This window comes from Tamandua tetradactyla, chromosome 7 (genome assembly GCF_023851605.1).
Source record: "Tamandua tetradactyla isolate mTamTet1 chromosome 7, mTamTet1.pri, whole genome shotgun sequence".
NCBI lineage: Eukaryota > Metazoa > Chordata > Mammalia > Pilosa > Myrmecophagidae > Tamandua > Tamandua tetradactyla.
This window is the reverse complement of record NC_135333.1, coordinates 136,091,808-136,152,755: the sequence shown is the minus strand read 5'-3', so window position 1 is coordinate 136,152,755 and position 60,948 is coordinate 136,091,808. Positions and strand designations below refer to the sequence as shown.

The following is a 60,948-nucleotide window of genomic DNA, read 5'->3' as shown; positions in this document are numbered from 1 at the left end:
AATTGGTTCCTTTTTATGCAAATTTTTATACTAAATTTTTTTGTGCTAATTCCTTTTTATACTAAATTTTTATACAAATAAAAACACATAGGCTTGAAACCTGTGGAAAAAACAAATTACTGTGAGCAAATCAGCCCCAAACATTGAATCATTTCCATATCCATCTGTTCCAATAGACAAAAGTGACTTATTTTTCCTTAGTTCTGTAATAAACAAAAATACATTCACCCACCATGCCATTTCCCTCTCTTCATTTCCTCCTATGAGCTTTAAAAACCTTTAGTTGCAAATCTCATGACTCTTAGGCTGATGATATGGCTCACTCCTGACTCTGTCTTCCAGCACTGGAAGAAGAAAGTGGTATCTTTGTGACAGTTTAATTGCTCCAACCTCTGACAGCCTTGCTCCATGGAGATATCTGTGAGGGGAAAAAACTGGAAAGAGAAAAATACATACATTCTTGGATGAAAGGTATAATAGGTATCTGCTGGGAGAATCGTAAAATTTGAGATTTGGGGGGAGCTGAAGGTCACTCCCTTATGAATGCTGTGCCCTGAGGCAAATTCTGAAGAAATTTTGTGAAGAAACAGTTTTCAGTTTTCCACCACATTTAAGAATCTGCTGCTCATCAGTGGAAAAAATGATGCCCTAGGGCCCAGAACAAGGATGGGCTGGGAGGCATGGTGAGTTATCTCTAAAGACACTTCTCCTGCTCCACCTATAACATCCTGTTCCACCCAGCTACCATATGTCTCTTCAGTTTTCTAGATTGTAGGGTTCCTAGACACCTAGTTTTATTTAGAGGCAGTTCTTCAAGAGGTCACGGTCACTGAGGCTTATGAAGTTCATGTGATAATCAGTAGGATTCAATTGGGTAGCCTTACAGAGAGAATCCCAGATTTAATTATAAACTTGGTAGAACTTTTTCAGTGTCAGCTAACCAATAGTCTATAATACACCATATTCTAACTTTGAAAATACACTCTGTTTAATGAATTCTTCTATCTTGTCAGGTTTGACATAATTTCCCACTCAGAGCATAATATCCATTCTTGTAAATCTCATGGAGGCTTACTTCAAGATTAGAAGATTGGTCCAGAAAGTTCCAACCCATTCAGAGTTTAAATTCAGACTTACAGGCTAGCATATTTATGAATCTGTTGTTGGTCCTAGCTGGCTTAATTAGGTGAGGTAGAGGAAGATGTGAATTCTGGCTCCAGGGAAAGGTACAAATAATGAGGACTCCAAGCCTAGAGAAATTTCAGTCCTATTTAGGTTCTGGAGTCCTTATATATATATATATATATATTTCAAATATGTATTGAGCATGTTCTACATGTCTGGGATTAGAAATGAGTAAGATTAGTTTTAAGGATCTAGAACAGTGACTTTATAACATAGTTTGAAAAAATAAAGCTTCTGTCTTCTCATGCATAACTTCCCTCTGAAGGGATAAGTTAGTGGAAAGTTAGAATGGACAGTGCTGGAATCAGGTATCTAAGAGAAGCCCAGTACCACCCTATTTAAGATAGTCTTTGACAATTTCTCTTTGGGATCTACTTAAGTAGTTAAATCTCTCTGGGTTCTGCCTCTGTGCTTAATCTGGCTCAGAGTGCCAATCTTAATTTACTGATTCATGAAATGGGAGAAATAAAACCTATATTGAAAGGTCATTATGAAGATTAAAGCTCTTGAGGTGTGATAAATAGAAATACAGTCAGGATCCTAAATCTCATTTGTTTTAGATTGGGTTCTTTAGAAGCAGAACCTAAGACAAGGGTTTGGATCAATGTCTTATTGAAGGAGTGTACTTCAGAAAAAATCTACAAGGGAGAGAGGGGGCAGACAAGGGATGGGAGAAGAGATGAGCGAGGATGTAGCCTCAAGTAAAGTTTATTCTTGGCCTGATCCATGATACAGCAAAATTGCCCTGACTTGAAGGAAAGAGACTGGCCTTTTGCATTAAATATTGATTAATTTGGATAGGATTAACAATTTTTCAAAAGGTCCTTCTATTTCCTATTGCTTAGTATACACTTACACATATTCTACATATACACCACTTTTTTGTTTTGTTTTTGGCAAAAAGGCTATTTTTTTTTCCATTAGCTTTTAAATTGGTTATTGCCAATATAAAAGAAAGTTAATGGTTTTCATTTACTTGTCTGGTATCAAGTCACTTAATAAGCTTGTATTTTGATTGATTTCTAGTGTTTTGTTCATTCTCCCTCACTTGTGTTGGAAAAATTTCATGATAGCATTTAATCCTGAGTTAAACACAGGAAGGATACACTAAATGACAAACACTCGTCCAACCAAGTTCAAATTAGTGTCCCTCTTATTCTACATCATCACCATTCCTACAGCACCTCTCCAGCCTCCAAGGGAAGAAAGGAAAGCAATGCACAAGCATGACCACCAAACCCCCGGACTCAAAATCCTCATGGTCTGCAAAGGAAAAAGCAGCAGCTGCTTATGAGGACTGTGCTGGTTTGAAAGGATTATGTGCCATGAAAAAGCCATGGTTTAGTCCTGATCCAATCTTGTGGGAGTAGCTGTTTCTTTAATCCTGATTCAATAATGTAGGTTGGAAACTTTAATTAGATTATCTCCACTGAGAGGTGACACGTCCAATTATGGGTATTAACCTTTGATTAGAGGGAGATGCGACTCTACCCATTCCAGGTGGGTCTTGATTAGTTTACTGAAATTCTTTAAAAGAGGAAGCATTTTGGAGAGAACGATAAGAAAGCCATGGCAGAGCACACAGCCAGAGACCTTTGGAGGTGAAGAAGAACATCCCTGGGGGAGCTTCATGAAAAAGAGGCCTGGAGAGAAAGCTAGCAGACGTCACCATGTTCGCCATGTACCTTTCCAGTTGAGAGAGAAACCCTGAATGTCATCAGCCTTCTTGAACAAGGAATCTTTCCCTGATGACTTAGATTGGACATTTTTATAGACTTGCTTTAATTGGGACATTTTCATGTAAACTTGCAACTTATTAAATTCCCCCTCATTAAAAGACTTTCCATTTCTGGTATGTCACATTCAGGCAGCTAGCAAACTAGAACAAGGACCCCCAGACCCATTAGTACTCTTTGCATTCAGTACGTTCAAGTGGTCTCATTGTGTCCCAGGATTTGGAGCACTTAGGTTTAAGTAGTCATAAGAGATTAGAATAATTAGAATAGATATCCAAGGGCAGCCACACACACTCCCAGACTCTTGATAACTCTGTTATAATCAGGATTAGGTGACCTGATTCTGATGGGCATACATTCCACAAGACATCTTCACAAGACACACAGTCTCATAAATAGAACTTATAAAAGGAGAGATGTAAATTTATGCAGTGCATTATTGCTAGATTAACAAGTATGTGAACTCATTTCAAATTACAGACCTCGATTTTATTTCATTTTTTTTAATTGGCGAAGTTGTGGATTCACAGAAAGTCATGCATAAAATACAGGGTTCCCATATACCACCCTATTATTAACATCTTGCACTGGTGTGGTACTTTTGTTACAACTGAAGAAGAAACATTTAAAAAATTGTACAATTAACTATAGTCCATGACTTAAAGTTCACAGTTTGTGTTGTACAGGTCCATAAATTTTCAAAAATTTGTTTTCTAGTAACATATACGACCTGAAATTTCCCCTTTAAACTATATTCACACAAATAATTCAATACTATCAATTATACTCACAATGTTCTGCAACTATTATCATCATCCATTACCAAAACTTTTCCATTGTCCCAAATAGGAATTCTGTTTTAAGCCTTAACTCCTTATTCTCTAACCCCATGCAGTCCTCGTTAACTTCTAGATTATGACTCTGTAAGCATGATTATTTTAATTTCATAGCAATGAGATCATATGTTATTTGTCCTTTTGTTTCTGGCTTATTTCTTTAACATGATGTCTTCAAGGTTCATCCATATTGTCACAGGTATTAGAACTTCATTCCTTTTTAAAGCTGAATAATATTCCATTGTGTATCTACACCATATCTTGTTTATTATTTTGTTGGTTGATGGACACTTGAGTTGTTATCATCTTTTGCCAATTTTGAAAAGTGCCACTAAGAACACTGGTGTGAAAATATCTGTTTGAATCCCTACTTTTGATTCTTTGGGCCATAAGCCAAGTAGTGGGATTTGTTGAGTCGTATGATAATTCTTTACTTAGCTTTCTGAGGAATTGCCCAACTGTCTTCCACAGTGGTTATACCATTTTAATTACCCACCAACAATGAATGAGTGATCTTATTTTTCTACATCCTCACCAACTCTTATAATTTTCTTTTTTTAAAAACAATAATCATTCTAATTATTGACAGCCTCTTCCATTATGAAAAAGTTAGAATGGGTATAGCCCAAATTTCCCTAAAGAGTGGGATAGAAAGATCAAAAGTAATGGTGGAGTTTTACAGAGAAGGTAGGATTTTACAAATGAATATGATTTCTGAATCATTAAATTGATATTTCTTTTAGTCTCCAGTATCTTAGAGCAGCTAGAAGTAAAAACCTAACTGTGGAATTGTAACCTATACCAAACTCTGAAATCTGTTCTACAACTAAGTGTGCTGTACTTTGAAATTTTTTGTTTTTTTTTACATGTTATTTTTCACATGCAAAAAAAATAGTCAATTGTGATGATAAAAAAAATAATTATTCCTTCTAAACTCTAATGTTCTGGAGCAGCTAGAAGGAAAAATCTGAGCTGATGATATGGTAGCCCATGGCAAACTCTGCGATCTGCCCTGCAACTACTTGTTGAAGAGTGCTTTGAAAACTATTTCTTTTTTCTTTCTTTGCTTTGTATAAATGTTATATTGTACAATTTTAAAAATTAAGAAAAAAAAGTAGCCATTCTAGTCAGTGTGAATTGGTATCTCATTGTGGCTTGATTTGCATTTCTTTAATGGTCAATGATGTTGCAGATCTTTTTGTGCACTTTTTGGCCACCAGTATATCTTCTTTGTAGAAATGTCTATTTTGGACTTTTGCCTATTTTTAATTGGGTTGTTTGTCTTTTTATTGTTCATTTTAAAATTTCCATATATATTACGGTTATTAACACCTTGCCAGATATGTGTTTTCCAAATATGAAGTCACCATTATTTAATGATGAAAAAATTCACGTAAGTTTTTAATTTTGATGAGGTCTCATTCTCTATTTGCTGTTGGTGTAGCTTATGCTTTGGGTGTAAAGTCTAAGAAACCGCTGCCAAACACAAGGTCCTAAAGATGCTTCCCTATGTTTTCTCCTAGGAGTTGATAGTTCTGGCTCTTGTATCTAGGTCTTGGATCCATTTTGAGTTGACTTTTCTGTGTATGATGAGGTAGGGGTTTGCTGTTATTCTTTTACATAAGGAGATTCAGTTTTCTAGCACTATTTGTTGAAGAAACTTTCTTTCCCAATTGAGTGGTCCTTGCCCCCTCATCAATAATCAATTGCTCATAAATCCAAGAGTTGATTTTGGAACACTCAATTTGATTCCATGGATTTATATGTCTGTCCTCGTGCCAGTACCATGCTGTTTTTTTTGTTTTGTTTTTGGCAGACAGGAGAGCATGGGCCAGGAATTGAACCTGGGTCTCCTGCATGGCAGGTGAGAATTCTACCATTGAACTACCCTTGCACCCCCTGTGCTGTTTTTATTACTGTGGCTTTATAATAAGATTTAAGATGGAAGTGTGAGTCCTCCAATTTCATTCTTCTTTTTCAAATGGTTTTAGCAATTTTCCATATAAATTTGATGAACAGCTTTTCCATTTCTGTAAAGAAGGTTTTTGTAATTTTGATGATGATTGCATTAAATCTGTAAATCACTTGGGGTAGAATTGACACCTTAGCAAAATGCAACCTTCCAATCCATGAATAAGTAATGTCTTCCACTTGTTTAGGTTTTTGTTTAGTTTTAGCAATGTTTTTTAGCTTTCTGGTACAAGTCCCAATCATTCTTGGTTAGATTTGTTCCTAGATATTTAATTCTTTTAGCTTCTATTGTAAATGGAATTTTTTTTCTTGATTTCTTCTTCTGATTGTTCATTGCATGTGTCTAGAAAACTATGAAATTTGGGGGTGTTAATCTTGTACCCCACCACTTTGCTGAATTCACATTTTAGTTCTAAGAGTTTTGTTGTGGATTTTTCAGGAGTTCTCTGTATATGGGATCATAACGTCTGCAAAGAGGGAATGTTTTAATTCTTCCTTTCAAATTCAGATGCCTTTTATTTCTTTTTCTTCCTTAATTTCTAAGTCTAGAACTTCCAGTACAATGTTAAATAACAATGTGGAGAGTGGGCATCCTTGTTCCTCATCTTAGATGGAAATCTTTCAGTCTTTTACCATTAATATAATATTGGCAATGAATTTTTCATATATTCTCTTTATCTTGTTGAGGAATTTCCCTTCTATCCCTATTTTTCTTTCAAGAAATGTGGGTGGTATTTTGTCAAATGTTTCTGCATCAATTGAGAGGATCATGTAGGTTTTTCCCCTTCATTTTGTTAGTGTGGTGTATTTCATTAATTGATTTTCTAATGTTGAGCCCCCACTTGCATATCTGGGATTAACCCACTTGATCATTGTGTATAATTCTTTTAATGTGCTGTTGGATTTGCTTTGGTACTGTTTTGTTGAGCACTTTTGCATCTATATTTGTAAGTGATATTTGGCTGTAAATTTCATTCCTTGTGCTATCTTTTGCTGGATTTAGTATGAGCATGATGTTAGCCTTGTAGAATGAATTAAGGAATGCTCCCTCCTCTTCAGTTTTTCTGGAAAGAGACTGAGCAGGATTGGTGTTACTTCTAGGAATGTTTGTTAAAATTTACCTGTGAAGCCATCTGGTCCTGGACTTTTCTTTGTTGGGAGGTTTTTGATTACTGATTCAATCTCTTTACTAACTATTGGCTTGTTGAAATTTTCTATTTTTTCTTGAGTCTGTGTAGAGAGTTTGTGTGTTTCTAAGAGTTTTTCCATTTTATGTGGCTTATCTAATTTTTTTGGCATACAGTTGTTCATAGTATCCTCTTATACTCATTTTTTATTTCAAGGGGGTCAATAGTAAGGTCCACCTTTTCATTTCTGATTTTAGTTATTTGTGTCTTTACTCTTTTTTTCTTTAGCAGTTTAGCTAAAGGTGTCAATTTTATTGATCATTTCAAAGAACAAACTTTTGGTTATGTTGACTCTCTTGTTTTTTTATTCTATGGTTCATTTACCAGTGCTCTAATCTTTGTTATCTCTTTCCTTCTACTTACTTTAGGTTGGTTTAGTTTGTTCTTCTTTTACTTGCTCTTACAGGTTTAAGGTTAAGTCTCTGATTTGAAATCTTTCATATTTTTAAATGTAAGCATTTACAACCATAAATTTCCCTCTTAGCACTGCCTTTGCTGCATTCTATAAATTCTGGTATGTTGTATTTTCATTTTTATTTGCCTCACAATATTTCCTAATGTCTTTGTGATTTCCTCTTTAACCCATTGCTTGTTTAAGTGTACATTGTTTACAGCCAACAGAGAGAGCAGAGAAATGAAACCAGACTTTTCACTTGGAAGGTTGTAAACTTTTGAACTTGTTCAAATATGTCCAAAGCTAGACCTTCTGCATCACAGACACTTAGTTATGCAGAAAGAAATACCCCTGGAGATGCCAGAAACTGAGAGAGCTGCTTGAAATCAGAACCAGGAGAGGACAGTAGACATCATCATGGGTCTTCCCATGTGACAGAGAAACCCTGGACACAATCAGCCTTTCTTGAATGGAGAAAGAAAACTTGTTGAGATATCCCCTGCAAGATGAAAGATAAGTTGCTGCAACAATAACCACCTCCCACACAAAAGGGTCATGATACTTAGATGAAAATGCCCTGTCAACATGTTGGGATGAGTCGTCCTATGATCTACAGCCTGGTGACTGGATTTTATCAAAGAAAACATCAGCTAAACTTTGGGACTGTAGCAGTTCCAAATCTCCTTATAGAAACACTGCAGTTGAGTGTGAAGTCATCAGAGTAATACTGTATTTATTATTGTTAAAAGATGTGTCTCACATACTTAGCAAACTTTATACCTGATTTTTGTTACTTCATCAGCCATAGATGTTGATAAAGTTTTTCCTTGTCAGACTGTTGGTCCAGCCTAGATGCTGATTCCATTAAACTTGTTCAAGGAATCAAAGTGATAATGTTTCAAACTTACCTAAATATTTTTGTGGATCAACACCTATCTAATTTAAATGGATATTCCTTACTTCACCAGGTGGTACATGTGTAAAACTTTTCTTCCCTGGATGATAATTTTTCTACTCTGACTCCTACAAGTGTAATAATTTTCCCCAAAGATCTAGCTTTGAACATATTTGAACAAGTCAAGAGTTTACAAATTTTCAAGTGAGATATTGATAATTGTTCCTTGGCCAAAGTTAATATAACCTCTTTATCACTGGAAATTAATTGTTTCATTTTTGCTTATCCTACATTATAATGCTGTTGCTATATGGCTATTGATTCTTCCTCTTATAAAGAAGAATCCTGCTTAATAAAATCTATTGTGGTGTTCCTTGCATAGTAATGGGCAAACACTGGTTTGATAGCTAGTTTCTCTATCGTGCCTTTTGGACCCTTTAGGCAGTCATTTGCTTTTATCTGCAAGGTGAAAAAAATTCTCATTATAGATGAAGTATATTGGTTCGTCTTGTGTATTGCTATTATTATACTTTTGTTTATTAGAGTCCCTGAATCTAAGAATAATACCTTTCTCCAAGTGAAAAAGAAGTGTGTGAAAGACCTAAATGTTCTATTTGCCTCACAGTATCAAAGGAGGGGTTTCCATAACACCAGGAGATTGATATATAGGTTATGGGCTTGCTGGAGCCAAGACTTTTCCTAAATATTCTAGTATTGTACTTAGTCTAATCTTAAAAATTAGTACTTTCTCATTTACTTAATGAGAAAAAGATACATGAAAAAGAAAAGTCAGGAAAACTTACAGCATGCAGGCAAGAAATATGATAAAATTATAATAATTAATAAAGTGTGATTGCAAAAAGACTAAAAGAGATTATTGAAAATGAATAGAATCAAAGGATGTATTCATATATGAATATATGAACACTTGATTTTTAACTCAGGGTGTTAGTGGAAAGCATCCTCTTTTCAGCAAAAACACACTAGGTAAACCAATTGTAAAAGTAATTAACACGCCTAAATTGGATGCTTAACTGTGATTAATATGGGAATTTTGAGTAGTATATGTATAACTGCAATAAGAAGTTTAAGGAAGTGGTATTAGGTGAATGAATTATCCTAGGGAAAAATGAATCTTGATTTCTAGTATATACCATCCTCAAAGTCATTTCTATATTGAATGAGAACATTTTAAAACAATAAATTATAGATAATGGAATAGACTATATTCATGAGTTTGGCTTAGATTAATAATTCTTAAACAGGATACAATATGGCACTAGTCAAAAGGAATGATTGACATTTTCCTTTATTATAATTCAATTAAAAACTTTGATTATTTTTCAATTAAAAACTTCCACTCACTAAAATAAAACTATCAAAAATATATAGCATCCCAACAAATAAAGAAGAAAATGACTAGGTATTTTTAAAAAAATTTTATTGAGATATAATTTATCTATAAAAATGCACCAATTTAAAAGAAAACTTTAATGAGTTTTCAAAAATGTACAAATCCATGTAAATTCAACCACAAAAAAATACAGAATGCTTGCATCACCCACTAAATTCCCTTATTTCCCTCCACACAACTCCTGGTTCTGAGTAAATTTTGATATGCTTTATATCACAGTAGATTTAATTTGTCTTCTTTAGAGTTTCATATCCATGAAATCATTCTATCTTAGCTTCTTGCTTCTGGTTTCTTTTGCTTAGCATGCTTTTGAGATTCATCTATGATTTGTGCATTGTAAGTTCATTCATTTTATTGTAAGATAGTATTCCATTGCATGGATACACTGTTATGTTTATCACTTGACCTGAGGAGGAACATTTGAGTTGTTCTGAATTTTGGGCTTTATAAAGCTGCTGTGATGGTTAAAAAAAAGAATACACTGTTTAATTTCCACATATTTGTTAATTTTCCCTCTATTACTGATTTCTAGCTTCATCCCATTGTGGCCAGAGAAGATAGATGGTATGATTTCAATATTTTTAAATGTATTGAGACTTGTTTTGTGACCTAACATATGGTCTATCCTGGAGAATGAGCCTTGTGCACTCAAGAAGAATGTGTATTCTTTTGTTGGGTGAAGTATTCCATATATGTCTGTTAGGTCTAGTTAGTTTACAGTATTTTTAAAAGTTTCTATTTCCTTATTGATCTTCTATCTATATGTTCTATCCATTATTGAAAATGGCATATTAAAGTCACCTACTATAAATTTAGAATAATTTATTTCTGCTTTCAGTTCTTTCAGTATTTGCTTCATATGCTTTAGGGCTCTGCTATTAAGTGCATACCTATGTATCATTATTATGCCTTCTTGTTGAATTGACCTTTAGTAAATATATGACAGTATATAATGATCATCTTTGCCCTTTGTAATAGCTTTTTACTTTTTATCTATTTTATCTGATGCTAGTATACTACTCTTTTGGTTATTACTGTCATAATATATTTTTTTCCATCCTTTCACTGCAACTTCATGTCTTTGAATTTAAGGTGAATCTCTTATACACAATATATAGTTGCACCATGTTTTTATTTTATTTTTTATCCATTCCAGCAATCTCTGCCCTTAAACTGGAGAGTTTAACCCATTTACATTTAATAAAACCACTAGAAATGCATAGTTTCTTCTGGCATTTTGCTATTTAAACTTTGTAGGTCTTTTTTTTTTTTTGTCCCTCAATTGCCCATTATTGCCTACTTTCATATTTATTTTATTTCTTGTTTTTTTTTTTTGTATTTCCATCTACCTAATATATTTTAACCTTTGTTCCCCCTATTTTTTAATACCCCTTACCATTCCCTTTCACTGATTACTAGTATTTCAATCTACTTAATTTGTTTTAACATTTGTTCCTCCTGTTATTTATTTATTTTTAAACCGTATGTTTTACTCATCTGTCCATACCATAGATAAAAGGATCATCAAACACAAGGTTTTCACAATCACACAGTTACATTGTAAAAGTTGTGTCATTATACAATCATCTTCAAGAAACATGGCTACTGAAACACAGCTCTACAGTTTCAGGCACTTCCCTCTAGCCTCCTTAATACACCTTAAACTAAAAAGGGGATACCCATATAATGCATAAGAATAATCTCCAGGATGATCTCTTGACTCTGTTTGGAATTTCTCAGTCACTGACACTTTATCTCATTTCTCTCTTCCTTCTTTTGGTCAAGAAGGTTTTCTCAATCCCTTGATGCTGAGTCCCAGCTCATTCTAAGATTTCTGTCCCACATTGTTAGAAGAGTTTACACCCCTGGGAGTCATGCTCATGTAGAGGGGGAAGGGCAGTGAGTTTTTGTGCCATGTTGCCTGAGAAAAAGTTGGCCACATCTGAGTCACAAAAGAGGTTCTCTTTGGGGTGACTCTTAGGACTAATTTTAAGTAGGCTTAGCCTATCCTTTGTGGGGATAAATTTCGTATGAACACATTCCAAGATTGAGGGCTCAGCCTTTTGCTTTGGTTGTCCCCGCTGCTTGTGAGAATATCAGGAATTCTCCAAATGGGGAAGTTGAATGTTCCATCTTTCTTGCCCTTTCCATAAGGGGTCTTTGCAAATGCTTCTTTATTCACTGTTCAAATCACTCTGGGATTTATTGGGGCATAACACTGGACAAACCTACAAAATCTCATGCCCTATTCAAGGTTCCATATACTTATGGTGTTTAATTAACCTGTCCATATGAGCTATATTAGGAAATGCACTAGTCAAAATATATATTTTGCACCAAATACTGCCTGCCAATATTGACTTTCAACTTCTCCCAGATGCTTCCTAGAATTCTGAGGAGTATATCGTTGCTGGACATACATACTTCAGTCATCACTATGTTCTTTTCTATAAAAAAATAATTCTGGCTCTGATTACCATTTTGTTACCGGACAAAGCTCATGGATTCTTTTGCCTGATGCAATCAATAACCAATTCCTGACACATCAGGTTTTCAACGAGAGAAGAGTTTATTACTAGGCACATAACAAGAGACCAGAAGATCTATCCACCCAAAATCTGTCTCCCCAAGTTTAGAAGGCTCAAGGTTTTTAAGGATTTTAGTAAGGGGAGATGAGGTCATTAAAATTTCAAATAGCAAGTTCTAAGCAGAAAAGGGGACAGTGCTATCATTATCATTGCAATGGGAGAAAGGAAGGAAGACAGAGCTATCATTTCAATACTAAAGGTGTAACAGAAAGGAAGGGAGACAGAGACAAGTTATTTTTCAGTAGCAGAGTTTAGCTATTAGGATTTACAAGTGTAATGTAAGGGACTGAAACTAGTTAATGGCTGACTTCAAATTCTTCATTAACACTAGGGTCTTTGCTCTACAGAAAATGAGCAAATAAAGGGTGAAGCAGCTCTTACAGTCAAGAAGGCACAAATTAGGGATTTTACAATCATTTCAGATATCAAGGCAACTGAATTATAGTTTAGTGATTTCAGGTATTTCCTCTGTCTACTCTAATGTACCCAGAAAGCAAAAAGGAATGTGATCAGTAATCAAAATCATCCCTCAAATCCTGATTTCTTGATTACAATTTTGAGCTGATAGACAACTGATACTGCTACTGGACAAAGGCCGTGGATTCTTTTGCTTGATGCACTCAATAACTAATTCCTGAGACACCAGGGTTTCAGAGAGAGAAAGAGTTTATTACTAATGCATAGTAGGAGAGCAGATGGCTAAAGGCCCAAAATCTGTCTCTCTGAACTACAGTAATTCTGATAGTTTTATTAGAGAAAAAGATGGGCAGGGTTTAGGGTAAAGAGCACAGATGATTTGGGCCCAGATGATGTAATTAGAGGTGGTCTAATTATTAGGCATGTGCAGATTGATTACATGCTTAGTCACAGAATTTTATGCAAGAAAATGGTGGAATGAGGTACAGGCCATTTGTAGGTTAAGGTCTAAGCTACTGTGCATGTCAGGTGGGCCCATTTTTTTAGGTCCAGTCTTGCTTATTAAGATAACTTTAGCCTTGGGGTGGGTTAGTCCTGGGCTCACCCAAGACTCTTCATTAATTAACATTAGGGGCTGTTTTTAGTGATTACAAGACTTTACAGTAGAAAAAACTGGATAACTGCGTACAAACAAAGGTTAGTCACAAGGTTTTTGCAATCACAGGGGCAGAAGATAAACAATCATTATCCAAGATTAAAGCAGCTGGATTACAATTTGGAGATTTTGGGTATTTCCATCTGTCCAGTCCAAACAGATGGAGTATTTATGTCTGTCTACCCCAATATATCAAAAAGCAAAAAGGACTATCTATATAATGATTCAGTAATCAAAATCAACCCTTAAATCCTGATTTCTTGGTTACATCTTCATAACGTAATCACAACTTCAATCATCTCTTAAATCCTGATTTCTCAGTTGAGAAATATTGAACTGATAGACAACTCATATTTTTCTGTTCTGCTACCTTAGCAGATGCTGCTGATGAAAATTGCCATTCCTCATGAGGTCTTGTTGTTCTTGAGCAGATTTTATGCAAGAAACAAGTGGAAGGTCTGATGTCTTTGATCTAGTGTACTGCATTATAAATTCATTCTAATTTGGGAAAAGTGTTTTTCTTAATTTTTATAAATAAGTATTGCTATTCTTCAATTTTTAAATTATAAAATAAGAAATCATCATTAAAAACATTTTTAAATAAAAAAGATAAGACTATTGACAAGCCCCATCATCCAAACCAAAGACTTTCCACTCTGCCACCCCTTTAACTGTATTGAATATTATTAATTAAAAAATACTCTTTAGATCAACACATTATTTTATAATTCAGTATTATTTTATTTTGCATTTCTATTATTACTAATAATGAATACAAGTTGTGTATGAGTATTGATCAATTATAAACAATAAATATAATTATTTTTAATTCCCTTTTTAATTTATTTTTATATTTACTTATGTTTTCCCATTTTGTATCTATTTTATTTTGCATTTATTTGTATTTTTATTTTTTACCAGTGGAGTTTTCTGTCAATTAATATAAACAGATAATACAATTAAGATACTGATCTTTTCAGTTTTTCTGCAGGTATTGCTACAATTTGATACTAATCTCATGATTTTTATGTACTGAAATTTTATATTTTTGATAGTTTAATCTGTTAATTTTCTCTCTTAACTCCTTTATCATTTCTAAGTTTAGTACATCATTTTGCATCCAGACATTTGATAAATATTCACTTCTTTTTTTTACTAGTTTCCTTTGTTTAATTTATTCATTTTTATACCATTGATTTATCTAAAATTTATTTTCATGTATGAAATGAAATGAGGCCCTAAACTGATTTTTTTCCAAATTGCTAACTAAACACTCAGAGAGTATTTATTGACTAAACCTTCACTTTCTTATTGATTAATGGTATTGGATACCATACTGCTTTATATAATAGTTTCTATTTCTGTGCCACCTATTCCCTTTAGTCTACTAACAAATTATTTTCATTTCAGGGCCTATATAGCATATCATGACAAGTTATATATGATTAGTGTTCTAGTTTGCTAGCTGCCAGAATGCAATATACTGGAAAAAGGAAGGCTTTTAAAAAGGGGAATTTAGTAAGTTAACAATTTTTAGGCCATGGAAATGTCCCACTTAAAACAAGTCTATAGAAATGTCCAATCTAAGGCATCCAGGGAAAGATACGTTGATTTAAGAAGTCCAAAGAAGTTCAGGGTTTCTCTCTCAAGTGGAAAGGCACATGGTGAACATGGTCAGAGTTTCTCTTTCAGCTGGAAGGGCACATGGTGAACAGTGTCATCTGCTAACTTCCTCTCCAGCTCTCCAGGAGGCATTTTCCTTCTTCATCTCCAAAAGTCACTGGCTGGTGGACACTCTGCTTTGTGGTTCTGTGGCATTCTTTGTTGTGGCTTTCTTGTGGCTCTGTCATCCATCTCTGCTCTCTCTGAATTTCCTGCTTTCTCCAAAATGTTTCCTCTTTTATAGAATTCCAGTAAACTAATCAAGACCCACCTGGAATGGGTGGAGACAGGTCTCCACCTAATCCAGTTTAACAACAACTCTTGATTGAGTCACATATCCAGGGAGATAATCTAATTAAAGTTTCACACATACAGTACTGAATAGGGATTAGAAGAAACAGTTGCCTTTACAAAATGGGATTCAGGTTAAAATATGGCTTTTCTAGGGCACATACATCATTTCAAACTGCACAATTAGTACAATTTTAGTTTTTCTGTTAGTTTTATTTTCTAAATTATTTCCCTGATTTATTGTATAAATTTTTTTCATATATACCTGTATATAAGTATGTGTATGTATCACTGGAATTTGACAATCATTATTTTGAATATATAAAGTCTTTTGGGAAGAACTGGTATCTTCATAATATCAAAGAAGATGATCTGTAATATTTCAGGCTCAGCCAGTAGCCATGATATATGACAGTACAATGGTAAATGCAAACAGGCTTATTAGTAAAGAATTGGGTAGTATGGACACTGTGGTCATGTTCCACAACAAAACCCTATTTTGTCATCATTATTATCACTATCATAATTTCATAATAAGTCACATCATTTTCAACCACAACCACAAGGACAACAGATGGAAGCTTATCACTGTTTAGCTGTAGACACTGTGGGTAACAAAAGCTAAGTAGACATCATTGCTCATTAGAAGCAAACTAATCTAACTCTCCCATCAGTCCAATGCACACTCATTCTCATTTCCTTAATCATCACAATTATGGTCAGACTCTTTCTAAGCTTTTATTTCTCTAATGGCTCCCCATTGCTTCCAAAAATAAGTCCAAAATCTTCATATGGTATATTAAGCCTTAATGTGCACTTGTATACCTCCAGGCTTTATTTCCTCTGTCTGGAATGTCATTTCTCCTGCTTCTTTCCTTTACAAATTGTCTCCAATTCATCAAGGTTCAGGTCATATGTAATTTTCTCTGTTAGTCTGCAAAACCCATGGCTGTTAATCACTTATTTCTCATTAGTCCCAAATACATTTTTTGTAAGTCTATTTTTGTGATTCACAGTAGTAAACTACAAAGTCCCCTTGTGCTGGTCTGAATCTGTGGTGGACCCCAGAAATGTCATGCCCTTTGATCCTCATTCAGTATTGCTGGGTGGGAGCATTTTGATCGTTTCCATGAAGATGTGACCCACCCAATTGTGGGTGGTAACTTCTGATTAGATGATTTCCATGGAGGTGTGTTTCCACCCACTGAAGGTGGAGTTGCTTGCTGGAATCCTTTAAAAGAGGAAACATTTTGGAGAGAGTCCCTTTTGGTAGAGGTGCTGCCATGTTCACCATGTGCCTTTCCAGCTGAGAGAGAAACATTGAACGTCATTGGCCTTTGTTCTAGTTTGCTAGCTGCCAGAATGCAACACACCAGAGATAGATTGGCTTTTAATAAAAGGGGATTTATTTTGTTGGTTCTTCAGAGGAAAGGCAGCTAACTTTCCACTGAGGTTCTTTCTTACGTGGAAGGCACAGGATGGTCTCTGCTGGTCTTCTCTCCAGGCCTCTGGGTTCCAACAACTTTCCCCAGGGTAACTTCTTTCTGCATCTCCAAAGGCCTGGGCTGAGCTGCTAGTGCTGAGATGAGGAATGCTGAGCTGCTTAGCAATGCTACGTTGCAATCTTTCATTTAAGCACCAGCCAATTAAGTCAAATGTCACTCATTGCAGCAGACACGCCTCCTAGCCGACTGCGGATGTAATTAGCAACAGATGAGATTCACGTACCATTGGCTTATGTCCGCAGCAACAAGACTAGGTACACTCATCTGGCCAAGTTGACAACTGAATCTAACTAACACAGCCTTCTTGAACCAAGGTATCTTTCTCCAGATGCCTTTGATTGGACATTTCTATAGAGTTGTTGTAATTGGGACATTTTCTCAGTCTTGGAACTGTAACTAGAAACTCATTAAATTCCCCTTGTTAAAAGCCATTCCATTTCTGATATATTACATTCCAGAAGCTAGCAAACTAGAACACCCTTCAACACTGAGTTAACAAATACTGAACCACTGCCTCTAGGAAAAATACAGAGTTAAGCTCCTGAGAGGCTCTGGTTACAACATTTCTTCAATTGAGCAATACACATATACAATGTTGTTTTATATGTTATTTCTCTTTAAGGACACATTGTACTTTTGCTCCGTCCCTAAATTTGCATACAAAGATCCCACAGGTAGTTCTTTATTTCATCAGCCTTTTAGAAACTGTCCCCATTTGAACTCATCTCGAAACAGTACATTTTAGAGCAGCATTTAAAGAAAGCTTAGACATAAATTTAAGCAAATATAATCACAAATTGCCTGGGGGACAATAATAAGAGCTTATTAAATAAAGTGATTCATTTACATTGAACTCATGGCCAACAGCACTCATATAACTCATGCCTGAAGGAAGCCTATCTAATACATATTTTCTCCATAAGGTACACCATGGCCTTCTTGTGCTCTGGAACACCAGACAGCACTTCAGCAGTACTCTTGGGGGCTGTTTTAGACAGTGACATCTTGTTTCAATGAAAAGTTTCCAAATTTGAAACACATGGCATTAAATATACTGTGAATAGGACACTTGTTTACAGCATGAGGGAGGAAACAAAAAGTCAGAGCTGTCACTTTGAGTTCAGCTGGAAATATGTGTGTCAGGCAACTCAAATTTTCCCTGCTCTGAGAATGTTATAAAAGACCTCCAAAATAATTCAAATATTGATTTTTGGTTTACAAATACATCTTAGTGAGTAAGCAAATTTGCAAATATGGAATTTGCAAATAATGAGGAATAACCATACATCTCTGATCAGCAGGGTTCTTTTGCTTCTGTCCCTCACTAGATTGAAGTCCTTGAGTATAGGACCTAGATTTTTTTATAGTTGTAACTGAGTTCTAATTATCATGGACTGACATTCAATACATATTTACTGTTTGAATAGATAAATGAATTAAAAATTGGATGTCCATGAATATTTCTATGGAAAATATGTTGACATGCAAATTTTTATGAATGTTTTATATGCCTCAACATTCTGAAGCCTTTAACAAGACTTGGTATAACTAAAAAAAATACTAAAACCCAAGTGTGTATAAGTGTAATTTCCTCCAATGATTTCAATATGACATGTGTGGGTTTGTTGGCTTATCGCTTTGTTTCAGTACACATGAACAGATAAGAGTTCAACAAATAATGCTCAGCTTTAGAAAACATCAGTCCAAAGCACACAGCAGCCAAGAGGTAACTTTGTGAGCAGAACCTAAATGTCACCATCGAACTGGACTTTCCCAGTGGAAGTTCTGTGTGCTAAATAGAAACTGCAGAATCTACCCGTGAAAAACATTTACATGTCAGCGGAACTGACTTTATCTGCAGATGAAATTGACAATTATCTAAATGGTGTTCACTTCTGCTAAAAAATCTTCCCTGTCTGTCTGCAAAGGGATGTCATATACTCACCATTCTATTACTTTTTTAGGTTGTTGAAATAAGTTAAATTTTATGATCTAGAATCCGAAATTAAGCATGCGCTAATTATGTACATTTTTTTAAACCTCTGAGTACAAATGGCCAACCCATCCCGAGATTATTCCAAATTTCTTATAAAAGAAAGAAAAGTCTAGTGCCTTCTCTATATCCACAGTCTTGGCTACAAACACAATTCTGCTTCCAGTCTTCCTGAATTTGTTTGTTTCCTTCTGCTGCTTCACTCCTTAGACTTGATTCTCAGATCCATTTGCCATGGCCATTTTTAAGTCAACTGTTCTGGTTCACCACTTCCTGGAAGCTTTAAGTTGTTTCTGGCTATCATAGATAAACATCATATCCAATCCTTTAAGGCCCTGGGAACCTACTGGCATATTACTGCCCAGAAGTGGATGGTGTTTCTTCTGGCCCACCTATTATGCATAGGAATTAGACCCTTCAAGGGGTCTTTGATAACTTTAATCAGGAGAATGATGACTGGAAGTAGCTGGTTCAAGGGAGAACAACTTCTTGGAAGAGTTAGAAATTGTGTATTTTCAGTCAGGACTAAGCATATTGTATTAAGGAATGCTGTAGTATTTTGGTTTCTATCATTCATTGCTTTTGACAATAAAATGAAAGATGTGTAATAAATATGTTTAGTGAAGTTCCACTGTGTTTCAGTCATCATCCCACAACCAAGATGTGTTTCCTACACTCCTCTGTGAGTCCTCTCTCTCAAAATATTTCCATCAAAAAGGATAGCAATTTATAAATAAGTAGGTGTCCGTGTCTCCTCGCTCAACGTCGGGCCCCCGGCCGGCGGAGGGTACGACAAGAAAAGGGGGAGAGAGAAAGAGACGCAGACAAACCGGTCCTGGCGGTAGAAAACGAGTCCAGAATACGCAGCAGTTGTAAGCACAAATCTTTACTGGGTCTAAGCTTGCATTATCTATAACTTTCCCCGACCGGGTGAATACATCCCGCGGGGGAGCGACCTCTGTGCGGCCGTCAGGCACGGCTCCTTGTGGGTCGTCTCCCCGCCTCGTCCGGGTAATACCTTATATACATAATTCAAGCCCAATAGGTTGTTGCCGCGTCTAAGAGGGTGATTGGTAGATCGGGTTGGTGGGCGTGTGTGTCATACGCGGAAGCAGGATGTGGGCGCCATCTTGGCTCACCCGATGGGCGGGGGGAGCTCTAGAGCAGGCTGCAGCGTGTCCACTAGGCCTGACCCGGGTGGCGGCTCTCCACATCTCCCCCTTTTTTACTTATTTTGACCCGGTGTCTCCATTGATGAGTGAGCTCCCGTGGGCCGGAACAGCCCACTACATGTTTTGGTGCTTTGGGGAGTCTGGACTAGGCTTGCTAGGCACCAACCAGAATGCCTCCTCATATAGAGACCGGAGGGCCCGTGAACCGGAAACCACGTGACCCTCCCTGCAGTGCTTCGCCTCGCAACCGGGTTATGAGGGGGGCAGGAGAGCGGCAACCAGAGTCGAGAGTGTCGTAGGTGTCTCTGTGCAATGGCTTAAGTCTAGTCTGGCCAGGACCGCGACTTTGCCTAGAGACCCTCTTTCGACCAAAATTATGACTTCTGGTGCCGCCACTTATACCCGGGATACAGTCATGGGCTTTGCGGCAGACCTTACTTTCGAGCGTCCCGCCTTGAGTGGCCGTGACGGGCCACGCAGTGGGGGGGAGGACAGGGCTACGGTGTGGGTGTCGCCAGGGGCATCAGGGGCAAGTGACATAGCCAACATAGTGGTGACGCGTAGCGCGATTGGCAAACGAGAGGATCAACGTGTCGTCGGTAAGGGGGAAAGACTCATTAAAGGACATACATGAAATGTTGTTAGTTAAAGGCAGATAATGGAGGCTTAAGGAGGGAGCACGAGTGAAGAGTTGAGGAGAGGCGGGAGACCCAGCGGAAAATGGACTGAGAAGGCAAAGGTAAGTTAGAAGGGAGCTCGTAGTGGGAAAAGTGGGGTTAAAGCTAGTTTCTCTTCTACTCGGTCGGAGGGTCACTTGCACTGTTGTTGTCATCTTTTCGGTCGTCGCCATCATCAGTAGGGCTGGAGACCGGGCCTGATGGTTCAGGTCGAAAACTTGCTGACTTGTCGGGCAGCAGTTTCTCGGCGCCCCCGGGCGGTGTCACGGTTCTCACCAGTCTCTCCGGAATCCACACCGGCTGGCATCCTGGTTCCTGGGGAAAGACACAAACAGAGACTCTGGCCCAGCTGAGCACCGGGTCAGGGCCTTGCCACAGTCCTGACAGGACATCTTTCCATCGGACCAAACCTCTATGTGATGGGTTTGGAGTGGTATGCTGGAGGGCAGGTGTCATTCCTTGTGAGTTTTCATTTAAGAAATTATATGTAAACAAGGCTACTGACAGTTGGGCTTTTGGGGATAGGCCGTGGCCTATTCCTTCCTTTTGTTTTTTAAGCAATTCTTTGAGAGATCTGTGTGCTCTCTCTATGATACCTTGCCCTTGGGGATTGTAAGGGATACCATGCTTTAACTGCACTTCCATAGTTTCACAAAATTTTTGAAAGGTTTTACTGGTATAAGCAGGTCCGTTATCTGTTTTCAATATTTTTGGCTTGCCCCATGCCGCCCAGGCGGCAAGGCAGTGAGCAATAACTTGATGGACCTTTTCTCCTGTTTCAGCGGAGGCAAACATAACTTGAGAGCATGTGTCTATTGACACATGTAGATATTTGGCCTTACCATACTCTGAATGGTGAGTGACATCCAATTGCCAGATGTCTCCCGGAATGAGGCCTCTAGGGTTGACTCCGATTGAAGGAAGCACTCTTGACTCTGTGCAATTTTGGCAGGCTCTGACTATATCTCTAGCAGCTGCGCGCGGTATGTTGAATCGCTTGGCTAGAGTGCCTGCATTGATGTGAAACTTAGCGTGAAACTCTTGAGCTTGCTGATGGGGTGTCAGCGCTGGGAAAATGTGTGGCTGTCGCGTGGCCATATCTACTATGTTATTTCCCTGTGCCATAGGGCCTGGCAAGCCTGTATGAGCTCTAATGTGGGTTATGTAAAAGGGACACTGTCGGGCATGTATAGTTTCCTGAAGCTCGATAAAGAACGGTCTTACTGGGGAGGAACATTTTATCATGCCTACCGTTTCTAAGACCGCCACAGAATTCACGACATAATTGGAGTCGGATATAATATTCAGGGGGTCGTCAAACTCTTTTAGGATTGCGATGACGACTTGTAATTCAACCCATTGAGGCCTCTGTGGCTGAAAGAGTACTGTTTTTGGGGTACGCCCTTCTACCCAGTATGCTCCTGCACCAGTGCTTGAACCATCCGTATACACGGTGATTGCGCCTACCAGGGGCTTGGGCGAGGTTACTTTGGGAAAAATTACCGGGTGCCGGGTGATAAATTGTAAGAGGGGATCTTTTGGGAACTGGTTGTTAATATTTCCTTGGAAGGTACATCGAAGAATGGCCCATTGATCTATGCACCCAGTAAGCACCTCAAGTTGTTGGGCGGTGTAAGGTACCCTGAGATCTTTAGGTTGTTGGCCAAAATGCTGCACAGCCCTTTTGATTGCTTCCAATGCTAAATCTGCGAGTGCCGTAGGGTAATGCTCTAAACTTTTCTTTGGGGAGATTCCAGGATGGATCCAAAGTAATGGCCCTTGTTGCCATAACACTGCTGTGGGCTGTAGTATGGTTGGCAGCAGACAAGCTTCAAGAGGTTTTTGGGGGTCTATTCTTGTTAAAGCAGTGCTACTGAGCGCTTGTTCTACCTGACCGAGTGCTTGTCTCGCCTCCGGAGAGAGGCACCGGGATGAATTTATGTCTGGATTTCCTTTTAGTAAATCGAATAGAGGCATCAGGCTCGCGTTGGGTATTTTTAGATACGGACGAACCCAATTGATGTCTCCCACAAGTTTCTGTAGATCATTGAGGGTGCATATGCCATCTAGTCTGAGGGTCATTTTTTGGGGGGAGATTTGACTAGGCATAATCTTTGCTCCCAGGAATGTGCTGACTTCTGCTATTTGAATCTTCTCCGGGGCTACTTCTAGGCATGCCTTTTTAAGCGTCAGGACTAGGTGTGAGAGAGCTGTTTTAAGAAGTTCCATGTCTTTATAGGCTAGTAGAATGTCGTCCATATAATGGATAATTTTTACTTGTGGGAACTGCTGTCGAGTGCTAGCCAGCGTTGTGGTAACGTACAGCTGGCACATAGTGGGGCTATTAATCATGCCTTGAGGTAAAACTGTCCACTCGAAACGTAGACAGGGCTCCTCTTGGTTAATAGAGGGCACGGTAAAGGCAAACCTTTTAGTGTCTTCGGGGTGAAGGGGAATGGAAAAGAAACAGTCTTTGAGATCTAGTATAAAAATGGGCCAGTGTTTTGGCAGGGCTGAAAGGAGGGGCAACCCCATTTGAACAGGCCCTAAGGACTCTATGCAGTTGTTGATGGCTCTCAAATCTTGTAACAATCTCCATTTGCCCGATTTCTTCTTTATAACAAACACAGGGGTGTTCCAAGGTGATGTGGAAGGGATAATGTGACCTTTTTCTAATTGCTCTGTGACGAGATGGTGTAGTGCTGAGAGTTTTTCCTTTGGTAGGGGCCACTGAGGCACCCAAACTGGAGTTTCGGTTTTCCACCGCAATCGTATAGGCGTGAGTGGGAAATTCCCCTCAGTGGCCCCTAGGAAAAACCCAGACCTCGTTTGTCGGGGTTGGACACAGTTTGTACAGGCACTGTGCGCCCTTGTAGTGAGGCTCCTAAACCCTTGCCAGGGACGTATCCCATCCCTTTCAACAGATGTTTTGAGGTTGGGGAGCAGTTACTAGTTAAGGTGACGTCCATTTGGGTAAGGACGTCTCTCCCCCATAAGGATACGGGCAGGGGTAATACATATGGTTGGAAACTGCCTTGGTGTCCTTCATCATCAGCCCAATAAAGGGCAGTTGCGCTCAACATGGGTGTCGAGACTTGACCTATGCCGTTAAGGGTTTCTTCTGCCCTGCACGTTGGCCAGGCAGAGGGCCATTCTTGCTGTCTTATGATTGACCTATCAGCCCCGGTATCTAGCAGGCCCAAAAGGGGCCTGCCTTGCACTTTAATAGTCAGCATGGGTTGGTGCTCTAAAGACATATGAAGGCCTTCAAAAATCCCCTCGGTAGATTTTTGTTCCTTTTCCGTTTTCCTCCTGTTTTTGCTCGGAAGGAGCGCGTGTAAGCTGGGAAGGAGTAAAAGTTGTGCTATTTTATCACCCTCTTCAATAACCAGGGTGCCTCGCATAGATTGAACCATGATCTGGACAGTATTTGTGGAGTTAGGGTTGATAACACCTGGCACAACTGCCAATCCTTTCAGGGTTGTGGACGCTCTTCCTAACAGGAGCCCCACAGTGCCTGGTGGCAGAGGTCCTTTAAAGGAGGTTTCTACCAACCGAACTCCTTCAGATGGGGTCAGTATGAGTGTGGAGGTGGCACAGAGGTCCAGTCCTGCTGACTCATGGGAGGCACGGACTTGGACTGGTGTTGCATCATTATATTGCCAGCAAGGGGGTCCACCGGAAAGGCGGACCCCCTCTGCCCGTTTTTTGGCGCCTGCTCCGGGCGGCCAGAGAGGCGCTTGCCGTTTGCATCAAAGGCTGATCTACAGTCCTCCGCGCGATGGGGTCCCTTACGGCAACGGCCACAGAGCTTGGCCACCTGTTGAGTGTGGGTTAGCTGGCTCATATTAGGACAATTTCTTTTAATGTGTCCTGGTTTTCCACATTGGAAACATCCTTTCTGCCTCGCTCCTGCGTTCTTAGCTTGTTCTGCATTTACTCGCAGTGAGCTAGCCAGCATGGCAGCTAGAGTTGTACTAGTTAGTGGGCTGCCAGCGTCCCTGCATAAACGAACCCAATCGGTTAGGCTTTTACCCTTGTTCTGCACTAGGATTACCTTGCAGTCTTTGTTGCATTGTTCAAATATCATTTGTTTGACTACAGTTTCTGCTATCCCTGGGTCGGTGAAAATCCTTTCTGCTGTGTTTTGCATCCTAGCTACGAACTCGACAAATGGTTCAGTGGGGCCCTGGTGTATGTTACTGAGAGATGCTTGAGCTTCTCCCTGGCTCGTTAATTTCTTCCAGGTGCCTATGAAGCAGCGGAAGATCTGCCCATAGACTTCTATAGGGAACCCTGTTTGATTTTGGGAGTGGGGCCCTTTCCCTAGGAGCATGTCTGCATTCCAGGCGCCACGTCTAACCGCGGCGTTTTTCGCGGCTTGCTCTTCAGCTAGCTCTTCAAACCAGGCCTTCCAGTCTATATACCGACCCGGTGGCAAACAAGCACGGGCTAGCTGGTATATATCTGCGGGCGTGTGGTTTAGGGTGGCAAGATTTTCAACTAAATTTAACGTAAAAGGAGCATTGGGGCCATATTGATGGACGGCTTGCCTCAATTCCCTCAGAACTTTATAATCATAGGATTCATGCTGATTACCACCTTGGGGATTGATAATAACCGGATACATTTCTGAGTCTGGTTCTGATTTAAGCGGCTGGTATCCGCCTAGAACTCCGAAAGGTCTAAAGGTAAATGAAGGGGTCCATTTCCAGAAATGCCTTTTACCACTGCTTAATGAGATGGAGTCCTGAGGGCCTGCGTACGCAGGTGGGGGATACAGCTGTGGCTGCCCCTCCCCTACCCAGCTTCCAGGGAACTCTGGGCTGTGCAAGGGCGGGCCAGTGCAGCCTGATTCGGCCACCAGGGGGAGCCCTCGGTGAGGTTTTTTGGCGGGATCGCCGTGACCACTCGCCGAAAACCGCCGCGTACTCATTGGCGGGGCAGAGGGCTGCGTGGGTGAGGCAGGGGGCTTCTCCCAATCGATCAGCGGAGGTTCGTCTACACCCTCATTCTGATCATCATCCGACTCAGAGTCAGAGGTGTCTGAACTATCGCTGGACTCTGGCCGTTTACGGATTGGCGGCTCCCCTTTACAGGAGCCATCCGCAGACAAAACTGATTGAGTTTCCCGAAGCGCGCCCCGTGCCTGCTGCAGGACGAGGGACGGGCCGAGGCCCGTGGCAGCCTCTGCCTCAAGACAAGCGCGAACAGTTTCCCAAACGGGAACTAGGATTGGGTCCAGACATAGGCCCGTCCGGCGCGCTCGGTCTATGTCGTGGCCAAGCTTTATCCAGGAGGGCAAACTAAGGCTCCCAGTCTGGGCGAACCAGGGGGCAAAAACTGTAACATCATCAAGGAACCTTAGGAGAGAACTTTTCTTAACTGAGAGGCCCCGCTGTTTCAAGAGGGTCATTAGCAGAGCTAACAGGGGTGAGCTTTCGGACTGCCCCATGATTGCAGTCGGCGCTGTCTCTTAACCACTCGGGGAGCTCTCCCGAGTCACCGGGGCTGCCTGAAAACCCGCGGCCCTTAGTTTCCACGTAAAGAAAAAGTACTTACCTCTCCGCGATGATCAGGCGCGGAAAGACAACCACAGACTCCGGAGGCACGTCCTCATCAGCTCGCGGATGCAAAGGGAGGTTCCCCGTACGGGCCACCACTTGTCCGTGTCTCCTCGCTCAACGTCGGGCCCCCGGCCGGCGGAGGGTACGACAAGAAAAGGGGGAGAGAGAAAGAGACGCAGACAAACCGGTCCTGGCGGTAGAAAACGAGTCCAGAATACGCAGCAGTTGTAAGCACAAATCTTTACTGGGTCTAAGCTTGCATTATCTATAACTTTCCCCGACCGGGTGAATACATCCCGCGGGGGAGCGACCTCTGTGCGGCCGTCAGGCACGGCTCCTTGTGGGTCGTCTCCCCGCCTCGTCCGGGTAATACCTTATATACATAATTCAAGCCCAATAGGTTGTTGCCGCGTCTAAGAGGGTGATTGGTAGATCGGGTTGGTGGGCGTGTGTGTCATACGCGGAAGCAGGATGTGGGCGCCATCTTGGCTCACTCGATGGGCGGGGGGAGCTCTAGAGCAGGCTGCAGCGCGTCCACTAGGCCTGACCCGGGTGGCGGCTCTCCACAAGTAGGAAGTATATGTAGAAAAGCTTGTCGGAAATTTTGTATGTAAAACATGGCTGGGCTATTCCAATATTTAAGTAGACCAAAATTTATAAGATATAGTTATCCCTTCCACATTGAAGCTTTCCCCATTGTGGTTTCAATATATTGCTGGTTGGCATTAGAAATTAAATGGGAATTTTTTTGGAGTCTTGCAGAAGCCACAGATGACACACAAAGGCCAGCAGAAGACACACAAAGGGTAGAAATGTAGATATCTCTAAAAGTTTAGTAAAAAAAAAGGTTTAGCCTATGCAATGAGAAAGTTAACAGGAGAGGCAGTGCCTGCCAATCAAGAGGTAGCTAGGGAGTTTCCTAAAACTTGAAAAAAAATTTTATGGGTATTTTCCAGATTGTAGGGGCACAATACCCTTAACTGATTTAGATTAACATATTATTTGGTCTTCTTGATTCAACCCTTGGTCTCCTGAAGTCTGTTCTCAACAAAACAGTCAGATTGTGTTACAAGAGTCAAATGATGTCATTCCTCTGCTCAAAACTCTTCTGCAGTGGTTTCCCAGATCTCTCACTTAGAGTAAAAGCTCAAATCCTTACAATGAAGTTGACAATTCTCTCTTCACGCTCCCCAAGGATTTTCCCTGGCCTCCTGCAAGGAGGCCTAAAAGAATCTCACCATGAATCCTCACAAGGGAGTTGCTCATTTAGTTCAAGGTCATTAAACATCAGCTCTGGCCCTCAGAATCTAGTTTCCTTTAAATCTCTTACCTCCTCTCCACTCCATGCTCATTCTATGCGAGCCATACTGGTTTCCATGCTTTTCCTCCAGCACTCTACTCCTGGGATAACCTCATTTGGTCCTGAATTATTTTCCTTTTTATTTATTGTTGCATTGAACTTGCTGAAGTATTCTTAAGAGTTTTTCATCTATACTCATGAGGGATGTTGGTCTGCAGGTTTCATTTTCTTATAATACCTTTATCTGGTTTTGATGTCAGAGTAATGTTAGCATCATTGAATAAACTGGGAAATATTACCTCCTCTTCAGTTTTCTAGAAGAGTTTGTAAGGAATTGGTATTATTTCTTGCTTAAAGGTTTGGTAGAATTCACCAGTGAAAACATCTGGGCTTAGAAACTTCTTTGTAGAAAGGGTTTTTATTCCACTTCTTAATAGAGTAAGTTCCTTTAATAGATTTAAATGTCTTTAATAGATAAAGGACTATTCAATATCTATTTTTTTTTAGTGAGCTTTGGTACCTTATGGTGTACAAGAAATTTGCCCATTTCATGAAGATTATCTAGTTTATTGGTATCAAGTTTATTGACAATGTTCTTTATTTTGCTTTTACTATTTTTGATTATCCTTGTGAAACAATCAATTTCATTGATTTTCTCAAGAACTTGTGCTTTATTTTATTGATTTTTCTTTGTTGCTTATTTTCTGTTCTGATGATTATTTCCTTTCTTCTCCTTATTTTGTTTTTTTGCTCTTTTTTTTCTAGTTTCTTAAGGTAGAAGCAGAGGTCAGTGATTTGAAACCCTTCTTTTTTCTTAATTTAAAGATGTTTTTTTTTTTTTTTTTTTTTTTAGAAAGAGGGAGGAAGGGAAGGAAAGACAGAGAGAAGGAAGGAAGGAAGGAAGAAAGGGAAACATCTTTAAACATTTTCTTGTTTTATTGTATCTTGTTTGTTTGTTTGTTTGTTTTTTACATGGGCTGGGGCCGGGAATCGAACCGAGGTCCTCCGGCATGGCAGGCAAGCACTTTGCCCGCTGAGCCACCGCGGCCCGCCCTTTAAAGATGTTTTAAATAAACATAGCTGCATCTTATGAATTTTCATATTTTGTGTTTTCAGTTTCATCCAGTTCAAAATAATTTCTAATTTTCCTTTTGATATCTTCTTTGATTTGTGTGGCTATTTAGAAGTTTATTATTTAGTTTCCAAATATTTGGGGATTTTCCAAAGATTCTTTCTGTTACTGATTTTTATTTATTAAAGTTCATTTTAATTTAATTCACTTGTCATCATGGAACATGCTTTGTATGGATTTAGTTTTTTTTTTTTTTTAATTATCAAGCCTTATTTTATAGCCTAGAATATGGCATGGACACTATGGATGAATTCTTGCCTCAGGACCTATTCTCTCTGCTTGGAATGTTCTTCTCCCAGATACCTATATGGTTTCTTCTCTTCATCCCTCCAAATGTCATCCTTTATGTGACTCTTTACCTGACTACCAAAATTAAAATGTGCATATGCTGCTCTCAGGTACTCCCCACCCTGCCTTCTCTCTATTGCACTTAACACCTTTATGTGTATTTGTGTGTATTTTAAAATTTTCCTTTCTTTCCATCACTAGAACATAAACTCCAAGAAGACAGGTATCTTTCCCTGTTTTATTCACTAAAATATCCCCAGCACTTGGAACTGTGTGTTGCGCTATAAATTTTTGTTGAATGAATTTGATTTTTTAAAAAACTTGAGATAGTTTAAAAAACTGATTCTACTACCACCATCTTATCAACATTGCAAACAGTAACAAGGATTAATCAAGGATGAATCAAGACCTTTTATATTCTCTACTTTATATAATAATTAGTGCCAGCTGCTTTGTAGTAATTTTGTGCCAAGTGCTATGCTAAAGTCCAAGGATTCAAATATAAATGAGCACAGCTCAGGCTTTTAAAAGGGTAATAAGGGCTGGAACTCAAGCTGCATTGTGGGTGTAGCTAGATGTGAAACTGGAAAGAACATAGGGAAAGGTCATAAAGGACATTGGACACCATGCTTAATGATTAGATTTTATCCAGAGAGCAATGGGAAACATTGGCAGGTTTAAGAAAGAAAGTGGCAAGATCAAATTTGCAAATTAAAAAGATTTAGATTGCATAAATTCTTTTTATCAGCCAACATTTGTTGAGTATTTATTTGGGGCCAAGAATAATTTTCAGTGCTGGAGATACAGAAAGAACAATAAAATCTTCATGAAATTACAATCTAGTGGAGACTAGCAAAAATGAAATAATCAAATGAAAACAGAATATAATTTCTGGCAGTTGTAAATACTTTGAAGGAAAATAAAGGAAGGTAAGGAAGTCAACAGTAATGGAGGTGGAATGTATTTTAGATAGGGAAATCAAGAAAGACCCTTTTAATGAAATTATATTTGAGCAGAGATTTTAATGAAATGTAATGGAGGAAGACAATTCTCAAGAGCTCCAGGAAGAAAGACAAAGACCACCATGCACAACAGTTCTGAAGCAGAAATGAACTTTGCATGTTTTAATAAAATGAAGTCAGTCAAAGTGAGTGGATGAGAAAAAGTGATACACAACAAGGATAGGGAGATAGGGATAGATGATGCAGCTGAGTGTCATTCTAAGTGTAGTGAGAAGTCATTAGAGAGTTTAAATCGGGGAAGTGATGATAACTGATGTACTTTTTAAGATGACTATGGTAGATGTATGGAGAATAGAATGTAGCAGCTCAAGAAAGGAAGCAGTAAACCACTCTAGGAGTCTATTGCAGTAGACTGGGTAGAAGAGGATGGTAGAATCTGACATTCACAGTGGAGATTATGGGATATGGAATTGGTAGAGCTGTTATAACTTGCTAATGGACTAGATATGGGGGTATGGGGAAAAAAGGAATCCCAGGTCATTCCTAAGGTTTTGGCTTAAGCCATTGGTCAGTAGTAGTGCCATTGCTTGTAATGAGGGAAATTATGGTACTGAATCTGTGCAGGCTTTGCAGCAGGCAGGCCTCTCCCTGCCTTCTTCTTCTGGTTCAGCTGCCTCCTCTGTGGAAACTCCCCAACCCCCCTCCCATAGCCTCCAGGAACAGGTGAAACTGCAAGCAGGCAAGATAAGACGTATTCCTGAGGAAGGACCCTCTCCCCTAGCCTCCAGGAATGGGTGAAACTGCAGGCAGGAGAGATAAGACAAATTCCTGGGATGGGAACCCCTCCTCTGACAGAGCATCTGTTTCTGTAACCCAGCTTCACACCTTAAACTAACCAATTGTTTTTCCTTTAACATCTCCAGTTGCCATATTAAGCCTACCTCATTTTGAGCATGTAATACAGTCTGTAAAAGCTAAGATTGCCTTTTGTTTGGAGCTTAGACTTTTGAGGTGACTCAGCTGAGCCCCATGCACATGCACTAATAAATCACTTGCTTCCCAAGACTATGGGCCCTTGGTCTTGGCTTGTTCTAATTTTGTGTAATGTTCCTGAAGGCCTCTGGTCTCATCTCTGGTTTTCATGCTGCATTTCTGGGGGCTCATCTGGGATCTAAGATGTGGTGATGTTCTCACCTTCCTCTCCCACAGCAGCGGCATCACTCAGACTGGAGACCCAACGAAATCCAGTGCCAGCACTGGGCTCTTCCCATCTTTTGGACTCCTGACCTCTCCAGCCAGGGCACTGGTCATCACTGGAGTGGCAATGAATCCGGGACAGTTTTGGGAACCAAGTGTCAGGAGTGCCACCCATCTGACTGGTATGCACTGGAGTGTGTCAAGTTATCAGCTCACTCATAGAAGGGCAGGGGCCTGAGTGGAAGGGGGGCCTGATCAACCCCCAAGACTCTCCAAGTACTGGTCTCTGTCCAGAGGACAGGGTAAATGGAAGCCTTCATATTTGGTTTCAGGAAGGGTGGTGCAGGAGGAATGTCAACTGAATGGTCATGACTAAATGAGTGAATGGAAGTCTTGGGTCATAAGAGCCGAGCTCCAGGTCATGAGTGAGTTCGGATGCTGTGAGTCTGTGGTGGTCCTCATACAGTTAAAGATGGGCAACCCCAAAAGGGGGGCCAGCCGGGGATTTATACCGGACCACCAAAGTGAAGAGGCACCCAGTGTCCCCACTAGGGGAGCGGCCAGGCCGAACTAGATTGTCTAAAATCTCTTTGCTGTTTGTCTGTAAACCCTTCCCCTAACCATTGTCTCCACTGATATGGCTATGGGGGGCGGGGGGAATCTAATAAGACACCCTTATGGTGCATGATGTCCGAATTTAAGAAAACTTTTACTGTTGATTGGGGAGTCAAGCTAACACTTGGTCAACTAAAATAATTCTGTATGCTAGAATGACCCACCTTTTACTGTTGATTGGGGAGTCAAGCTGATCCTTGGTCAACTAAAATAATTCTATATGCTAGAATGATCCACCATTGGGGTAGATTGGCCATCTGAAGAAACTTTTGAGTTAGAAAAAGTAAAGGCAGTTTATAGTACAGTGTCAGGGACACCTGGACCCCCAGATCAGTTTCTCTACGTTGCCACCTGGCTGGAGGTTGCAAAGAAGCAGCCAGGATGGAAAAGACTTCCCTTGATGGACAGTGCCAGGTGTTTCTAGCCCATGTGGTGGAGACATTATACAAGGAAACAAGTGGCAAGCCCAAGGTCCCAGTTTTATCCAGTACAGCAGCAGCAGAAGAACACCCCCTGCCTTACTTCATCCCACCAACACCCGTGGCTCTGCCGAGCTCCTGCACAGTGACCCCCGCCCCCTGCTCCCAGCAGCCTAGAAGTATTGCCTGAGGTTCTGCTGAGCCCAGGCATCCCTGTAGTCCCTGAGCCATGGCAGCTACGGCCCCAGCTCTACCCCACCCATAGCCACGCTCTTAATGCCTTTTAGAGAAACCCAAGGACCTCCCTATGTTGATGCCCAGGGAGATTTTCAGGAAGGGAAAAGAAACTTCTCCACTGATATGGCGGTGGGGGGGGGGGGCGGAATCTAATAAGACACCCTTATGGTGCATGATGTCCGAATTTAAGAAGGCTTTTACTGTTGATTGGGGAGTCGAGCTGACCCTTGGTCAACTAAAATAATTCTATATGCTAGAATGATCTAGCATATATATTTCCATCACTTCTACTGACCTGCTAAACTGGAAGAGTCATACACCGTCATACACTGAGAGGCCCCAGGCGATGATTGACCTGTTCCAGTCCATTGTCCAGACTCACCAGCCCACCTGGCCTGACTGCAACCAGCTGCTTGTAACTCTCCTTGGCACTGAGGAACATTGGCGCGTGGTAGCAGCGGCATGGAAGTACCTGAAGGAAAGCACCCCCAATGGCACCTTAGACCAGCCCAATACACTGCCTACAGTTTTCTGGGAGAGGACCCAGAATGGGACCCAAACATTGATGCAGGGTTGAGGTCCCTTCAACGGCTCTGGGAGGCCCTACTCCAGGGCCTCTGGAAAGGCAGCCAAAAGGCCACCAACATGACCAAGATCAAAGAGGTCCTGCAGAAACCAGATGAGCCCCGAGTGAATTTCTTGAGTGATTGATGGAATTCTTCCATCAAAACACCCCATTTGATCCTGAGGCCCCAGAGAGCCAGATGCTAATAAATGCTGCTTTTGTAAGACAGGCAGCCCCTGACATTTAGCATAAGTTCCAGAAGCCAGATGGGTTTGCCGGCATGAACACAAGTCAGCTGATAGAGGTGGCCACAAAGGTATTTGCCAATTGGAACCAGGTAGAAGGTAAAGAAAGGAAGCAAGAATTCAGGGAGAAAGCTCAGATAATCACTGCCACCTTCAAGAAGCGGGACCAAGGGCCCCAATTGAGAATAAGGTGGCAAGCCTGAGTGCCCCTAGGTCAGAATCAGTGTGCTTATTGCAAGGAAGAACAGCCCTGGAAGAATGAGTGTCCTAATGAAACTGCCTCACTAGCAGGTAGAAGGAGGTGGAACACTAGCCACAGACCTCATCTGGACACCAATACCATTACCGTGGTTGCCAGTGAACTCTCTGACTAGGACAGACTGGGTTCCATATTTTTAGGCCCCCAGGAACCCATGGCCAAAGTGAAATTAGGGGACCAAACAATGAACTTCATGGTGGATACTCATGCTGAACCCTCTGTAGTGACTCAGTCCCTGGGGAATACCTGCCCATCTTCTCACTGAACAATAGACACTGTGGGCACCACGGGTGTAGTATGAAAGAGGCCATTCCTGAAAGCCAGAGAGTGCAGCATTGGGGGCCACTCTGTGTCACACCAGATTCTGTACATGCCTGAATGCCTGCTGCCATTGTTGGGGTGAGACCTCCTCATAAAGCTGCATGCTTAAATAACCTTTGGCCCTGGAGGAAAGCCACCAGGTTCTGCAGAGTCTGGATTCTGAACTATGCACTCTTAGCAAGCCCCTGTATGAAGCCACAAAGGGGGGTTATCAGGACCCATTCCAATGGGGAACTAAGCAGGGGCATGCTTTCCAGCATCTAAAAATGTTGCTCACCAAGCCCCAAGTTTAGGCCTTCCGAACCTAGAAAAACCTTTCACCCTGTTCATCCATGAGTGGGAAGGAATGGCCGTTGGGGTTTTAACCCAAACCCTTGGATCATGGAAAAGGACTGTCGCCTATTTCTCCAGACAACTAGACAACGTAGTGCTGGGTTGACCCTCTTGCCTAAGAGCCATCACAGCCACCGCCCGCCTGGTCCATGAAGCCAGGAAGCTCACATTTAGGCAAAAGCTAACTGTGTTAGTCCCCCACTTGGTCACCAGCCTCATGGAACAAAAAGGACATCTCTGGCTATCAAATGCGAGGCTCACCAAGTACCAGGCTACTTTATGTGAAACGCCGAACTTACACCTTGGTGTCTGTCAGACTCTCAACCCTCCCACTCTGCTGCCCGTGGGGCCAGGAGCCCCAGGACATAACTGCATGGAAACCGCAGATGAAGTCTACTGTAGCATACCTGACCTTAAAGACCAACCATTAAAACATCCCAGCATCAAACTGTTCACTGATGGAAGCAGTATGATAAAAGATGGAGTGTGTTATGCTGGATATGCCGTCATTACTTTAGCAACATTTTAGAGGCAGAAGCCCTGTCTTCAGGAACATTAGTTCAAAAAGCTGAGCTTATAGCACTCACCTGGGGTCTACAATTAGCAGCAGGACAGGAAGTTAATATTTATACTGACTCAAAATATGCATTCACAACCCTACACATACATGGGGCATTATACAGAGAATGGGGGCTAATGACAGCAGGGGGAAAGCATGTCAAATATGGACCAGAAATTCTAGCTCTGCTAGAAGCAGTGTGGGCCTCCACTACTGTAGCTGTTATTCATTGCTGTGGTCATCAAAAAGGCAACTCCTGAATGACGAGAGACAACTGAAAAGCAGATTCAGCCACCAAGCAAGCAGTGCTAGGGCACCTAGCATTTTCCCCAAAAGACTAATTGCTTGTCAACCCTCCCACCCCCGCCCTCCATCCATTACAGTGGTGGAAGGAAACAGCAACCTCCTCGAAGCTAGAAAGCAACTGGCCATGCAGGGAAGGAAAAGTGTGCCGTGAGGGATGATGGATATTATACGATGGATGCATTGTAATTCCCCAAAACTCAGCTCGGCCCTTAGTACAGCATGTCCACCACCAAACTCACTTTGGGGAAAAACCCTTACTGCCAGCCTGAGTGCTACACACCTAAGCTTCCTTCCTGGGTAAACCTAGCATGCAAAAAGGTGTACTACCTGTCAAAAAAACAATGCCAAGCAGCCCAGTGCAAAACTAGGGGATCTGAACAACTGGTTGGCTGGCCTGAGTCCGTTTGATGACCTACAGGTAGAATTCACAGAATTGCTGTGGGCCCAGGGATACTGATACCTCTTGGTATTTGTTTGCATCTACTCAGGATGGGTAGAAGCGTATCCCACCCATTCAGAAACTACTCAGGAAGTAGCATGAACCCTCCTGAAGGACATCATTCCTCAATATGGGATGCCACTTACCATTGGTTCTGACAATGGTCCCACTTTTGTGGCCGAGGCCCTTCAAAAACTGGCGAAAGCCCTACAAATAACTTGGAAACTCCACACTACTTACCAGCCACAAAGCAGTGGGAAAGTGGAGCAGAAGAATTGAACTCTAAAAGGACAATTAAGAAGGATCTACCAAGAAGTGAAACTAACCTGGGTACAGGCGCTCCCTATAGCTTTATTTAGGATCAGGTCTGCCCTGCTATGGAAAATGGGATTCTCTCCCTTTGAATCAATATATGGAAAGCTGCCGCCCTTTACTAAGATTCTACAGGGAAACCTCAGAGAAATTGGAAATTTTAGTTTAAATCAACACCTAGTGCAGCTGGGACGGTCCTGAATGAGTTGAAAGGGAAAGCATTAGAAGCAGTGCCTGAACCTCTCAACATCTATGCCCCCATACATGAATTCAAGCCAGGGGATTTAGTATGGATAAGAGACTGGGAAAAAGGCTCTCTCCAGCCTCAATGGAATGGCCTCTATTGTGTTGTCTTAGCTACCCCTGCAGCTGTCAATGTGGCAGAAATCGTCCCATGGATCCATCACTCCCAGGTCAAGAGAGCCACAGCAGATGACCCCTGGCTGTGTATGCCTGTTCCTGGACACCCAACCCGTGTCATTCTCCAGAAGCCATTGCATCCCCCTCCTGCACAGCTGGAATCAGCTGTTCTATGCACGGCCAAAGCTTGAGAAGGTTGTCAAAGCCCTGCTTCAGTCACCCCTGGAAGCTGACTGATCTACGCATGGCTGAAGCTTAAGGAGCTGCAAACCAGCCTGAGTACCCCCTCCCTCTTCCCTTTGCCCTTGCGCTTCGAGTGCACCCCCTAAGCTCCCCTGTGTTTTCCTAACCATGGTTCCTAGTAGTCCTCATATTGCTACATGAATTGCTGGCTCCTGCTCCCGTTGGACTTCTTGCTCTACTATTTAGTATCGGGTTAGCAGCAGTAACTCCCCAAGACGGGAACCCACTAGAAAAGGTCCTAATTGCCCTAACATACCTATGTTGTGTGGGATGTATCTTGTCCTGTGTGCCCTTTTAGGGTCCCTCAGTAGCAATAGCTTCCTACCCTGCAACAGCTGTTATAGAGGAGAAAGCAAATCAAAGTGTTTCTCTGCCCGCACCTATATGCTGACATTCTACTACACCATTTCCGAAGCCAGACTTTGCATAGACCCAGACAAAATCAAGTTTTGGACAGGTAATGTTAAGCCTTGGGGGAACTGCAGGACCTATGGGAGGGCCAGGCAGCCCGCTTGCTGGATCTATTACGCACATGTAGGCATGAGTGATGGAGGAGGGGTTCAAGACCAAGCATGGGAACAAAAAGTTGAAAAAGTTAAGGAGCAACTTGGGTCACTCATGCAAGGTCCTAAGTATAAACAAGCAAATCTCACAGGGCTCAGCCATCTCAGCCAACCCATAAATCCCTCATGCCAAATAACCCACATGCTAAAAGCAACCTATGCATTCCTCCATAACGCCAGTACACAACTTAGTGCGTGCTGGCTCTGCCTTCCCCTTGCAAGGAGCACCTTTATGGACATCCCTTCTCAACCCACCCAAAACCATATACAACTATTAGCTGAGGGCCAAATTATACTTATTGACTCAGTTGCCCAGGGTATTCAGCAGTCTCAGGGAATAATTTAACCTGTCTCCAGGGGAGCTCTTCATCAAAGAGCAAGTAGCTTGGGACCATCCCTGCCCATCTGTGTATCAAAAACCAGACCCTCCCAGTTGATGAAATACAGTGCAGTCTCCCTGGGGTGTTCTATTTATGCAGAAACTCTGCTTATAGATGTCTAGAAACTAACTGGATGGGAAGTTGCCCCCCAGTGTACTTAACTCCAGAAGTATTCGTTTACACTGAAAAGGAGTCTAAGCAAGCCCTAACACGCAGGCAGCAAGGAAAACAGGTGATGAAAGAGGGCCGTGCTTGCTTTGTTGTAATTGGAACTAGCATTGCCACAGGAGTGGGAGCAAGAATAGCAGGACTAGGCTCCTCCGTAAGCTTCTACCACAAGCTGTCTCAAGAAGTGAGTGAAGATTTAGAGCAAGTAGCAGATTCCTTAGTCTCCCTCCAGGACCACTTCAACCACCTGGCAGCAGTGGCCTTGCAAAACAGAAGGGCCTTAGACTTGCTCACCGAGGAGTGCTGTTATTTTGCAAACCAGTCTGGTATAGTTGCTGCTAAGGTACGGGAACTCAGACAGCATATCTGAAACTGGGACAAAGAATTAGAAGCCTGGTGGAATTGGGACCTAAAAACCTGGACCACCTGTATCCCGCTGCTGGCCAGACTTCTAGTTACCCTATCAATTCTAGTCATCTTAGGTCCCTGTATAATCAGGGCCCTCACCAAGTTCATCGAAGATACCATAACCTGTCAGTCGCAGCATGAATCTTCCTAATGAAAATGTACAAACTGTTAAACTTAGAGTGATGCTATAAACCCCTCCCCATAAATTGGGTAAACATCAAAGGGGGAAAAATGTAGCAAGCAGGCTTTGCAGCAGGCAGAACTCTCTCTGCCTTCTTCTTCTGGTTTGGCTGCCTCCTCTGTGGAAACTCTCTCAAACTCCCTCTGACTGCCTCCAGGAATGGGTGACATTGCACGCAGACAAGATAAGACACATTCCTGAGGACAGACTCTCTTCCTTAGCCTCCAGGAACAAGTGAAACTGCAGGCAGGTGAGATAAGACACGTTCAGGGAATGGGAACCTCTCCCCTAACAGCTCATCTGCTTCTGTAACCCAGCTTCATGCCTTAAACTAACCAATTGTTTTTCTTTTAACATCGCAGGTCACCATATTAAGCTTACCTTATCTTGAGCATGTAATACAGTCTATACAAGCTAAGGTTGCCTTTTGTTTGGGGCTCAGACTTTTGACGTGACTCGGCTGAACCTGTGGTGCATGAGCTAATAAATCATTTGTTTCCCAAAACTACAGACCCTTGGTCTTGGCTTGTTCTAATTTTACATAATGTTCCTGGAGGCTTCCAGGAACCATTGGTTTGTCCCTGGTTTTCGCGCTACAAAGGGAATAGTGAAAAAAATTGTTTTCTACTAGACATGTTCAGTTTGAAATGCCTACTAGATCTTCAAGCAGAGAAGCCGAATAAGTAGGTGGATTTATAAGTCTCATGGAAGTGGTGGAGGCTGGTTTTATATTAGAAAGTCATCATCATAAACAGGACATATCAGTGTTAACAGTTCTGACTTTTCACTGTTCCTGTAGTCACTTTTCCCCAGGGAAGCGAGACCGACATAACTGATAAGTCAGTTTGGGAAAAATAACCTAATGCTTATGGTTCATACAATTTTTTATGTCCTATTTGGACTGTCTACCAGTATAAAATACACATTTTCCTATCCGTGCTGTGAATTTTTTAGAGGCACACATTTTCATTGGTGGAGACCTGTGGTTGTCCAAAAGGTGCCTGTGATTGAAGGAGCTAGTGAATAAAATATTGACAAGTGCAGTGTGTGGTTAATTTCATGTGTCAGTTTGTCTATAGTGTCCAGGATATGGTGTCCAATTGTTTGGTTAAGCAAGCACTGGCCTGATCATTATTGTTCACAGATGAATTGACATCTATAGACATTTGATTGCATCTACAGCTGATCACATCCACAATTAAAAAGAAGATTGAAGATTGCCCTCAGTTATGAAAGAGAGTTTCCTTTTCTTAAACTCTTAAAACCCAAACTGCTGAGGATTTTAAACAACAGAAAGAAAAGCTGCCTCTACTTCAGCCAGCCCCCTTCTGAGGAAATCATCCTCACCATCATCAGACTTTTCAATTTGCAGCCTGCCCTATAAAATTCAAACTTGCCAGTCCCCATGATAGTGTGAGCTAATTCCTATAATAAATCTCTTTATATTAAATCTCCCATAAATTCTGTTTCTCTGGAGGACTCTTACTAGCACATCCAATTATCCTTCAACCTAATTCATAATATCTCATATAAACATGCTAAAAATGAGTAATACAGGTGACTTTTTTTTTTTTTTAACATGGGCAGGCACTGGGACTTGAACTCAGGTCTCTGGCATGGCAGGCAAGAACTCTGCCAGTGAGCCACTCATTGTCTTTTTATTTGCATGCAATCCAGGCTTCCCACACAACAGACAAGAATTCTGCCACTGAGAATACAGGTGACATTTTGATCTCCTCTCTTTGACTCCTTTGTCTATCTTGCAATTGATTCTGAGTTTGGGATAGACTATATGTAGTCATCTGTCCAGTGATTATTGATGGAGAAAATAATAGGATCAAATATAGAAACTTGGGACCCTCCAACATTAAGAGAGGTGGAAAAGGAGTCATCAATCACATTGAGAAATTAAGGTTAGAAGAAAACTAGGAGAGTGTGATGGCTAGAATCTAAGCAAAGAAGGTATTTTTAAGTGCATAGGGTGGCCATCTATTTCAAAAGCTGTTGGGAGGTTGAATTAAATGAGGATATAGGAAACTGGCTGATATTGATAATCTGAGGTTGCATGTAATGTGTGAAACGAAGAGAAAAACAATAATCCCACTGATTTTAGTGAAGTTCAGAACATCAGCTGAACTGAATGTATGTATAAGGAATCCCTTATACATATAATCACCTTAGTTAAACATCTGCCTCAAGCAGGTTAACCAATTGTCCTGGTTTGCCTGGAAGTAAGAAGTTTCCTGAAATGTGGGAACATAACATGCATGATACACAGGCACTCACAATCACACAGAATCTTAGTCACACTATTATGACTAATTGTCTTGCACCTCGTATGGTAACCATTTTGATTAAAACATAATCTTTCTGAGTGGTGGTGTGGAGATGGACTGGGGAAAGGAAAGTGATAACAAAAATGAAAACTAAGACATGGACACCAGTAATAAGCTTGTGTGCAATCATTTAACATAAAGATAGTGATATTCTGATGTAAGGCAATAATAGTGAGGACGGAGAAAGGCATAGATTTCATGAGATGTGTAACTCATCAAATGTGAGAAAGTAAGAAAGAGGGAGGTTTCTGATTTGAGCATGTAAGTAAATGGAGAGCATTTATCAAGATATGTAGTTTGTGGGAGAAAATGATGAGTTTGGTTTTGAACATGTGAAGCTTGGAGTGACTGGGAGTCTCCTAGAGAGTGACTGCAGTGGAGCTCTTAAGGGCATGGACTCCTGCCTTGGCACAAACACCAGCTCGGTCACTTATTATTAGCTCTGTGACTTTGGGCAGACTTAATTTATTGTGCCTTGGTTTCCCCATCTATAAAATAAGCAGAATAATGGTATCGGCCTGGTAAGGTAATAATGAGGAACAGTTCCTAGCACATAGTAAGTGGTATCTTCTCTTACTGGAGAAAGCGCAGCTGGGTATGTGGGAATGGAGCTAGTAATAAAGGACTGAGCTGGCAATATGGACTCTGAGAAGTGAAAAGTCCCAAAGAACAGGTGGGAGATTAAAGAATATTGTGTGTGTGTGGGTGGCTGTGACGGATAAGGAAAAGGCAAGTAGACATTGTATATATAACATTTTAAAGATGACTGTTAAGAAAATAATATAATTTCATCATGGATCATGGTAAAAGAAGTTATACTGAGTTTCTTGTCTCAATTTGCATTTGGAGTTTTTGTCAGTTAGCTATTGCAACATAACAGGCTTTATTAAAAAATCAGTAATTCATTTGCTCATACATTCTGTGGCTTAGTAATTTGGATTGGACTCAGCTGGGCAATATTTTTGCTGATATTGTTATGGGTCATGCATTTGGCTGTGTTATCTGGATGGCCTCACTTACAAGTCTGCAGGTTGGTTGGAGTGGTTGCTCATCCTTATGGAGGCTGGTCTAGGGTTCCTTATGTGACAGTCTCAGGACAGTAAGGGTAGTAAGCTGCAAGACCTTCTGCAGCTGAGGCTCTAAAGTCATGTGGAGTCACTTCCATTGACTTCTCCTGGTTAAAGTAAGTCACAGGGCAAACCTATATTCAAGGGGAGGGTAAATAGAGGAAGGAGTGTCAAAGTTGCATTGCAGAGGTAGGTGCACAAGAATGGAAGAATTGTTGCAGACATTTTCGTAAACTATCAGTCAAAGGTTCCTTGAACATATCTCATACCATTACTATATACTTGCCAAGTAGGGTCTCAGGTGTATAAAAATCTCCTTAACTCCAACCATCTAAACAGATATGTACATGATCTCTTAAAGGTATGGTAGAAATAGCAGTGAATAAATGTGCAGGTCTTCCAGAGTTAGTACTCTGAGGTGGTATTACCTATTGCCATACTGTCCCTTAATGGAAATATGCCTGGCTAAGTGAATCAAATGGTTACAGGTACAGAATTGGAGAAGAAAGAATTCTATTGGAGATCCTGGGGACTGTAGAGAAGAAGCCAAAGCAAAGACGTATATTGGAGAAGTCAAAGTTGAAATATAATGAATAGAACACATACAAACACAAAGTCTAAAAGACCAGGGCAGTTTTGAAACAGGATCTGGGAAATTCATATCTGCTCCTTATTTTCCAGTTGGATTTAATGTGTTGGCTTAAAGGTCAGAAAGGAAGGCAGATTCTTACTGTGGTGGTTGACAAGGGTCTTGGAGCCAAAGAAAGGTGCCAGAACTGATGATACTCTGTATTGCACTCTGAGTACATCTAGGCTTCTCTGGAGCCGTATATGCTCCCCTTTCCTTCTTTTATGTCTGTCACAGCCATTAGCTAACCAAAAATTTAGAGAAGAGTTCACTGTTTCAGTAATGAGTTAATATGCAATGTTTCTTCTTTTCAATGTATCTCCTTTACTCACATGTTTATCAGATCCCAGTATATGTCAACACATCAAGATTGAGACAATGCAGTGGATTCCATCCAGGGATTCAGGAAGCTATACTTCCCCTCGATTAGATGTCAAAGATGTCCCTGTGCTATGATGGACCATAAAATCTTGCTGAGGCAGTAGGCAGATTGTTTCTCCAAACCTTAACTGATACCAAAACTTATCTGCAGTTCCTGGCTAGGGCCTCTGATTTTCAATCTGTTTGAATTCAAGAAAAAGATATCACAGGGTACATTTGAGCATAGCTCTGGTGTCAAACTACCTGAGATTATACACTTATTGACTGGTCACTGTGATAAAGATAGCTTTCTCATGCCTTGATTTCCTCAAATGTACACTGAGGACATGTCATTTAGAATGAGAGTCTTGAGAGGGACCTTGAAAAAATGATATTGAGTTTTGGGTTGTGAGGCCAGTGTGGACAGCGAAATGAAATTATCCAGTCTCTTACTTCTCCATGTTCAGGAGTATAAGGTAGGGAGATGGTATGCTGTTTTTCTAATACTCAAACTTGAGTGTTTCAAAACATTCTCTCACCTAACTTTTTTTGTATGTGTGTCTCAGAGGTTCAGTTCATTGTTACTTTAACATATCAGTTTACTCATATTGGTATGTGACGTCAATAGACAAGTTTTCCACAACGCTATCAATTTCTCTTCAAGGGAATGTGAAAGAGTTGACTCAAAGAAAACATTGTTGATTCCTCTTGACGGAGAGAGTAAGGCAATTTCTAAGCTTTGAATGCTTTGTTATTTCACCCACTCTGTCCGGATTAGGTGGAAATATGTGCGTAATTCTACAATTTTGTTTCTTTGTGCTGTTGAAATTTTAAGTGGCAATTTTGCTAACAGCTTCAATTTTTTAGTTTAATTGTCATTAGAGGTTATAAGGATTTATTTCCACTTTTAGACCAGTGATAAATAACTTCTGGCCCTTCTCTCTCATCATTTTAATATATTGGCCATGTAAAAGAAAGCCAAATGGTTCATTGTACTCTGTATCTGAAAGCCAGTCTCCTAGATACCTGTGCTTTCTGTTTTAATTCACGCAGAATACTCCACAGGTTATTTGCCTGCATGTCAGAGACACAGATTGGATTCCTGGGTCATGTACCTCCCACCTCAAAAAAGCCATGTAATCTATCAGTGTACACTTTGAGTCATTCTTAAATTTGTTTTACTCTACTTGTCTTTACCTTAAATCTAACAAGTTTATCTCATTTCTGGCTGCCAAAAATATAAGAAAACTTACTTTAAAAATGTTTAAGATAATTTCATTAGTAACTACTATTAATAAAATGTAAAGTAGACTTCCTTCGAAATCAAGATAAGAGAACACAAATACTCAGTTCTGGCTCTATACCATCCAATTTTGTTAGAAATTTAATTACTTCATGACACTTTCCTATATACTAACAACCTATATTCCAAAGCTCTTTATATAAAGAAAAGTTACTTTTGCTTTCCCATTTTTGTATGAAAATTCCTCAAAAAGTATTGTTGTCCTGAGACTACAAAAGTTTGCTGTATTTTCTACTTGCAAGTTTCAACTCCATATCAGTATCAACCTGTGTTTTAGGTAACACCTAAAAAATGGCTGATGCTGCAAAGTGTAAATATTTTGCATAGACACTTTACACTCTGGCCGGATTTATGGCCAACTTTCAGGCTAGCCTTTCAGCAAAGATACTACTGAATCAGAGTGAGGTATCGTAGGAGAAAAAAAAAGTAAAATTCACAGCCTCTTGTTTTTTTCTCCTCTTCTCACCATCTCAGGAGCCTGGTTTCATGCTGAAGAGGTGCAAATCTTTAGGTGATGAAACTTTAGAATGCTCTCCTTTATGTCATGAAGTAGTTTCCTTTACATAACAAATCTAAAAATATTTTATTCTGAACGTCTAGCCTCCCAAACTGTGGGACAATAAATTCCTGCTGTTTAAGCCAAATACTCTGTGGTATTTGTCATAACAACACTGGCAAACTTAGACACACAGCCTTATCCTAGTCCAGCATTCCAGACATCCTTCATTCTTGCCATTATTCAATTCTTATCCTTTTCTAACCCAGTTGTGAGTTTTCAGTCCTCCATGGTTTTGATTATGCAAATTCCTCTCACTAGATGGCCCTTCTCTCTTTTCTCCCTGAAAATGTTTTGATCACTCTTCAAGTATTTTTCTAACTGACCCTTTTAGTCTAAGTGATTGGACCCTCATAGCTTTTCACTGTGTCTCTGGTTAAAGGTTACTTGTGGGTGGGCTTCTGTCCTGTAACAAAAGCTATAGTTTATTTGGAAGTATTGAGATAGTGGGCTTCAAAGATTACCTTCTGGATGAGATTAAAGGTTCTAAGAAGTAAGTTTTAGTTTCCAAATTGTCCGGGCCACTCATACATGTGCTGTTCTTGGGCACTCTCGATACATCAGAATTCATCAATATTTACTTCAAAATCAGATAGTAGATTGTGAGTGTACACACAGGAAATTCAAAGAACCTAATCTTGACTGGGTGCTCCTCTGGTACTGAGGGTTGTACTTAAATTATCCCTTTCAGGCCTTACCACAAGTTCCTCAAGTAGGCCTCATTATATTTACTTTATAGACAAGGGAACTCAGATTCTGAAAGTAGACTATGTACTACTGAGGCACAAGGGAGGCAGGAGGACAGGGGATAATGTGTGCAGAATTTGAATACTGACTTCGGTCTTTACTAGCTATGTCATCTTGTGAAAATTACTAAACCTTTTTGGGCCTCAATCTCCTTCATTGTAAAATCTAGTAATAGTGTCTTCTTCATGGACCCATGTCCGTTTGGCTTCAAAGGCCATCTACTTTGTACATGTAGTGTCTATTTGCCTTGAGATACAAGAGTCCAATGAGAAGTTTTTATCAATGTTTCTCTCAGAGATCCAAACCATTCATCAAATTATTTTAGTTTGAAATGGATAACCAATACCTCATGTACACTTTCTGGTAATTGAAGACTCCAGAAGCATTACCATGAGAGGGAACAAATTCTGTACTCATGGTTGTTCCCAGGTTGTTTGCGATGCCTGTAATCTTACTGGTATTTGCCTATTGGTGTTTGAACCATTTATGTAAGGCCACTTGGTTATAAAGGATTCAAACCAGCCTGAACACACTTGTTCCAGTACATAAGATAGATCTCTCTACTTTCCTTCCCCCAGTAAGGAGTGTTGGAAGGTTTTATACACTTGTAGGAGTATGTCTCTTCCTCCCCAACCCCCTTCCTCTGTTCTTCCGAAAAGCATAGGCCCTGCATGCTCAGGAAGAGCAAAGCAGAGGTGAGAGGCAGATAAGAAAGGTGTTATGTTTGGCATGACTGGTTTAGGCTTAAGGTTGGGCCTAAATAGGCATTTAGGGTGAAATTTTCTATATCTCTTGGTTGTAACTTGCTGTGTCTGCATCCATGTGATACTGCTTAATAAAGTGGAAGACTTAGATTATGAGATGAGTTCCTTGAGGGTATCATCCTTTTAATTTAGTGAAATTCAATTAAGTCTAACAATTCATTCTTGCCTTCAAGCTAAGACATCAAACTAGATTCTGTGGATATATATCTATATAAGACAAGACCAGTTTCCTCCAGAATCTCCAGTCCTGTCTAAGACGCAAACCAAATAAATAAGTAACACTAACACACTGGGGTAAGTTCTATAGTGAAAGCATCCATAGAGAACCATGAGCCCATAAAAGGGGAGAAATGGCCCAGATGATTGGCAGTGGCAAGTTGTGGTATGGGGAAGTCATCAAGGAGACCACTTCAGGTCTCTGAAGGGCAAATAGCAAATCCTCACACAGAGAAAGGGGTGGAAAACATACCAAGTGAAGGGCAGGGTAATAACTAAAGCTTAGAGATGTGCAAGTGCCTGATTTAGTCAACTGATTGGTCTGAAAATAGCAGTTTGCAGTAGCTCTCCATATTTTATAATATTAACAATTTACAACAACTCTATGACATAGGTTCTATTCTTATCTCCATTTTGTAGGTAAGACAATCAAGTCACTTACCCAAGGATATAGTTAGTAAATGACAAGATTTGAACAAGGCATGATACCAAGAAAACCTATCCTTGCCCATTATTCTGTATAAGACCTCTCTAGATTGATTTTTAACATGGGATGGCCATCAGAATCACGTGGGGGATTTCCAAATGCATACAGTTCTCTGCTCTACCCACTGGAAGTGATTTACTGTCCCTTGTTAGTAAACGGCTCCACTATCCAGCCAGAGCCTTGGGAATAATTCATAGCTTCTCTTTCGACTTTATCTTCTACATCCAGTTCATCTTCCTATTCTCTCAATTTCCCTCCAAAGATGTACCTTAACTTTTTCCACTTGTCTCTATCTCCATGTCCAGGACACAAATCCAAGTCCTCCAAACAAAGTTTTTCTCAACTTGCCTGTATCTCCCTGTTCATCTCATACCACCCATCTTCTTGTCCAGCCACTTGGATATTCTTTCACTTCCATCAATAGCATAAGGTTTTGCTTTTTTTAACCTCAGGGTCTTCCTACATGTTTTCTGTTTCTTCTGCAGGAACTACTCTTTCTATACCTGGTGCCTCCTTCAGGTCTTGGGCCTTTCCTGAACCCCTTTCCAGTATACTACCTCTACCAGTCTCTTGAAGATAGTCTGTTCTTTTCTTCCACACATGATTTGTTGGTATGCTTATATGCATTTACTCATCAAAACAACTATCTCCAACACAATTTCAAAACTCCATGAGGATAGGGATTGTGTTCACTATATTTATCATTCTATACCTTAAGCCTATCCCACTGTATGGACCATAGTAGATGCAGAATCCTGTTTTAATGAATAAGTGACGGACAGAATGTGTGCACAGCCACATGTGATCAGAAAAGAGGTGATTGGATTTGACAAGGAGGTCAGTGTGGGTATTTGCGAGGAGGCTGTTTTCAGTTGGCTGGTGGAAAAGAAACCAAATACCAGTGAAAGGCAAAGTTGAGTGAGAAAGCAAAATGGAAATAAAGTTATTGTCATGAGGAGTGCTGGGAATGAATCATGTCCTCTACAAAAGACATGTTCAAATTCTAATACCCAATCCTGTAAGGGTGAACCCATTTGTAAATAGGATCTTTGAAGATGCTATGATTAGTTAAGGTATGGCCAAACTGAATGTGAGCAGGCTTTAATCCAATATGGCTGAAGGCCTTATAATCAAAGGAAATTAGGCGTGGTCCTAGAAACCAGAAGTAGGAGAAGCTGAAGAGATTGCCATATGATGAAAGATTGCCACTGTTCAAATGCTACAGTCTTTGAAGAAAGCATGGCCTAGCCAACACCTTCATTTTGGTTGTCTAGACTCCTAAGATGTGAGTTTAAAAAGTTCTATTTCTTAAGCCAACCAGTGTGTGATATTTGTTATACAGCCCTAGCAAACTAAGACATGGAGGAAATAATAATAAATATTTACCGAGCACTGACCACATGCCAGATACTGAACTTGGCACTTGGCATTTGTTATCTCACTTAATAATTGCAGCAACCTGATGACTCTTTACCTCCTCCAAAAAATATTTCCATTTTTCGGAGGAGGTAAGGAGTCTCAGTGAAGTTAAGTGATGTGCCCAAGGTCATGCACCTAGAAAGAAGCAAAACCAGAACCAGGCTTGATTTCAAAGCCCATGTTCCTACCCAGTAAGCCAGCAGTTCTTGAGTGTGCAGAAGAATCATAGGGATGGATGGCTTATTAAATTTCATACTATCAAGGGATTGTGATTAGTTGTGTCTGGATAAGTGCCCAGGAAACTTCAGTTTTCACACACATTTCTAGTGATTCTGAGGTGTGTGGTATAGAATCTGTGGTGTGTCACTCCATATTATGCCTTATAAAAGAGTAGACTTTAGGTCACTCACAGCTTCCAGTCTTAGCCTTGAGGACTCTAAGATTCTATTCCATCTGTATCATTAAGATCATGTTTTCTCATGAGTTGATAATAATTAAGTGAAATAACTCATATAAGGCCATCATACAGTAAGTGTGCAATAAATGCTCACTTCTCCTTTCTATTCTAAACTTTTCTTTCAGGAACTTTCATTGGGTCAGGAATGAGAGTAATTTGAAGCCACACCCATTTCTGGAAAAGGTTTTCGTTCTCCTATCTCTATTTTATATCTAAAGAAAACTGAGGTACAGAGTAGTTAAGAAAGTTGGCCCAGGGCCACCACTAGTTAACCTCCAAGCCTATTCATGGAGAAAATAAATTTGGAAAGAAGTCTGCAGAAAGTGCTTGTTGAATCGAATGCAAAACTTTGCTTCGACAGCAAAGTTTTGCTCTTACAATGTTGTAAGAGCATTGCTTTGCTCTTACAACAGAACATAATTCTCCCTTTTCCTTTTATTTGTTGACTTTTGTCTCTTAATACTCTTAAATATAAGTTCTGTGTATTTATTGTAAGCATCAAGTTTTTTTTAGGGGTGACTACATAATATTGAAAACAAATAAATTTGATTAATGTATGAGATAGTGAGTGGACAGCAAGGACCATAAATAGACGTGTTGCTTCAGGCAGACACTGTAAGAACTCTGGGGACTTTAAAGTAGCCTGTGGAAAGACACGGAAGGCAAAGTTTCTGCCTGAGAGAGTGGTATTACTTGCTCATTCTGCCTTATCTCACCCTAGACAAAAAGGTCAGCAAGTGTACTAGGCATCTGTCTTAGGCCCTTCCTTAGACATGCTTCAGGGGTGACTTTTCTCTAATTTGTCTGCAGCTTTGTCTTTGTCATGTAGAAGCAGGTGACCCTATGTCCTTTTTCTAAAATTACTCTTGGAGAGTGTTTTGGTTTGGTAGAGCTGCTAGAATGCACTGTACCAGAAATGGACTGGCTTTTACAAGCTTATAAGTTTACAGTTTTGAGACCATGAAAAATGTCCAAATTAAGGCATCAACAAGGGAAATACCTTCTCTGAAGACAGGTTTTTAGTGAGCTTGGGCATCTCTATCAGATAGCAAGGCACATGTTCAAGTCTGTCTGTCCTTCTCTCCTGGGTTTCATTGCTTCCCAGGTTTTGGCTTCAGTGGCCTCCTCTGCTTTCTGTGGGTTCTCTCTTAGCTTTCTTATTCTTTTATAAAGGACTCCTTAAGAGTATTAAGATCTACTTTGAATGGGGCAGGTTATGTTTCAATTGAAATAACCTAATCAAAAGGTCCCACCTTCAATAGGGACCATTCAATCCATACTCACAGAAATGGATTAATTTAAGAACATACTTTTCTGGAGTACATAACTTCAAACGCCCACAGAGAGAAAACACACAATCTGGCCCTGTGTTGAAGCCTTTCCATATATTGCCAGCTAAATGCTTCATGTCTGTCTCATTTGCCTGAGACAAGATCTTATCTGAGGCATTTTCTTTTCATTTGATGTTTTCATCCGTTAGTTCTTATTTTGAAGTTTTTGTTTTTCTTAAGACTCATTTTGTTTGTTCTACATGTTCTAAATCTGAGTCCAATGCCTGGGTTTTTACTGTTCTTCATCAATATCTACTTGTATAGCATATTATATATGTGTTCTAATTCCTTTTCTTTGCCATGAATAGTGATTAATCTGACAACTGTTCTAAAACTCCATTCCATTTTCCAGATATACACTTTAACTCTGTGTTTTCCAAATTGGACTCTGCAAAACAGGATCCTGTAAGGCGTTAATAGGTTGGCAGAAAAAAGTAAAGCAGGGGAGTTCAATGATTAACTATATCTGTGACATGTCACCTATTATTTTATGCCCTTCTTGGAGTGTTATATTGCACATTGGCCTAGTAAAGACTTTGAGAATTCCTGTAGTTAAGAAAATTGCTTAGCTTTGTGTAACTCCTACCAAAGGAAGACAGGACAGCATTATTATATGGTGCTTTCCCCAGCAGCTCCAACCTCTATAGGGAGGGAGTGAGGCTGGGGATTTTCCCTGTAAACCCAAATCTTGAATCCTGGCTCTCAGATCTAAATTGTACAGATATGTTTGTCTAAACGCCAAAAATATGTGCTACCAATGAATCCAATAAAATAGGACAATCATTTCATGTGTAGCTATTCACACACTTTTTAATAAATTCCAGGCAAAATGGATTTAGTGTCTGTATCACAGTTAGGCTGAAATATCCTGAAACAATGTTTGGCCACTACAGTCCTATCACAATTTTCTCCCTTGATGATTCCTTTCCATTTTGTTTTCACTTCTCTACCACACCCCATTTAACCTTCCTCTTTAGCTACTTCATATTTCTTCTCAACCCTTAAGGCTATACTATTCAAAACCAAAACGAGTTATACTACAGAAAGAGCAAAGCTTTAATTGTTTTCGATAAACACGTGCTGTTTTCCTTCTGCACCCTGTGCTGTGTGTCATTTGCTATCTTTCCTTAATTAAACTACTCACAAGCTGGAATTATGTTATGCATGTGAAGTCATGATAAAGGGTATCATCGGTGGGGTATAAACACATGCTTTTCAAAATTTAATTAAGTTTTTGGTGGTTAAGCTAACTGTGGAATCCAGACTCTCCATACCCTCAAACCACTCGCCCAAGTCACTTCCATGGCTTTGGCATGATTTCCTTTGAAATTCTTGCAGGAGGAGGCTGCTGATTGCACAGGCTCCTTCTATTCTCCTTACCTTCAATTTAGGAAGAAGAGATGGAGGCAGCACTATTCAGCTGTAGCATAAACCTCTTTGAGCCCCATTTAAAAGCACCCCCATTTAATAGCAGCGAGGCTTACACATCTGCATATAATCCTTTCTTCTTCCCATCTCGATGGTTGCTGTTATTTCCCAAACTCAAGGTAATTCCCTGAATGCTGAGGACCTTGTTGTCTTTCTCATGTCAGACCTTCCAACCTGGCTTATCAGGGATGAGTCACTAGTTGGGAAGAGTTAAAACATGCCAATTGCTTCAGCTACTCTGTTCTCTACATTTTTTTTGATTCTTGTATGATTGTGATGTACCCAAAGCAGGTAGATAATCCATACCTGCTGAATGAGTGGGAAAAAAGTTATTTGATTGAAAAGACTCACATAGGCACAGAAAACTGTATGTGTGTGTGTGTGTGTGTGCATGTGTGTATTTGTGTATAATGATCATACAGACTACTAAGTGTCTATTAGAGGTAATTGCCAATGGTACACAACCAGGGTTAAAACTTCAAAATTTCAGGTGTCAGCACTTCTCAGGATGCCTAATGGTCATTGCTTTAAGTGTCAGAAAAGATGTTTCTGGAATGGCATACTCTTCCACAGAAACAAATTGGACGCAGTGAATTTAACCTTCTCATTTAGATTAAGGAACTGGAGTCATGGAGGTAGGTGAAATGCTCCTGAAACCCACCCCTCCTTGAGTATACAGAGTGAGGCAAAGTGTGAGGGTGGAACATTTTCAAACTCATTTGTTTAATCATGGCGGGAGGTCCCTACCTGCTTTTCCTGCTGCTTCAAAAATATTAGGTCTTTAGTTGATGTTGCATAAGGTATTTGGCTTGAAGAGTAAAACCAATTAGAAAGAAAGAAAAAACAGAATTACCTATAAACCACTAACATCACTCCTGGGGCTAAGAAGGCAGAAGTGTCAGAATAGGGATGGGCTACATTTCCACACAAGACTATTCAGATTGGGTTTTTGTTTGTTTTTTGTTTTGTTTGTTTTTTTTCCTTATGAATTTAACACCCCCACACAAATGAACTTCAGACCTTTCCAAACCCAAAACAGATCACCTGTTCTATGATTCCTGAGTAGCTGAGGGTGGCCTGTAGTACCCAGACAGGAAATAGGAAGGCAACAGCTCACTCCTGCTTTGGAATCTGTTGTACTATCCTCATCTGTCTATTAGAGAATCTCCTGCCTCAGAAGCTGAGCAGTCATGTGTCTGGCAGAGCAAGTCTGACTCTTGGCTCCCTAAGGTTCGGCTGCCTCTGCAGGGTCCTGGCAATGTCAATTTTGGCTCTTCTTTATTCTCTCACTTCTGCTTATTGATACCAGTTGTGAGAGAACCATAGCCAATATGTAAGAAAATTAAGTTTAGCTTTCACACAAGATGGTGCAAGAAAGGGTTTCAGAACAACTCAGGCTGCAGGCAGGGAAGAGCACTTCTGACATAAGCCTAGAATTGGCGCCAAACAAGTAGAAACAAGTTTAAATAAATAACAGCCAAGGTCATTGAAATGTAAAGCATAAGCAAAAGCTGGAAACTTCAACAGGAAATTTGAATTAGTTGGATAGGCTGTAACTTCTGGAGTATCCAATCAATAGAGAAACAGGGGAGGGGCCTGAGTGTTAAGCTCAGGATATAAATATCTGTGGCACTCTATGGTTTGGTGTGCTGACCACCAGTTTTGGGTGGGCGCCCGTTCTTGCAAGATTGTGATTAAATTCTTTACTTCTCCATTGGGTGAGGTCTTATTATTTTTCAAATATGGTGTTCTTTCTAGCAAGTGGGTCTTAGTTATGCTGTGTGCCTTAGCTTCTCAGGGCTGCTGCAACAAAGTTGGCTTAAAAATAAAAAATTTATTGTCTCAGTTCTGGAGTCTAGAAGTTCAAAATAAAAATGTCCAGAGGGTCTTGCTTTCTCTGAAGTTTGTAGGGTTCTGGCAGTGCTGGCAATCAGAAATGTTCCTTGATATGCGGCATAACTCCCTGTCTCTTTCACATGGCCGTCTCTCTCTCTGTGTCTCCTGCTGTGTTCAAAACCCTCTCCTTATAAGGGTACCAGTCACATTGAGTTAGCCTCATCTTAACTAGTGACATCTTCAAAGAGCCTATTTACAGATATGATCACATTCATAGGACCAGGGGTTAGGACTTGAACATGTCTTTTTGAGGGACACAATTCAATCCATAACACTGTGTTCTAACTTCCTCTTGACACCAGTATTCATAGGCTCAGTTTGCTTTTCTCCCCACTTGAGTTTGTCTACTCACTAAAGAGGAAGTAAAGTATATAGGTTTTTGCTAGATATTACTAATTGCCAACCCACAACCAACATCATTCCTGTTAATCCTAAGGAACACCTAGGGCTTTATCTGAGATTCTACAAAAGTTTCACACACTAGGTTTACTTTCCAGAAATCTACAACCTCCAGATGGTTCCTAGGCCAGATAAGTCCTGAAACCCAAAGAGGCCAACCTCTTCAAGAACATCAGCTAGTTTTATCTCCCTATCCCATATCATTTACACCTCTTTCCAACGTGAAAAACTTAGAAGGGACATAGCCCAAATATTCCCAAAGATTGGGAGAAGGATCGAAGGATCAAAGGAGTTATAACAGAGAAGATAAGATTTAACGAATGAATATGACTGCTGAATCATTTTATTGATATTTCTTTTAGTTTCCAGTGTCTGAGAGCAGCTAGAAAGAAAATTGTGGAACTGTAACCCATGCCAAACTTTGAAATCTGTTCTACTCGTTAAAAAATACTTGAAATTTTATTGCTTTTTTTGTATATATATTTCACAATAAAAAACATTAAAAAAGAATATAGGTTATTGTTGAGATAAGTCAAGTTTCCTATGATAGTCATAAACTTGACAATTAAAATGAGATGATATTTAGGGCTTGAATTAGCTGGGAAGTCATCTCAAGCTCAATTCTGTGATCCTTCTTTAAGTTCAGACTGTCTGTAATATGGTGTCCATAAGGCTATAGCTCCCTCTGCATTTTCAGGTTTTTTGGAAGGGATTTGGTATGCTCATTGCAGTGAAAAATTGTTACATGAGTGTCTGAGAGATATCACAAAAGAAAGTGGTTGTCAAAAACTGTTCTTAGTATTCTTAGTAATCAATTGCTGAATAATTGAACCACAAGCCACAGTTTGATTAAACTAGGTCAAATTTAAGTTTATGTTACTTGAATTTTTGCAGAATGAGCTGGTGTAGCAAAGAACCACCAACAAGGTGCTGCTAAGCTGAGTACACAATAAGACCATTTACTCTAAGTACGCCCCTAGTCATGGCAGTCTTTCTCTATTAGGAAGCAAGTAAATCAACTGAGTAGACATAACTTGTAAAGTCTAAAGATCCAAGGACTAGGCCCAAATGATTGAGGGCTTATTTAACCTTTCTTTGTCTCAGTTTCCTCATTTAAAAATGTGGGCATGATAATAAGACTATCATGGGATGCTGTGAGGATTAAATGATACAATTTCTCTAACACTTGACAGAGAACCGCACAAATAGAAAGGCCTGGAAATGAACAATGGCTATTATGTGGGCCTAGGGAAGTTGTGACCAACCCCAGTTTGCAGAGAAAAAAGGAAACTGGAATGCTCAAGTTATTTCCCAAGATTACCAAGGTAAAAAAGAAATGACGCCATGAGACTGTGCACATCAAAGGATCAGACAATGACCTTTTCCCCTCACTTCTCTAACATGTGGTCGAGGCCAGGCAAGAATTCAGAAGCAAATGATAATGAAACTGTGGTCTCATCAAGAAATGGTCAGGATATTGGCGTGCCACAATATGGAAAGCATCTGGGTTACTGAATGACTGCATGCAAAAGAGTCTTTCTACTAGTTTCACACTGAACTATTTTGCATGCAAGAAATTTCTTTTTTTATTGTGTTAATCTACTGGTGCTTTGGAATCTGTTTGCTGTTACCTTAACTAATAGAGAGCTTTTGAAAAAATAATTTCTTGGTCTCTCTTGGGTAAGAATCTGTTGGAATGAAGCCTATGTATCTATCATTTTTTAAAGTTTCACTATATGATTTTGATATATCTGGCCTTTGGCAATATGTTACTGCATTGCATGATTAACTTTCCCTTTATGCAGGTGAAGTTTTCTAGTTGGAGCTTTTGAGGAAAGATTTTAATGTTTTCAGTCTTGCTTAAATATAAAAATAAAAAACTTCTAGTCTGGCCATTGTCATTGATCCAGAAACATCTTTACTTATTTCTTGATATTTTCTTTAAAATGTAATCCATTTAGGTTTACATATGATCAAACATAGTGCTGCTACAAAATGGAATGAAATTGTAAGGCATGCAATAATGTGAATGAACCTGTGGGACATTTGGTATGGCAAAAAAGCCAGAGACAAAAGAGAAAATATTGTACGATCTCATTTAGAAAATAGTTATAAGAAAATAGGGGCCTAGAATTATAAGCTCTTATAGAATCGCATTTAGTCCAGAGTGGCAATTGTTCTTTCTGAATTTTAAGGAGCTGTTTTATATATGTATAACTGGTATTAGAAGTAAGAATGAAACCGACTGGTTTGAGATTAAGGTAATCCAGAATACAGGATAAGAAAGACATTGTCAATGTTTTAGAACTTCACCTACTCTGTAAGACGAAAGAAAGAGAGTTTTATTATGCCCAGAACCTAATTTTTTGTAGCACATAGTCTAATTCTCCTGTCTGAATAAATCATTTACACAATCCAAACACTGGTTGCCCAGAATAAAAATGAGAGCCTTTCATCCTGTATAGCTTAATGTAAAGCCTGGATACATCCCAGAGTATATTAAGCAGATAATCAAGAAAGCATTGGCAAAGTCCCTTGCAGGATGGGAGAAAAATTGTGGAACTATTAGCCTTTACCACTGGGGAAAACTTGGATTCTGTGCTAAAAATTAGGGACACCTAAGTCAATAGGCCAAGCCCTTGATCTTGAGGCTTGCTCTTGTGAGGCTTATGTATGTAGTGAAGAAGCTTAGCCTACCTATCGGTATGACTAAGAGTCACCTCCAGAGGACCTCTTTTGTTGCTCAGAGGTGGGATTTCCCTCTCTAAGCCCAATTCTGCAAGTGAAACCATTGTCTGCCCCCTTCCCACATTGCATCCAGGGATGAAAGTCTCCCTGGTGGTATGGGAGATGATCCACAGGGATGAGCCCAGTCCTGGCACCATAGGACCAATAATGCCATCCTGACCAAAAGGGGGGAAAAGAAGTGTAAAAATAAGATATCAGTGGCTAAGAGAGTTCAAATAGAGTCAAGAGCCTACACTGGAGGTCACTCTCATGCATGCTTCAGTTAGACATAATATGACTTGCCAAACCCCAACCAAAACCATTCCTGCCAATCCTAAAGAATACCTAGGGCATTATATAAGATTCTACAAAGGTTCCATGCACTAGGGTACCTCTTCAAAACCTACAACCCCCAAATGGGTCCCTGGACCAGATAAGTCTTGAAATGCAGAGGGGCCAGCCCTTCCAGATTATCAACTAGTTTCATTTTCCTAACTCATATTTTTGACAGCCCCTTCCAACATGAAAAAGTTAGAATGTGCATAGCCCAAATACCCCTAAAGAGTAGAAGATCAAAGGTGATGGTGGAGTTAGTCAGAGAAGGTCGGATTTAACAAACAAGTATGAGTGCTGACTCACTATACTGATATTTCTTGTAGCCTCCAGTGCCTTAGAGCAGCTAGAAATAAAAACCTAAAATTGTGAAATAGTAGCCCATACCAAATTCTGAAATCTGTTCTACAATTAATTGCTTTAATGTAGTTTGAAATTTATTGCTTTTAAGTATATATGTTATTTAGAGAGATAGAGTAGTATAACAGAGAAGGTAGGATTTAACATATGAGTATGCCTGCCAAATCATTATATTGATATGTCTGCTGGTTTCCATTGTCTTGGAGTAGTTAAAATTAAAAAGGAAAAATCGTGGAACTATAACCCATACAAAACTTTAAAATCTGTTCTGTAGCTACTTGTTAAAATGTACTTGGAAATTTATTCCTTTTTTATATATGTGCTATATTTTACAAAAGAAAAAATGTAAAGAAAAAAAGGATTGGTAGAGTCCATTGAGAGTCTGGGGTGGGGGTAAGAGTGGGAATATATACATATATATATGTATACATATGGAACTATTAAACTTTCCCATCTGGGAAACCCAAGTACCCTCTCAACCATCAGGAACTCCCAAGAAAATAGGCCAAGCCTAGATTTTGAGCCTTGACCCTACGAAACTTATTTCTGTAGAAGATAAGCTAAGACTACCCATAACAAGGCCTAAGAGTTGCTTCTAGGAAGCCTCTTTTTTTGCTCAGATGTAGCCTCTGTTTCTCTAGGCCCAACTCTGCAAGAAGGGTTAGTACCCTCCCCCCTAAGTACAACAAACCATTCATGTGTGAAAGTCTCCATGACAACATGTGGCGTGACTCCCAGGGATGAGTCTGGCCCTGGTATAGTGGTATCAATGACAACTTCCTGACCAAAAGGGGGGAAAAAAGTGTAATAAAATAAGGCATCAGTGGCCATGAAGAGCAAATGGAGCCAAGCCGCTATTCTGGAAGCTGCTCTTATGCAAGTTTCATCTAGATAGTGCTAATTTCTATAGTCTGCTAAACTCCAACCAACATCACTTCTATTGACTCTTAAGAACATCTAGGACTCGAACTGAGACTCTATAAAAGTTTCATGCACTAAGTTTGCTTTCCTGGAAACTACAGAGTTCCCAGAGGGTCCTCACAAGATTGGGTCAGGATTAAAATGTGGTTTTTCTGGGGTACATAACACTTTCAAACTGGCACAAGGGCAATTGCCTCAGTTGATTATTGATGTAATTGGCCATACATGTAATCAACTTACAAGTCCACAAAATGGCCTCACAATACAATTGGGCTAGGGCTTGCTTGATTGAACAAATGGACATCAAAATCTGGCCAAGTTGATGCATGAATTTAACTACCATAGGAAGCATGAAAGAACATGTCCAAGGTCACACAGCCAGTAGGGAGTGGTGCCAGGACATGGTCCATATAGTCTGGCTTTAGGGTCTGTGCATTTAAGGTACACACTGCCTATCTTTTTCTTTTTCTGCATGGGCAGGCACCGGGAATCAAACCTGGGTCTCTGGCTTGGCAGGCGAGAACTCTTCCTGCTGAGCCACTGTAGCCCGTTCTTCTCACACTGCCTATCTTGATTGAGAAGTGGTGATTCCATGTGATTTTCCTTAACATTTTATGGGTATATTAGTTTTCTATTGCTGCTTAGCAAATTATCAGAACCTTAGGAGCTTAAAACAATACATATTTATCTCACAATTTCCGTTGGTCAGGAGTTGGTCTTGACTTACTTGAGTCCTCTCCTCAGGGTCTCATAATGCTGCCTTCAAGGGATGAGATGGGGTCTCATCTGAATTTCAAGGTCCTCTTCCATATTCACATGTGTTTTTGGGAGAGTTTGTTTCCCTGCAGCTATACAACTCATGGTCACTTGCTTCTTCAAGGCCAGCAGGAGAATCTCTTTCTGATCTCACAGAAGTCCTAAAATCTCAATAAAGGGCTCCCAAGTGATTAAGTTATGCCTAGCTAGGATTATTTTCCTTTTAACTAATTTAAGTTCAACTTAATTGAGGCTTTAATTACAACTGTACAATCCCTTCACTCTTACCGTATAATGTAACCTGATTGAGGAAAGATGGTCATCACTATTGCCATATAATGTAACAATCATGAACCTACTACCTGGGGCAGAGATCATGGAATCCACTTTAGAATTCTTTCAAGGGCTTTCTACCACAGAGGGATTGATCACATATCTGATCCCTTTTTCTCTGGGTGAGGGAGATGGATTAACAATGGGGTGATATTTCCATTTGGATTTAACTCATCAGTTTCAGTTTTTGTAAATAGCAAGGATTTGTTAAAAGGAGTTTTATACATAAAATTTCTTTCTTTAATTTTCTAGAATTCTTTAGACACTGAAATAATGTTGAAGATGTAAACAAATTATTTTTTTGAATTGTTTTAAATGTACTCTGCTGATTATTTGTCCAGGACATTGCTTAGAAACATCTAATCACTTTTATCCTATGATGACCTGTTGGGTAAAAATCAATCTCCGTAGTCTGGCAAACCAAGACACTCATGAACTAAATAAATGTACCATTTTTATCCTCAACTCTTGCCTGATTTCTCTTCCCAGAATTTTACTCCAGGTTAGTATCAAACCTCTACACCCCTATATTTGATGTGACTACATATGCTTAATTTTAGCTGAAATTCATTTTATACCTTACCCTCAGCCCCAAACCACTTGGCTGTTGAATTCTCTAGTCCTTGATTACCTGGCTTAGATGTCATTTCTTTTGGAAAGCTTTCCCCAATTTTCCAGTTAAAAGTAAGAGGAACATCTGCTAAAAGGGATTTTCACTTTAGGTTCAGCTGTAGGGAAGGAAGGGAGTTTAAAGTTTATCTGAACCCCTTCTGAAGAGCTTTATATCATTCTGGAGCTAAGTATTTTGTAGAAAAAAATACTTCACAAGAAAGTAAAATGGATACAGTAAATAGAGCTAAACTAAAAATGTCAATTTGAATAATCACCTATACTGTCACTAAAGAGATTGAGCAGTAAAACCATCTCCTATGTATTCTCCAATGCCTGAGACTTAGCTCTCCATTGTGATTCTCCAGTAAGAGAAACAGAGCTCTTTGAAGCCTAATGATTACATGGAACATTTTACTCTTGCCAGAAACCAGGGATGCTTTAAAAATATCTGCAATAACACAGAAAGGACAAAAGAGCAAGCTTTGAGGTATTTCCATTGTTCAATTTGGAACAATTTGAGAATTAAAAATAATTATTTATAATCAATAATTATAAATAAGCAATAATTGGAAGCCATAATGATATTCAAATGGGAGATGAGAGAGTTTAGAAAAAAACATTGGAGGGTTCGATTCCTGGACCATGCACCCCCCCCCAAAAAAAAGACATTGTAATATAAAATAGATTGAACATAAATACATATACTTAATGTTTATTAATTTTAAGAGGATGATGGTATTGACATATTTGTGTGCTCTGTTTCTTCTATTGTCTCCTTATAAAGCAAGGTATATATTTTTCTTCATGTGTATATGAAGAGGATAGTGAGTACTTCCAGTGGTTCTGAAAAAGTAAAGAGTGTACCAAGAATAAAATTGTGGCTGATGTGCAGAAATAGTGCTTTGAAGGAAGGTAGATTTGCCAAATTTCCCAAGAGTAGATTCAACCTCTCATTGTCTGGGAAACAAAAGTTCTTGGATACTTTGAGCAATTATCAAGGGTCTTAGTTTCACCTGAGGTGCCATCACAATTACCACAGTATGTATTTGGCTTTAACAATGGGAATTGATTGACTCACAGTTTTCAGGCTAGCAGAAGCCCAACAAGGAATTAGTAAAGTTGCTCTCTTCCTGCAGACTGCAGTATTCTAGCTGGCTGGCAATCCTTGGGTGCAGTGACTTTTCCATTACATTGTGAGGTTCTCTCCTTTCTTTCCGTTTTTCTGGTTTCTGATGATTTCCTGCTGCTGGCTCCTCCCTGCGGCTTTCTCTGTTGTCCTAATTTCTTCTGCTTGTACAAACTCCAATAATCTGGATTAAGGTCCACACTTTAACTAAAAACAATATTTTCAAAAGGTCCTATTTTCAATGGGCTCAAACCCACAGAATGTAGATTATGATAAAGAACACGTTTTTTTCCCTTGGGTGCATAGCTCAATCTATCATATCAAGAGATGCTAATAAGACATCATAAATTACAAAAATGCTAACAAATCATGCCAAATTATTTATAATAAGAACAAAAGATTATATATTGCTGGCTAAGTGAACTGTTAAGAATACATCATTTCAGGAA

The 60,948-nt window shown here is 40.1% G+C and overlaps 1 protein-coding gene across 1 annotated transcript; it reads right to left on the bottom strand.

Moving 5' to 3' along the window:
- Positions 1–24,152: 24,152 nt before the first annotated feature.
- On the bottom strand, positions 24,153–26,033 carry LOC143690683 (endogenous retrovirus group K member 113 Gag polyprotein-like). Its single transcript, XM_077168279.1, has one exon. The coding sequence runs from the start codon at positions 26,031–26,033 to the stop codon at positions 24,153–24,155; it is 1,881 nt and encodes a 626-aa protein (XP_077024394.1).
- Positions 26,034–60,948: the final 34,915 nt, after the last annotated feature.

Bases quoted from the DNA above. Each gene is read 5' to 3' on its own strand.
- LOC143690683 (XM_077168279.1), bottom strand. From the start codon at position 26,033: ATGGGGCAGTCCGAAAGCTCACCCCTGTTAGCTCTGCTAATGACCCTC.